General features: G+C 36.9%; 1 long non-coding RNA gene across 1 annotated transcript; it reads left to right on the top strand.

Moving 5' to 3' along the window:
• Window positions 1-19386: 19386 nt before the first annotated feature.
• LOC111825008 lies at window positions 19387-41127 on the top strand. The gene is made up of 4 exons (XR_002828108.1): window positions 19387-19439; window positions 21634-21737; window positions 39154-39307; window positions 40938-41127. It is a non-coding gene; the product is annotated as an uncharacterized LOC111825008 (long non-coding RNA).
• The last annotated feature ends 30962 nt before the right edge of the window (window positions 41128-72089 follow it).

Below are 72089 nucleotides of genomic sequence, written 5' to 3'. Positions count from 1 at the left end.
CTTCCTTCCTTCCTTCCTTCCTTCCTTCCTTCCTTTCTTTTTTTCTAAAAAAAGCAAGCAAGAATTTATTGATCGCAGCAAAAATATACTTAGGACAGTGAAACAAGGAAAGGCATAGAAGAAGCAACAGGAGAGCTTAAGCTAGACTGCTTTGGCTCACTAGGAAGTCAGAGCACAGGGGGCCTTAGAGACAGGTTCAGGGGGTTAGCTTGGGACCAGCTGTGGCTGCCCATTGCTGCCCTGGTTGCAAGTCTCCTGGGGATCCTTGGAGTTTAGGAGATTCATGCCTGTCGGGGAAAGAGAGGAGGACGGGAATGGCATGGGTGTGCTCCCTGGAGGGAGAGCACCCTGGGAACTTCCTTTTCAGGGGTTTTGAAGGCTGGGTGTTCAATAGAATATTCCCACATTACTATTTTCTTAAGGCCCCCAAGGATTATTTCCAAGGGGCAGGGTAAGATCCTGAACTTTTCCTTTTTGATGTTCAAAGCTATTACTGTATGTCTGATGGACTTAATCAACCCAGATTGAGGAACTTCTTGGAAAAGGCAGTGTTGGTCTCCAAGTGCCATCTCATCTTAAAGGATGGATAGATGGGACTGATGACTGAGCAGTGACATTAGAAGTGAGAAAACTGAAGAGACCTAGCTGTGGCACAGTTTGTGACTCATGGCAAAGCCTTTCCATAGTGCTATTCCTTTAGATCAGGTGTTGGCAATGTTTTCTGTAAAAGGAGGTTTTCATGGCTGTATATGGTCTGTGTCATATTTTTCTTCACCTGCTCTTTTTATCTTTTAAAGACATAAACAAAAACATTTTTAGATAATGAACCACATAAAAATAAGCCTGAGACCACTGTGCAAACAGACTTTTATTTACCAACTCTGTTTTCGACTATCTCTGTTGAACTTGGTCTAACATGTTACCAGGAAATTTCTCTGTGTCCTAGTTTGCCTACATGTAAAATAACAACAACAACAATAGTAATAATAACAAATGTCTTATTATTTTTTTTAAGGACTAAGTAAGAAAATACATGTGAAGTGCTTAGAAATTGTCTGGCACACTGTAGCTCTTAGTGAACTTTAGATATTTCTATAAGATAAAAAGAAGAAAACCCTATATATACACCAAGATTTAACACTGGATTTATTTGGTTGGTGGATATTAAAATATCTTACTTTTACCTGTGATCTCTTCAATATTTTCCAAAAATCTTATAATGTGCACATAAAAAAGTGAGTGTCAATATTTTTAGGGGAGTATACTATCATCATGATTGTCTGTTTAAACTAGTTAAATATTTCAGACTGTGGTGTGTTTGGAGGTAAAGTCTCTAATACTGAATTATATACGTGAGGCCACTGGAAAGTACTGATCTCAGCATATCAGATTCCATCTTGATGCAAGGAGGAGTCTTGAAAGCTCACACCTCCACAATCAAGGAAAATTTAGCTCCCCTTAGTGTGAATTATAAAATACATCTGGCATGTGGCTACTACAGCTCATCAATCAGTAGTGAGTTTGGGTGCTTATTTATTAAACAATTCAAGTATCATTTCCATACTCCAGTCTCCTCAGAATGTCAGTAATGCATACTTCCCCGTCATGTTCAATGTTTGGAGCTGTTCAACAGCTAGTGCAGCTCTGCACCACTCCATTTGATTTGAAACAGAAGCGGCAGCCCTGTCTGATATAAGGCCACTTAATGATTAATTAGTGCCTCTCTCATACAGCATACTAGGAGAATGTTCTTGCCGGAGTCATCATTAACTTTAGAGCTGCAGATGTTGGAACAGTTACCTCATAGCAATGCCGTGTTGTCAGATGGTATGTGTAGGTATCATGATGTTGGGTGACCTAATTGCAGTGCTAGAAAGTGTTTGCTTCCTATTGTCCTTAAAACGACATCATTATGGAAATCCTATAGAAGCTCATGGAAAAAATAGATGTAAAATCGTGCAACATGAATGTATCAGTGTACCAGTGTTATTTATATTCATGTGTATGTATATATTCATGCAATTTTCTAGCTTTGGCTAGAGAGCCATTTGTGAAATCTATTTGAGGAAATGCAAGACATATGCATATATATTATATCTCAGTATTTTTGTGACAATTATGTTCCAAAAGTATAGACAAATTAAAATAATCAGGGGCAAGGTTAAAATCTTGCCACCAAAGTCGCTGAGCATAGCTAAAAACAGGACTAGTTATAACTATAAATGATAAAGACCTTTCTTCACTCTCTCCTTAAATTATTTCCTTCAGTATGTTCTCAAATGTTTGGGTTGCTGCAGACAGAAATTCTAATAACCCATATGATATTGAAAAGCTGACATTGTGAAAATATATTACAATGAATATGGCTTCAGGGAATAGGTCAGGCAGAGGTTAGCTCATAAGTATAGACTGTAAAAAACATATGGTTCTTCATTTTCCATCTAGCTTTAGTCATGGCCTGTGTCCCAAGTTTTAGTACTTGCCTAGGACAACATTACTAAATTTGGTGTTTTATGGCTATGACTCTGTTTTAGTCAAAGTGCAAAGATAGCTTTTGTTCTTAATGCTTAGGTGCTTTTTCATTAGTTGTGCAGTGAGAGAATAAGACATATTGATACTATCAATTAATCCCATCCTTATCGCTGATATTACTATAAATCATTGTTGATAACATGAGATTCTACTGGCTGATAAATTGCAGGGATATAAAATGGAAATAAAGCAGTGGAGGTAACTTGTTGACTCACAGTATAATTCTGTTAAAGCTCAAATTATATAGATATATACACACAAATCCTCAGAGGTGTGAGGAGTAAATGAGATAATAAAAATAAATTACTTTCAATATCATACATTACACAAATAAATGGTGGTGCTATTACTATAATTATTATTTGTTTTCATTATTACTTTTTTAGTTTCACTTTATAAAATCATGTCTCTGGAACTATAGTTACTATGTGTAAATTTCCATTTGCCTTTTCCAAAATGTCATATAAAGGAAATTATAGAGGAGAGGAGAAATGAATAGACAGAGCACAGAGGATTTTTAGGGCAGGGAAAATACTCTGTATGACACCATAATGGTGGATACATGTAATTATACATTTTTAAAACCTATATAATGTACACACATCAACATTAATCTAAACTATAGACTTTAGGTGATTATGATGTGTTAATGTAGGTTCATTACAGTTAATAGCAAAAAATGTACCAATCTGGTAGGGATGTGATAGTATGCACTTGGGGGTAGAGGGGTTTGTCATATGTGGGGGCAAGGAATATAAGAGAAAAATCATTGTACCTTCCTCTCAATTTTGTTATGAGCTAAAATCTGCTCTAAAAATAGTCTTAATTTTAAAGAACATCTATACTAATAAAAGCCTATGTGGTCGTCACACCCTCATGCCGTGATGCCCTCTCGCCCTAAACAGTCCATCACCAGGAGGCTATGTGTGGGCGCACGTGGGTGGGTGGGGCTGCATGCGCGGCGAATCACACGCAGGTGGGCGGGGACTTGACGCTGTGTGCATGGCACAGAGGCGGGACCCCTGGCTTTGGCCTACCTCTTTGGGGCAATCCATGGAGGAGCCCCAAATGGGTGGGTGGGGCCTACCTCTTTGGGGAGATCGATCGTGGGGCTCCCCGCACTGTGAGAAGGCACAGGCCAGGCTGGGAAATCCCTGCCCCCACCCCCCCCCGCCCCGGAGTGCACAAATTTCGTGCATCAGGCCTCTAGTAATATAATAAAAGGAATCATAGAATATGTATCTTTCTGAGACTGGCTTCTTTCACTTAGAATGATGCATTTGAGATTCATCCTTGGTGGTGGTGTGTGAATCACTTGTTTGTTCTTTTTTAGGTGCTGAGTAGCATTCCATTGTTGGAATACACCACTGTTTATTTATTTGCTAGTTGGAGGATATTTGGGTTGTTTTCAGTTTGATGATTACAAATAAAGCCACTAGGTACATCTGCATACAGGTTTTTCAGTACACATAAAGTTTCATTTCACTTGCGTAATTCCAAGAGTCACATTATTTAATTATATGGTAAACATGTGTTTAATTTCATAAGAAACAGCCAAAATATTCTCCAAAGTGACTATCATTTTTCATTTTTACCAGCAATGTATGAAATTTCCTTTTCGATATTATTGACAATTTCTTTTTTTTATTGTTGACACTATTACAGATGTCCCCCATTTCCTCCCCCTTTTACCCACTTATAACCAGCCCCAGCAGTTTCTTTGATTTTAGTCATTCTAACAGTTGTGTGATGTATGGTATCTAATTATGGTTTTATTATGTATTATTTTAAATAAATACGTTGAGTACTTTTCATGGGCATATTTGCCATTCTATATGTCTGTCTTCATTAAAGTTTAATTTTTGCTCATTTTAAATTAGACTGTTTTCTCTCTCTCTCTCTCTCTCTCTCTCTCTCTCTCTCCTTGGACTGTTTGCTTTCTACCACTGAGTTTTGACACTGTTTTTATATAAATTCTAAATACATAAACTTTAATACACACACACACACACACACACACACACACAAACACACACACACACAAAAGGCTAAGCAACCAGACGACCGGCCGGTAGGTATGATGCGCACTGACCACCAGGAGGCACACACTCAATGCAGGAGCTGCTGAGCGACAGCAACTTTGCAGAGTGCCCTCTCCCACTCTGGGACCCCTTGGGGGATGTTGGAGAGCCGTTTTTGGCCTAATCCCCACAGGCCAGGCTGAGGGACCCCACTCACTCCGCAGACACCTTTTGAGCCACGGTGCCGCCCCAGGTGCCACAGGCCAGGAAGGGACTGTGAGAGGTTGGCTCCAGGGCGTGTCCGGCCCTTCTCACCCAGTCCTGCCCCCCCAGCCACCTTGTAATTAATTTCCTTTCAATGTGCACAAATCTATGAGTTTATAAATATTCTCCTAGACTGTGGCTTGTCTGTTAACTTTCTTACTTACCAGTGTATGCCAAAGAGTAGAAATACTTAATTTTTACAAAGATCAACTAATTTATTTGTTCTTGTATAGACTATACCAGTGATGGCGAACCTTTTGAGCTTGGCGTGTCAGCATTTTGAAAAACCCTAACTTAACTCTGGTGCCATGTCACATATAAAAATTTTTTGATATTTGCAACCATAGTAAAACAAAGACTTATATTTTTGATATTTATTTTATATATTTAAATGCCATTTAACAAAGAAAAATCAACCAAAAAAATGAGTTCGCATATCACCTCTGACACACGTGTCATAGGTTCACCATCACTAGACTATACTGTGCCAAGCCAGCTCAGCCAAGGGTTTTGTAAGCCTGAGGGTGGGTGGTGAAGGATGAAGAAATGACAGAAAAAGAGAATAAGCTGGGTCTAGGTGGATCTTCCTGTGCCTGGCTGAGGCCACAGAGAGAGATCCAGAGGCAAGCTGAGCCTTTATTTTATAGCCAGAGGTAAACAAGGTAGTGGTCACCATAGTTACAATGTTCTTGTGAGTTCCGCTTGTTTTGGCAGCACTTGCTGCATCTCCCTCAGCCCATTAGCTACCCAGATAAGATCTAGGGAGCATCATAAGGTCAAGCCTAATTATGCTAAGAGACTGTGCCCTCTAAGCTGGGACTTGTTTGTGGCTTCGCTAACAGGTCAGTCCGAGACTTAACCCTATAGCCGTGCCCTTTTTGGGTTGTATCTCAACAGTACCAAAATCATGTTCACAGAAGTTTATCCTTTATTTTCATCTATAAATTTTATAGTTTTAGATTTTATATTTAGGTCCAAGGTAAATTTTGAATTAATTTTTGCATGTGGTATGAGGAATGCTGATGATTCATTTTATTTGCATATAGGTTTCCAATTGTACCATCATCATTTGATGATAAGTCTACTTTTAAATAATTTTTCCATTACTAAGAAAGAGATGTAAATTTTTTTCATGCTTCTCATTTGAGTACTGCCTGGAAAATGGCATCTTAGCATTTAAAAAACACTTCTTTAGTTATTATTTCCTATCTTCTACTAAAGTCTTCTTTCATTGCAATAAAAATCTCTCCCTCTCTCTCTCTCTCTTTCTCTCTCTCTCTCTCTCTCTCTCTCTCTCTCTATATATATATATATATATATATGTATGGCTAAGTGACCTTCTGACTGTCTACTGTCCAACTGGCTGGTACATATGACGCATACTGACCACCAGGGGGCAGACACTCAACTTTGGAGCAGCCAAGCTCCAGTGACTTGGCAGTAGCGGTTCTTGGGTGATGCACCCAGGAACCAGAGAGGAGGGAGCCCAATTCTTCGCAGGGCCACAGGATTCCACCTTTGGCAGTGGGTTATGTTGTTGCTGGTACACTGTTGGCCCTGAATCTGGTTTACTGCCGAGCTGTGGTGAATAGCGATATTAAATTATTTCTTCTAATTAATTTCCTTTCAATGTGCATGAATCCATGCACCAGGCCACTAGGATGTGTATAAAATAAAATAAACCTTGCCTTACCAGAATTTTATAATTTATTCAACAGCCCCTGTGTATTATACCTATTGCAACATCAAACTGTTGTACAACAATTCAGTTCTGGCACTAACCATCAGGAGGTACTGCAGATATTAGGAGGTTCTACAGGTTAATGGGCATGGTACCCAATAATACTGCACTCACTTTAGATGTCAGACATAAGTGAAGACCCCACCCCCACTTCTGACCCAGTGGCTACAAATTCTGGAAGTTCGTATGGTCCGATTGCTTCAGGTCTGATAATTTGTTCAGAACTCTGGAAGGCACTCTGTTCATAATTACATTTAAAATACAAAGGATACAAATCGGCAACTGGCAAATGAAAAGACATTTAGAGTCAGGGCATATCACACTCCTGGGACATCAATGTTCTCATCAAGTAGGAAGCTCCTATGAACATTAATGACCAGAGTTGTAATTGGGGTTTTATTGCATGGGCATGATTGTTTAAATCATTAACTATGTGAGAGAACTAAATCTCCAACTCCTCTTCGCTCCCTAGAGGTTAAGCTGGCGCAAAATCCCAACCTTCTAATTGCATGGTTGGTGTTTCTTGTGACCAGTCCCACCCTGAAACTCTCTAGAGGCCCACCTAAAGTCACCTCATTAGCATAACTCGACTGTGATCTCAGGGTTTTATGAAAAACAAAAACACTCCTATCATTCTGAAAATGCCAAGAGGTTAGAAGTCCCTCCCAGAACCAGAGAAAAAGGCCAGTCAAATTCTATATTATACAATAACATCTTACTACCAGTATTTAAAAGAGCTTGCTCTGTTTCAATATTTAAATTATGAGGGCATTAAAAAAATAAGTTTCTAAAAGATTTTCAGTAAGATTTTTAAAAATACATTGAGGTATAAAGCAATAAAATACTGGTTCTCTCTCTCTCTCTCATACCTAGGTTGCAGTTTCCATCCTCGGTTAGGGCACATACGGAAGGCAACTGATTGATGTTTCTCTCTCACATTGATTCTCTCTCTCTCTCTCTTTTAAAGCATGTCCCTTGGTGAGGATTTTTTTTTTTTTAAGAATAGTATGTGGAAGGCTTGATTCCCTTAACTAGTTTCTAATTATCTAAAAGCAAAGAGATAATGGAGAATCTTTGAACTACTTCCTATCTAAGATGTTAACTTCAATGTGTAGAAGCTGTGTATACATTTTCAGAACTTCACACAGTTTTCTACATCATATCTTTCCTTTGAAAGTGGTATATATTCTAATCAAGAAGAGTAAAAATTGAGGAGAAGTTTTTGAATATAGTTAAATTGAAATCCAGTCTTTCAGAACTATCATTCCTCATTTAAAAATTCAGTCTCTGCAAATTCTATTTTAGGAGTTTCACAAATAAATTATGATAGCTTAATATGTTCATTTGCTAGTAAGTGCTCATGGGAAGTGTTGAGAATAAATGAAGCTCTAACAGTACTGACTCTAAGACTCATCTCAGAGAGAATTTCCAAGTTGTCTTTTCTAGTACAACATGCAACGTTTGTTGAGCATATGTTTGGTTTTCAAAATGCTATATTAATGTTTTTTTCTGTAAGCCTGCAACGTATTTTAATTTTTCTCTAAATTCACAGATAAAGTTGCAGTAGTCTTAGCATTTTATTCCACCCAGAAACAAAATCTTCCCAAGACATTCCTTCTTGAATGGTGTTTGATGTAGATACAATGATGTTATTTCCCAGGACTTAACACTATCAGAATCAAAATCATGTGAATCTAATTCCAAATCATACTGAACGTGCACTTGAGTAAGTCAGATAATTATGGAAATATACAAACAATGAATAGTGAAAATTATCAACTGATTTTTTAATTGAATGGATTTGACTATGAATTATATAGTACCCACTACCATTATTCAGAAGAATCTTCTTTCCTGTTTTAATAGACATGTACTATCTAATGACCAAAAGATCTTACTTGGATTACATCTTATTACTTTTAAAATGAATTAATCTCATTCTATTTCTACACATAAAATGGATTCCATCAATCCATCTAAAAAAAGGCCATGCTAACTTGCCTAATAGTTAATGTGCTGCATTACTGCAGATGTTAAACTAAAATACTGTGCTCAAAAATAGGAATATTTTTCAGATCATAAGAGCAATGGATATTTCAGTCATTTGCAAAGGGTTCTGCTGCAGTCAATTGGATACAAAAGATAGCCATTGCTCTTTTATGTAATTTTGCAGCTCCCATAAAAGAAAATATCTGTTAGATTTCTCAGTAACTGTTCATTCTGCCCTGTGCAAATTTAAATAAGGCCTATAAGATAAACACACATAAAACCTGCATGCACGTATGCCTATGTGCACGTGCACACACACACTCAAAGCAAATCATTTGTGGGGAAGAGTACAGAGATCACCCCGCCCCAACACTATGCTCATAAACAAATGCTCTGGGAATAGTTTCTCTCTTGAATCAAATTTCTATTTTTAAAATCTTTGTACACACAGATCACATGATGTTCATGAACTCTAAGAATGTTCTAACTTACTGCCTCACTGATAATTTAATTGGAGCCACTTCTATTTTTAGGAAGTAGCTTAGTCACGTATTTGGGATTCCAGTATGCTTCAGGAAAGTTTTTTGTTTCATAGTAAAACAATCTGAGCTATAAGTAATCCATTTTGACATAATGTGGGTGGGTTTGTCTTTTATACAATCAGTATCTCCATTGCAAAATCATGGGGTTTTCTAAAATTATCTTTAATGTTGTTTAAAAGTATTTCTGTATTATCATAACATTTCTGTGTTTTCTAAAGTGTATTGCAGTAAATATAGAAATAGTTTAAAGATAATTGGAGGAAAAGAAGACATTTTAGCTATTGAATCATGAAGATTCTTTCATTGTTCCAAAAGCTGCAAGGACTATGGATTTTAAGGTAGACTAAAAGATATCTGTCATGCATTTTTCTCCTTAAAAGTTGGTTTTCCTGTGAAGGGAACAGAAACTATTTCTAACAGATCATGTATTTGAAGAAATTAGCTTTAACCATCTGATAGTATCTTTTATTCCTCTGAAAACCAAGCATTTCCTATTTGTTATGGGTAAAAGCTGATGATTTTATTGAGACTGGTGTCTAGCTAAGGATGGTGGAGAAAAGCAAATTGAGAAACAGGATGACATCATTCAGATACACAGGGTACTTAGTCCTTATTCTGAGTTTTCAGTCTGTGACATGGGCATGCATACTTCTTTTATGAGTGACAATTGTCACGTGAAACTTAATGGTAAATTGATAACAGGCCCCAAACTTCATACAATAAATAAAGAGAACCAGAGGTTCTGTCACCCACTTACAGTTAGAAATGTGCACATGGTAAGTTCGATTTTTGAACACCTGTATCCACTGGTCCAATCAACATACCAGGAAGCAGTCAAATGTCAAAATTACCATGCATCTCCCACCCACATCTGTCCCTTTACTTGAACACATTTGCAGAAACAGCTATTTTAATATTTTATAAGAAAACCATTTACCGTAACAGGTTTTCTGTCCAGATTCATGAATCTTAAGTGTTTATTAGACATTACTGTTCTATAGGAATTAAGGATTAAATTGATGGATGTTTTTAATTCTTCCATTGTATTTATAGATTCACTATGGCATAAAACAAGTCTGAATATATTGAAATATTTTGTAAAGAGAAGGAACAGAAATGGAAAGAAATTATTTTGATATAAATTACTCTTTCCATTCAAAACATTAATCATTGACTTGAAAAGTATAAGGGACCACTGGTCACTTTTATTTTTCTATATTAAGACTCATGGAAACATTTTAGTGTAGTAAACAAATTAACTGAGTGCTCTTCGATTTGACCATATATCTGGAGACTTCAGAGTTCTTTTGCCTGGGGACCTGTACTAATTTATTTTATGACTAGAAGTCCTTCAATGTAGTGACTTCATTCCCTTTAATCAAAATAAAATTTTATTTTAATTCATGACTGCAATTAAATCAGCATGTTTTAGGTGCAGTGGGATCTATTTTTTGAAGTTTGAGAGTCTCATGAAGAGAATCTTATTGCAGTTGTTAGAACATTTGGCTCTCTGCATTATACCCACATTCTTCAGATCAAAATTCTTTTCCAGCTTGTAAAAATATAGCAGCAAATCCTTTATTGTATATTCTGGGCTAACTTTGCAGATTTTAGTTGTAAGTAGACTGCTTTTGCAACTATGGTGTATAGAATAAGTACAGATTGACTAATAGGAAAGAAAACGTGCATGATTTCACATAGCATTGCCTTTGAATTCCAGAAAATAAGAGGGCTGGTGTCTAATCAGTTTGAACCACTATAGACTTCACCGTCAGTTTGGGCTTCATAGACTGGGTGCCTTATAGGCAATGGTTCTTCTCATTCTTGTTTCTAAACATTGCCACTTTAATGTGTATACTTCAATTAGTTGTTAAACAGTTTATATTTCTACTAGAGGCCCGGTGCACAAAAATTTGTGCACTCGGGGGGGAGATCCTTCAGCCCAGCCTGTGCCCTCTCGCAGTCTGGGACCCCTCTGGGGGTGACCACCTGCTGGCTTCGGCCTGCTCCCTGGGGGATTGGGCCTAAGCTGTCAATCAGACATCCCTCTGGCAGCCCGGCAGCCCTTAGTGGATGTCCACTTGCCAGCGGGGAGCAGACCTAAGCTGCAGCCGGGAATCCTTAGCACTGCTGAGGCGGCAGGAGAGGCTCCCACCACCATCGCTGTACTGGCAGCCATCAGCCTGGCTTGTGGCTGAGCAGAGCTCCCCCATGTGGGAGCTCACTGACCACCAGGGGGCAGCTCCTGCATTGAGCGTCTGCCCCCTGGTGGTCAGTGTGTGTCATAGTGACCAGTCATTCCCAGTCTTTCTGCTGTTAGGGTCAGTTTGCATATTACCCTTTTATTATATAGGGTAGAGGCCTGGTGCACAGGTGGGGGCCGGCTGGTTTGCCCTGAGGGTGTCCCGGATCAGGGTGGGGGTCCCACTTGGGTGCCTGGCCAGCCTGGGTGAGGGGCTGATGGCTGTTTGCAGCTGGTCACACTCCCTTCAGGGTGGGGGTCCCCACTGGGGTGCCTGGCCAGCCTGGATGAGAGGCTGATGGCTGTTTTCAGGCTGGCCACACCCCCTTTAGGGTGGGGGTCCCCACTGGGATGCCTGGCCAGCCTGGATGAGGGGCTGATGGCTGTTTTCAGGCTGGCCACACCCCCTTTAGGGTGGGGGTCCCCACTGGGGTGCCTGGCCAGTCTGGATGAGGGGCTGAGGACCGTTTTCAGGCTGGCCAAGCCCGCTGGTGACTGAAGCTCCCAGCCTCTCTTTTTTTTCTTTTTTTTTTATTCTTGGATTTATTTACCTTCTATAATTGAAACTTTATTGCCGCTCCAGCTCCAAGGCCATGGCCTGCTGAAAGCAGGTATCTGGGGTTTGTTTAGCTTCTATAATTGCAACTTTGTTGCTTAGAGTGGAGCTCAGAGCCCAGCCGCAGCAGGGAGGAAGCTTGGCTTCCTCCATCACTGGAGCAAGCAAGCCTCCTGCTCGCTTCAGCTGCGTGGCTGCCGGCCGCCATCTTTGTTGGTGGTTAATTTGCATATCTTGCTGATTAGCCAATGGGAAGCATAGCGGAGGTACGGTTAATTTCAATCTTTGTCTATTATTAGATAGGAGGATTATAGATATACATCCTTAATCTGTCTTCTGTATTCTGAATGTGGTTTTCAAATTAATATTTTACCAATTGACATTTGTTTTCCACACATAATCTTCTGGATTTTCAGAATTAGTTAAAAATACATAAACTTCCATGTCTCTGAATCTATTTTGTTTGTCAGTTTATTTTGTTCATTAATAGCACATATAAATTAGATCATGTGATATTTGTCTTTCTCTGACTGGCTTATTTCACTTAGCATAATACTCTCCAGGTCCCTCCATGCTGTCTCAAAGGGTATGTAATCCTTCTCCTTTACTGCTGCATAGTATTCCATTGTGTAAATGTACCATAGCTTTTTAAATCCACTCATCTACTGATGGACACTTGGACTGTTTCCAGATCTTAGCTATTGTCAATAATGCTGCTATGAACATTATTTTTATGTATGTATTCATTCTGATTGGTGTTTCAGGTCAATTGGCAGTCCCATTTTTGATTTTTTGAGGAAACCCCACACAGTTTTCATAGTGTTTTTACCAGCCTGTATTCCCACCAGCAGTGTACTACAGTTTCTTTAAAAGCTTCAGCCACGCCCCCCGCTCCCCACTGTAAACCCCCTAGTGCAAGTCACAACCATTTCTCACAGGCTGACCACACAGCCTCCTCCCTGTCTCCCTGCTTCCTCTCTTGCCATCCTTTACGTTCACATGCCTTAATATTTTGTAATCTGATATCTTGACATCTTGGGGCTTTGCTGACTATGAAGGGATTGTTCCTTCCAGGATTAACTAGTGAATGAAAAAAAAAAAGAAAGAAAGTAAACTATATCTAGGTTATATATTCTCATAAAATGACTTGCAATTCTTTTAAAAATAAAAAGTTATATTTTTAAGGTTGTTTCCAAAGTTTTCACTAATTACGTTGGTATATACATCTGAGTAAACAATTTGTCTTAGTTTCATCATTTGTAAAATAGAAAACATGATAACTATGTCAGTGCTATTGTGAAAATCAGTTTTATTATAAAGGTCATATCTTACAATATATGTAAACAAATCACAGGATAGACTATAAACACTACTGTATAAATGCCTGTTATTTTAATAATGTAATAGGAAGATAATCAGGAATCATAAATAAGCTACTTTCAAAGATGTTTTTCCAATTTTTATGCAAAAGCTATTAAATTATAGTATAATTTCAGAAGGCAATTTAGTGCCTGATATATTTGCTGATCAACTTGGATATTGCTGCCTAAGGATTTATGCTTTTGTTTGAGTTGTTCTAATAACTTTAAAATATAATTTACTTTATATGAATTTATGATCTCATTTAAAAATGTTCTAAGCCACTTCAGTGTTCTCAGGCAGTGGCGAATTTCATGAGTTAATGATACATTGGCTTGAGAAGAATTTCCTGTTTTCTGTTTTGGGTGCTTTGCTGTTTTTGCAGCATGCCTCTAATTTTATGAGAAAGTTGCATGGAAAAAAATGTGACAGTGTGAGGCTATGCACCAAAATACCTTTGGGATAAACTATCTAACTTGTAAATAATTGAAAAGAGTTTTTTCTTCCGGAAGCAAATATTTAAGAGGGAAGAATAAATAAAGATCAATGCTTTTAGTCATGAAACCAGCAACACTTTTCTGCTACTGCTTAGACATCACTACATTCATGTTTTCTTCCTGAGTAATCAAACTCAGAGAAAGAAATCTGTGAAAATGACCCCTGTTGTAAAAGTTCAGTCTCCTTAGAATGGTAGTTATAATTTGGTCTTAACCAACTCAGCCTTCAACTACCTCCCTCTCTCCTTCCTGGAGTACCCAGGGGTCAGATTTCAACAGGGACTTTAAAAACACCCAGGCCATTTAATGGGCCTGGAATTCCTGCCCTTCTTAGCTTGAAAATTCCTTTTCTTTTTTCTTCTGATGCAATGTTGGCTTCTCTAGGACATCTTCAGGACTTTCCTGCTCTTAATCATGACTCATTCCTCTCTTTTCCATGCTTCTTTGCCTTTTATAGTTAGCTAAGTTACAGACTTTAGGTATGTCTGGTGAATTTTTTTTTTTTTTTTTTTAGTTTTAGTAGTAAAACTTGTGCAGGCTACTTTTCTTTTCAGTGAGTGAATTGTATACAAAAGCAGAATGAAATAAAATAGATACATCTTAATTTCCTTTCATTTTCCCTCTGCAAACCAGTGGAATGAACATTGGAAATGCTCAAGCCAAAGTAGACAGTTAAGATTTCAATCTCTGATCCCTCTGTGCAGAGTAGGGGAATAAGCACTTCTGAGCAGGGGCGGCCATGCTGTTCTGACAGTGATTGTTCTGGAGAAAGATGGAATCGTATCTTTAAGAAAAAGAAATGCAGGAACTTCCCTATCCTTAGGGCTCAGAACCGCAATAGCAGCCACATGGCCAAGGGTGAGATGTGCTTTGTTAGGCTGCCCTAGAAAGAAGCCTTAACCAACCTCTCTGCTCATAGAGTCTGGTTCTTAATTGAAAGTGATCAAACTGGCAGAGGCCTGGCCTCCTACTTGCTTCAAGGGTGGCTCGAGGGGTGCCCAGAAATTTACATGTTGAGACTCTCCAAGTAAAAATACCAGTTCTTGTAAAAGTCAAAATTAAAGCCAATACATATTTACATTTTAAACCATCAGCAAAGAAAACTACATCCAAGCTATATTACAGGTGAGTTTCATGAGCTACTCAGACTTCATCTACTTTAGAAGACATTTAAGTGGTATTTCTTAGATTTATAAAGGGTCTCAGAGAAAGAGGATATTCCAAGGGACTTTATACCAAAACACCTTCTTGTGTTGTATTTTGAATTATTTATTTGGTTGTACATTTCCTCCACTAAACCAGGAGCTCCTTGAGGTCAGTGGAATGGAATGAAAAACACATGGACTTTGGTATGATTTGACCATGTGTTTAACTACTGGCTGTGTGACCTTGGACAAGTATTTAACTTTCTGAGCTTTGTTTTTGTTTAATCTGTGACACCTTCTGGAAACTATTCTGTTCAAACCTGCCACATATTAGACACATGGTACTTATATGTGCAGTGAATTAAGATAATAATTAATTCATTAATGTTTCCATGTGTGAAAGGATTTTCAGTGATATTTATTAGTATCAGTGTGATGGTGAGTTTAAATGGGTTACATTGAACTGTAAGATATGCTTTAGATAAATCATATGATGATAGAGCTGAAGGTTGTTTAGAAGTAATTTCAGACCAGTTCATCTCAGCAGTGCAGGAGAGAGGGCATTTCAGGTTCTATGCATGCTAGGTTTTCTCCAGAGGGGTTCTAGAATGGTTTGAAATTTTGTTACAAGCCATACTATGGTACTTATTTATCTGTTCTTATACAGTATTAAACTATTATTGATTATTTCTCTCCTAGTCTCTATCCAAGTTAAGAACAAATTTTTTTCAGTCAAATGATTCTATCAGCAAAGGATGAAAGTTACCTTAGTTTCCATGACTTTTTAAGGCCAACAGGGTCCAACACCAGGCCTGTGATGCACTGTGCTTTTGATTTGTTTTTTAAATATATTTTTATTGATTTCAGAGAGGAAGGGAGAGGAAGAGAGAGATAGAAACATCAATGAGGAGAGAGAATCATTGATCGGCTGCCACCGGCACTTCCCACACTGGGGATAGAGTCCACACCCAAGTATGTGCCCTGACGGGAAATCGAACCGTGACCTCCTGTTTCATAGGTCCATGCTCAACCACTGAGCGCCATGCCAGCCAGGAGGCACTGTGCTTTTGTACTAAGCCTTATATTAGACGGGGTACAGTCACATAAGGAATTAAAGTGGAGTTGAGGAACAAAATAAAGAGAATTCATTACTTTAGAAGAAATTTTTGTCTCATTTGAAATTACTGTCCGTGATTATCCACTGTTTAATGACTTAAGGGGTCACAAGATAGAGGAACCAAGATATACAGGGTAACTTAAGACCTTCAGTGTTTTTTAGTCAACTGGTGTCTTTATGGTGGTTAATTTAAAAAAGAGGACTAACTTCAGCTGGGAAGATATGTTTGCTGACAGAAGTTTGTGGAAAGGACTGACTTTAAAAAGAGCTACTTGTTTGAAGCAAGGAAAAGGAGCTCCACAGACAAATATTGTCAGAGTGCAAGGCCTGCGGTTAAGTTCAGATGAATGAACCCATCACAGGAAGAGTAAGCACAGGAAGACTAAGCGGTTTTGTCTGAGAAGTAGAAAAAAGGTATTATTTGTGGAAGGTTTATGAAATAGAGTGAGCACTGTTAATGAAATTTTATTACAAAGATGGGTTTAACTTTTAAATGTAAAAATACAGAAAATGCTCCCTTCTACCAGTCCCATTCTGTTCCATCAGCAGACCTGAGGAGGCAGTTTAATAGATGAGAAGTTGGTGCTGACTCCAGACTCCCTCCATTAGGATAGCTGCAGGGATCAAGACTTCGCCTGGATTGCATTATTTTCATGCACAGGGTCACATCTTGGTACTGGTTCTCATACATTGGTGACAAGCATAAATTGTCTTATACTTAGTTTTGTGATCTGTAAAATTGTCTTGGGACAAAAAATTAATAAATAAAAAGCCCATGCATGCATACACACACAAATCTATCTGAATATTCTCCAAAATGCCTCCACTGTATACACCCTCCTATTTTGAAAATTGACCCATATTCATTTTTATATATGCAAAGTTGCCAAGGCAATTAACTGAACCCAATTTTATCTTTGAAACTTTTGCTGACATTACAGGAGGAGAGCTGCCTTATTATTAAACATAAAACTTCACTTTCTTTACATCTGATGATAAATGATATATCACTGAGAAAAAGTGTCATGATTTTTTTAACATTACAAAATTGGATGGAATTTGAACCTTTATTCCTAAAAATAAAATGATTAGATTACAATAATTGTCTCATAAATTTTAGATAACATCCTCAAATGGCAAATCTGTCATTGTCTGATAGATAGTCCCCAAATCCTATTATAACAATTAGGAAGCTGGAACACCATCTATTTTATTTTCCATTATGTCATCTTGCCTGGCATGAAAATTGAAAGAGCACTGGATATCTGAATATAGTTCTCTAGATTGGAAAGTGGGCTGCAATGGTAATTGGGAGTCATATTCTAGTCCTTCTAGGACTAGACAAACAGCTGCAAGAACTTGGGCCAATCACCTAACATCTATATATTTTTATCACTTCTAAAATAAAGAGGCTGAACTAAATGATCCATTCTGCATCTAAAATCAAGTCTTCCAGATTTATCATGTCATCCAGAATCCAAGCATCGAACTCAGGAAACTGGGAGTCTTTCTAGATCAATACAATATATGACTATGATCTACATGTAAGCATCTCCTCATTTCTAATTAATTGATCTAGACCTTCCTCTCTCTTTTTTTAGTATAGTTTTATTGATTTTTAGAGAAGGGAGAGGGATAGAGAGATAGAAATATCAATGATGAGAATCATTGATTGGCTGCCTCCTGCATACCTCACACTGGGAATCGAGCCCAGGCATGTTCCCTGACTGAGAATCGGACCCTGACCTCCTGGTTCATAGCTGGCTGCTCAACCACTGGGCCATGCTGGCCAGGCTAGACCATACTCTTTTGTCTACACTACTGGCACAGGCTTTTACCTGCTCTTCCTCTGCTTCTTTAGTGTGGCTGATCTCCAGTATCTCTTGCCATACAGCTTGGGAAATCTTCCTAAAACTGAAAGCTAATGATGACACTACCCTATTTAGAACAATTTAGTAGTTCTACCTAAATCCTTTGCATTCAAGGCTCTTCATTTTCAGTCTTCCCTCTACCTCTTTCTAGCCTCAGTGCTCATCGTAATATTAGACTCATACTGGATCACCTTGACCTCCTTCCCCCCTGAATACATTACTTAACATTTTTCTGAAGGCACCAGGGAGACTAAATCTTGATATTTTTGTTCAAGTGGCTTTCACTCTCTAGGCTACTCTGCTTCCTGCGGTGAATTCTAATGAACTATTTCCCTTCAGAGTTATCTTAAGCATCATTCTACTCCAGGGGCATTATTTTTCTTCTTTATTATTTTTTAATTTCTCAATTACAGTTTACATTCAGTGTTATTTTGTATCAGTTTCAGATGTACAGTATCTTGGTTAGACAATCATAGACGTTACAAATTGTTTTCCCAAACCTAGTCCTCAATGTCACTAACCATCAGAGAAATGTAAATTAAAGCCACAATGAGATATCACTTCAAGGGCATTCTTGCTCCTTTCCTCACTCCACATTACCTCTTCAAGTAAGAATTGATTACTCTGTTTTGCCCACTGCCTTATACTTATATCACAGCACCTATTTCATTTTATTGCTGAATATAATTATGTGTATTATAAGTGCATTATCCCATTTTTATTTTTATTCTTAACTCTTTGAGAATTAGAGCTTATGGGCTTAACATTGACAATAGAATTCATGGGAACATCCTTTGTAAAGGTAAACTGCTTGCTAATTCATAGACAGCCTTTGAAGGCACCATGATTTTTAAAATATTTTCTTGACTGCATTTTTTGCATCTACAGAGAATATAATTATGTGACTTTATTATCAGAATAGAAAATACTGGTTTAGAATGTACAGGGAGATGTGTATCCAATCATTTGGAGAATTAATGTTTCTACTTTATTTATTTCAATGGTCTGATATAAAACTTGGGATACATTTGGAGTTGTCTTAACCCAGGTTAAGAAAAGGGCTGTTTTTCATGTGAAAGCTTTAGTAACTTCTTCATTAGATTCTGATATTATTTAATGTCTTTTTGACTACTACCATGTACTTACAAGAACCAATTGTATATGTGCTGCTTTCACAATAACATTTATTTTTCACATGTTCTTTCTTGTGATCATAAACTCAAAATGTCTTCCTGCATTTTCTTTTTATTTTTTTCCCCTTTAACAATTTAATGAGCAACATCTCAGTCACTCACTGTATCAGGAACCCTGATAATTAAACACACACACACACAGAGAAAACACAAAGGAACTGAACTTTGGGGGTTTATATTCTAAGAAGAGGAAAATAATAAAGAACCATTTATTGCAATATGGTATCAATTATAATATTAAAAGAAGATGTCAAAGTCTTCTTTTTGTGGTCATATTTTGGCAGGATTTTAAGACTAATGCAATTCAGCATGCAGACAAAAGGAAGACGGTATTTCCGGTAGAGGAAGGAATAGACCAAAACACTTAAAGGTAAGAGAGTACCACCTTCAGCTTGTCCAAGGTACAGAGTTTGTTTAGGGAGTGGTAGGCAAAACACAAGGCAGAAGAGTTGATCATAGGTGAGTTTATGAAGACCCTTGCTGCTATGCTAAGAAAGATTGCAGCCTGATACAGTTTACAGAAAAAGGAAGCATTGAAAACACATTAATAGGGAAGGGATGTGTCAAAAGTATCTTTTAAACTGGTTAACTCATCTGTAGCATGGTATGAAAAATGAAGCACAATTATGGGACTCCTATAATATTTCAAGTGAAGTTTGATCAAGTTCACATAACATAGTACTGCTAGGAAAAGAGAAGGGACCTAAGGAATTGTAAAAGAGGTAACAATGGGTTTGTGACTCAGTAGATGTAGGAAATGGAACAGTATTAGACATCATACTCACTTTGGATTAGGGAGACTGGAGTTGTTGAGTCCTTTAAAAAGGCAAGAGTAAAATGGGGGGAAATGAAGGAAGAAGACTTTGGGTTTATTTATGCTGTTTGGAATGCCTTAAGGCATATGTTATATTCTGAAGAAAATAGGAAATACGGATCTGTATAAGTTAATATCCTATTTGTCTCCATTTAACAGAAAACCCACCATCGGACTTAACCACACTGGTTTATTTCTCTAATAGAACAGTAAATCCAAAGATGAGAAGTGGCTGTTATTCTGCTGCAAAATAATCTTGTTGTTGTTTTGCTCATTCTGGTCACCTGCTGATTATAGGTTGGCTGCTCCATCTCTATTCTGCACTCACATTCTAGACAAGAAAGAAAAAGAAATAGAGAAAGAACTCATGGGCATGGACCACTAGTAATTGCCAGAAAGAGGGGGGTTGGGAGGAAGGGGCAGGATGGGATAGGGGGATGGGATAAATGGTGATGGATGGAGACCTTCTTTGGGTGTTGAACACACAATACAGTGTACAGATGATGCATTATAGAATTGTGTACTTTATATAATTTTATTAATCAGTGTCACCTTAATAAATGTAATTAAAAAAAGAAAAAGGATAGGAAGACAATGATAAAATCAGAAGCAAAATAGTTTCAAATTCCCCAGAAAAAGAACAATTTTTGAAATAGTGACGTGGGAAGTTTTGCAGGTGCATTCTCAAACAAAACAACCCAGACTGATGATATTTTTTAAAAAACAAAAAAAAACAAAACCTCAACCATTGAAAGTATCTGGAAGCTGTTTTAAAGATATGCTGCAAATAAATTTCTTGAATTACTTATTCAAGAAAATCAAATAAATCTGTAAAAAGAATAAGAGTGTATGTCACTTGAGCTACAAAGAGCCATCTCAGTTCCCAAACACCCAGCTCATTGTGATGGAAGATCCACCTTGGGTACATGTGGCCAAAAAGGCGAGACTCACTTCCCAGTCAGCTGCAGCCAAGGGCTACAGCATCTCTGGAGAAGGGGCAGGCCATGAGCATTTCTCATCTGTCCTAGTGCTATGTTGCAGAAGCTAAATCCTGGTCAAGTTCATGGGGTCCCTTCTCCATTTAACCCCCAGGTCTTAATGGATAGATGATAGACTGAGAATAATGGGGCCCCCGCTTTTGTCCCAGTTTACATTTAGAATTTAGGTCCTATCTTAGAAAATGTAAACTCAGAATACCAGACACACTGTCCCAGCCCAGAGTGTTTCTCTTAAAACCTGCATGTCTCCCAACAGAAATGAGACACTATCCCCATTCTCAGTTCTGAAGCAGTAGCTCAGAGATTTTACTTATAGAGAGAGGCAGGCTACACAGACAGAGACCTAAAAAGCTCTCCCCACGAAACTGATTATATTTGAGCAGAATGTGGGGAAATTGGAGCCTAAGTTGGTCCTCAACAAAGGGAGATTCTGAGATAAACAATTAAGAAGAGGCCAGAATTTCTATAAGCAATAGGCTAAATTTTAGGCCAGCAAGTTTAACAGAGAGGGCAAGGGAAAAAAAAAAGCTAAGAAGAGTCATCCTGGGGTTATAACAAACCTCAAAAACTGGCTAGGAAATATACCCTACAATTTATGTTCTAGGGTATTGTCAAAAACAATAAAGCAATAATTGGCAGTTAGTAGAGGCTAACAGCTAGGTATGATACCCCAAAAAAAGAAGACAGCTTAAAATAGTGAAAGGGGCATAAGCAAGTCAAAGAGAACCCTGCTAAAACCATTGTCATTTCAGGGTGAAGATGTGCATCCTAGGCTATGCCTTCTGAGGAGTGACATTAGAAATTACACACTCTGGGGAAAATGAATTACATTAAAACAGTCCAGCTAAATCACTGAGTAAGTAGACAAACAAACAATAACAACATGTTCTGAAGAAAAGAAAAAATGTGTGACTTGTGTACAGGAACAAAAACAGGCAATAGAAACTGCCTGTAAGAGGGCCTAGATCAGTGGTCGGCAAACTCATTAGTCAACAGAGCCAAATATCAACAGTACTTCTTCAAAATAGACATGCCCAGGCCGAAAACCAGCTTCTGCACATGGGCCACAAAGTTTCAATCTCACTGTACATGCACGCCCGCATGTGGTATTCTATGGAAGAGCCACAGACAAGGGGCCAAAGAGCCGCATGTGGCTTGCGAGCCGCAGTTTGCCGACCACTGGCCTAGATGATTGTTTCACAAGATAAAGACTTTAAAGCAACCATCCTATATAATAAAAGGGTAATATGCAAATTGACCCTAACAGCAGAACGACTAGGAATGACTGGTCACTATGACACACACTGACCACCAGGGGGAAGATGCTCAATGTAGGATCTGCCCCCTGGTGGTCAGTGAGCTCCCACAGGGGGAGCTCTGCTCAGCCACAAGCCAGGCTGATGGCTGCCAGTACAGCGGTGGTGGCAGGAGCCTCTCCCGCCTCCTCAGCAGCACTAAGGATGTCCGACTGCAGCTTAGGCCTGCTCCCTGCAGGTAAGTAGACATCCCCCGAGGGCTCCCAGGCTGCCAGAGGGATGTCTGACTGCCAGCTTAGGCCCAATCCCCCAGGGAGTGGGCCGAAGCCAGCAGGTGGTCATCCCCCAAGGGGTCCCAGACTGCGAGAGGGCACAGGCTGGGCTGAGGGACCTCCCCCCTTGAGTGCACAAATTTTTGTGCACCAGGCCAGGCCTCTAGTCTATATATATAAAAGCCTAAGTAACCAGCCAACCAGCTGGTAGCTATGATACACACTGACCACCAGGGGGTAGAGACTCAATGTAGGAGCAGAAACCACAGGCATGGACACATGGAACAGACTGATGAATCGCAGGAGGAAGCGGGAGGGTGGTAAGAGATTAACCAAAGATCTTATATGCATACTAGAGGCCCAGTGCATGGATTTGTGCACTGGTGGGGTCCCTTGGCCTGGCCTATGGGGATCGGGCTGAAACTGGCGCTCCGACATCCCCCCACAGGGTCCTGGATTGCGAGAGGGCGCAGGCCAGGCCGAGGGACCTCACTGGTGCATGAATCTGTGCACCAGGCCTCTAGTTATAAATAATTCAGAAAACAAAAGCAAAACTTGTTTCAAGAAATTAAGTATGAATATAATGTACCATCAAATAAATAATATGAATAAAAATATAGATAATATAAAATAATCAAAAATAAATTCAGGAATTGAAAAGTACAATTACATAAATGAAAAATTCATTACAAGGTCCCAAGAGTATATTTGAATGACAAGAAGAGTCAACAAACTTGAAGATAGATAGCAATTAAGCAATATGAAGAACAGAAAGAAATACAAAAGATCCATACAAAGATATATTGTAGTAAAAGGTTGAATGACAAAGACAAATGAAATACTTTGAAAGCACAAGTGATTCAGTATGTACAAGGACCTCCAGTAAAATTAACAACTGACATCTGATCAGAACCCATGGAGACAAGAAACATATTTGCACATTTAAGTGTTAAAAGACAAAAAATGTCAACCAAAATTTTTATTTTTAGGAAAACTACATTTTAAAAATGAAATTGAAAAAGACTTTGCCAGATAAATAAAATAGAGGTGTTTAGGGTGATTTGTTATTAATAGACCTGACCTCCTGCCCTAAAAAATTACTAAAAGTAAATTCTTCAGGATTAAATTAAATATTTCAAAATCACATGGACAAAACAGAGCACTGGTAAAGGTAATTACATACTTATAAAGGACAGTATAAATGCTTAATTGTTCTTCTTTCTTCCCTTTACTGGTCTATAAAGAAATTCTGTAAAACAAAATTTATATGACAATATTACTTACTATTCCTTCAACAGTATAGAATAATAATAGGTTAGGGTGTTGTTTTTGTTTGTTTTAAATGTTTTTTGTTGATTTTTAGAGCGAGAGGAAGGGAGAGGGAGAGATAGAAACATCGATGAGAGAGGAAGTCATCAATTGGCTGCCTCCTGCATGGCCCCCATTGGGATAAAGCCCAAAACCCAGGCATGTGTCCTGACTGGGAATTGAACCGGCAGCCTCTTGATTCCTGGGTTGATGCTCAACTGCTGAGCCACACCAGCCAGGAAAGTTAGGGTGGTAAAACTCAGTTATCTGAGAAAAAAACAGAAGTTATGCATCTTGTATATCTACCTGCTAGTTTTTTATGTTGAATTATACTAGTACTTCTTAAATTTATGTGGAATCATTTTCATTCCTCCTTAAAACCTTCATTCAACTTTTCTTGGTTATCTAAATAATTGTGAATAATAATAAATTGTGTGGCATGCAATTTTTCTACTGTAGTATTGTTCTAACATTCCTTCCCAAACTTATCTTTTGCTGTTTACTATATTGTCTCCCCATATTTCAAAATTATGTTACTTTTGCTGCTTCAAATGGGCCTCTGATGAACTCCCACACCCTTGCTCATGTTCTCTCTACCTAAAATTCCCTCTCTGTCTCCCAGTTTTCCATGTCAAAGTCAGCTCATTCTTCAAGGTGCACTATTGATTATACTTCTGTCATGTTGTGTTTTCTTAACCAGCCAACATTTCCACCTTTGAATCTTGTTTTATTTGCATTTTTATGTGGCATTTATGCTAATTGGCCCCAGGTTATGAATATTTGAGTAATTTTCTCTATGTAACTAAGGATTGCAAGTCCTTTATCTCCAAAATCTAAAAATGCATAAGGAAGGGTTTCAAGACATCAGAATGAGAGTCTCAATAAACTATGATTGAGAGATATTACGCAGAATTCTTGAATTTAATTATGCATGAACACTTTGTGCTTTATCAATATCCAGCAACAAAACATGTTTTCGTACAAGAGAAAACAGAGCATATAGAAGGAGAGGACTGTGGGAACAACAAGTCTCAGGGGGGCCGGGGGGGGGGGCACTAAGACAATAAACATGTCACCAGTGAACGGGTACAACATATGAAAATGATCGCATGAGAAACAGATTCCAAGTCTCATTACCCTATTTGAACTCATGAGGATTTTCAGAGCTCTGTTCATTTTCAAAATAAAAGGCTGCTTCCACCTTTAAGGATTAAATATTCATGCCAGTGAGAGGATAGAGCTGCTTTGAACAAATTCAACCCCTTGTGGTTAACAGAGAAGATGCCCAGGTCTTGACCTTGTTTGCTTCGGGTACCATGTTCATTTAGGCTTCCAAACATTAAAAACAGGAAAATTGTCAATTTGTGTACATTTTAAAAATTAATTGATATCTGCCTCCTGAGGTCAAATATTACTTCCAGTATTTTTCCAGTCATTCAATGTTTCAAAATTTTATCTTCAATGGTCTATTTTTAAAGTTCTGTTAAACTTAATAATGTTCATTGTTCACAACAGTGCTATAACTCACATCTGGAGCACTACAGGATGATGGAAGTCTTTAGAAACTAGTCGTTCTTTTAAAAAATCAAAACATGCAGCTGTGGTACTCACAGAACTATATTGTTCTTCTGAAACATGGGGAAAATGTTTAAAGTCATATGACAGGTTATTATTTTAGTTAATGTGAAATGTTCATTTGACAAGCTTATTGAGTTTTATTTGTGTACATAACTCCATAGCCAACCTATAGTTTATTTCATCCCCTTCCCCCTCACAAACTGAAATCAACAAATGTACCATCTAAAAACAAACCAAAACAACAACCACAATGACAAGAGAAAAACACCTGGAGTATTAAAGTGTTTTAACTGGTATGATTTACGTTAATGGTGCGGAAGAGAATTTTTTTGGTTCTCAAAAACATAACAGGCAATTGATGTGCCATATTGCAGTATGGTTTTAGCTATCAACATGTCAAGATTCAGTTTTGCTGTTAACATTTTACAATTTAGAAGGCTGTAAGAATATGTGCAGTGTAGCAACAACACAGGCTTCATTCCCTCAGCTATATTTATTGGGCTCTCATTCTTCCCCCTCTCCCAGAAGAAATTGAAAAATAAAGAGAGCAGAAGAGACAGACAGGCATCCACTTACTATATTTCATTTTCTTTATTATGTCAAGTAATGAGAAATAAAGAGACAGAAAACCGAGTTCTTAATAGCCTATGCTCAGACCAAAGAAGATTCCAGACAGAGGAATCACAGTCTATTTTTATTGGTTTATTACCTCCAACAGATAATTTAACCATGTCAAAGAATATACCACTTGATCCCAGACCCTCATCAATTACAAATGCCCCAAGGTTAAGGATGTACTGGCATGCTACTGGATTTAGAGTTGATGGTGATGTCACATATACAAGTAACAGTGAGTAAGAAGCAGGGGGATATCATCAGAAGTCACTAATATTGTCCTTTAAGCTTATTTTTACTAGATAACGGCTTCAAATGACATGACTAGACTGCAGTGAACAGGGCTAAGTTGATGTATAAAGAAAAAATGAATGTAAAAGACAATCTGTAACATAAAGAACATACCTACTTTGTTCATTATTTTCTGGCTCTAATCAGATAATGTACATTCAATACATTCAATATTGGTGATACTGAGAGTATCAATATTCATGTAACCATCAAATTTCAAGTTCAATAGCAGACACAAAGATGGAAATTGATATTATGTACATATATGCATTTCATGACCAAGTAAAATACTTTAGACTGAGCATACAGTTTTAAATGATCCTGCACAATGAGCCAGATGGAGCTATTTTTAAAATACTTCTATTTTACAGCTTTTTGAAAGGAAGGATTTTCCTTTTAAAATGGAATCAACTATTCATCAAAAAGAGAGAACATTATGTTCTTGGCTTAGTTTTTCCATAAAGAACTCAACATAAACAGAAGAAAGAAACTCTAGAATGTGTGTTTTATTTCCTGTGCATGCAAGATTGGAATCATATAGACTTAAGAGAGAAAGAATACTTTTTAAAATAATGGGTATATACCATTAAATGTATTCTCCAATATAAAATTAATACTTTTCTTATCAGCAAAACCACCCACTTTTTTAAATTCTTTACATCTTATTCTTTTGTAAAATCTGCAAAATGCATGTTAGAGCATTTATTTTCAGGTAATTAAGTGGTGGCTATGTCAGTAATAATCACATCAGTCTCAAAAATGATCTAACAATAAGTAGAAAAATGTGTGTGTGTGTGTGTGTGCGTGCCTATGTGTGTGAGAGAGGGAAGGGGATAGAGAGCTAATCGGAGGGGGGTTAGGGAATGAGAAGGGGAAAAAAGGGGAAAAGTGGAGGACAAAAGAACACTAAGAAATCTTTGAAAGTGATAGATATGTTTAGTACCTTGGTTGTAGTGATGGTAAAGTGATAGATATGGTTTAGTTCCCTTGGTTGTAGTGGATGGTATCACGGGTATATGAATATGTTTTAATCTCATCAAGGATGTAAACATTTAAATATATGCAATTTTTAGATATTAATTATATCTCAGTAAAAGTGAATGAGATATTTCTCCCTCACAGTGAGCAGGATAACAGGAGAGTGTCAGCCTTTGGGGACCAGGTCTATATAAGATAATAATATGAAACTAGAGGCCCGGTGCACAAAATTCATGCATAGGTCATGCATGGTAGGTCCTAGCTGGAGTCCTCCTTCACTGCACCCAGCTGCCGGCTGCTGGCCGGGGCCTTCCTTCATTCTGTGCTGCCCCCTGGTGGTCAGCGCACATTATAGTGAGCATTCGAACTCCCAATGAAAAGGGTAGCGGTCGTACGCCAATTACCATGTTTCTCTTTTATTAGTGTAGATTGCTTGGTATATACCATTTTACTTCAAAATCTTAGTGTGAACAGGCAGGGTATAAATAAATAAAATAGTACACTGATATTACATGTTGTGATCAATTAAAAATGATGCCAAATGATATAAAGTCTCTAAATAGTGACCCCAGGTTTCAAGACTACACACACACACATGCACACACACATATGTATACACACACACACACATACACATTCATGTCTATACATATTTAAGACAAACTATCAAGTACAGAGATTAAATATATACCTGGATGGAACTAAACAATTCTGCCAAATGTCCCATACTACAGTACATAAAGCAGCTCATTGTTAAATTATTTACAAATGATAAGCCATTAGAAAACCAATGTGGCATAAAAATATTATTTCAATGAAAAACAAAATTCTTCAAAGTGTTACAATGAAAGGCCTAGAAGTAGCCATTTCATAAAATGAATTCTATCTACCAGCACAGCAGCCCATAAAATGAAATTATGTTCTCTCTGTATATGTCAGCACTGATGATATCTAATCAATAACTCTGCCCTGTCAAGCTCAGGTTGAATTTGTAGGGAGAAAAAATCATGTTATATAGTCCATCTATATTATTTCATGAATAAACATTCATCTATTTAAAACTAAATATACTTGCAAAAAAGGTAAAGAGAGAGAGATATATGCTTTTAGGTGAGTTATACTTTTAGTGATGTGGAATGTTTTTAATATATCTTGAAATAAGCTGAATGGAGGATTGAAATATTTGCATTTATATTGCAACAACAGTTTAACAGTCTTCTATTTACCTGGTTTGTAGAATCTACCTAATAATAATAAAAAAACTGGAGGAAGAAGTTCCAGCAACTATATAGTTATTATAATCAACTAGGAATATCAATTCTGGTATTTTTTAAAATTTGAGAGCAGCAATATTTTTTAAAAATCCATTGTCTTTTTTTTAGAACCAAATATTATTAATTTAATAATAATATTGTTATGTAGAGCTTGACAGTTTACATTGTTTTATATAATTATAGCACTTATTCAGTGCTTGTTATGTACCATAGGTTTGTAGTATTATCTTGTATCAGGAAACTGAGATTTTAAAACTTTAAGAATATTGTTCAAATTTTTTAAAAAATATGAAGTGAGACTCATAATTTGTACTTTAGTGTATCTTATTTCAAGACCAATGCCCCGAAAACTTAATGGTACATCCCATGAATATCATTTCATTAATTCTGATGAAAATGATTCCCTGTAACTAAGACACATGTCCAAGTTATTGGTCTCCATACATTTTTAACTATTTTTCCTTGATCCTGAAATCTCACTTATCCTTGAAGACCCAACAGAGTCATCTTGTTTTGTTAAGAAAATGATACTTGATGTCCCCAAATTCAAATGCTTTCTGGCTCTTTATCTCTTTTTCATGCATTTTTCTTTTGCAGAAATCTCTTTCAGAAGTCCATTTTTCAATTTTAGGTGTTTTTTTTTCTTTTTGCTAATATCCCCCTAAAAGGATACAGAAAACATACTTGACACTCAAATGCTTTGTTACTTCTCAATTATAATTTCCTACGTCACACTTATTTGAAGCCTTCCTCAACCACATGAAACACATCCAAACAACTGAAGATATGAAAATATGCTGTAGAATATCTCTTGAATATTCCCTGTAATCCTTCACCTGTCACTGCTTTAATTCTACCAAATTGGTCAACTCCTTTGTGTTCAGCTCTGAAAGATTGCAATGGGAGTTCTTCTAGCCTTGTTTTAACCTTCAATATGTTGTCCAAACTGTCAGATATGTCATTAGTAAATATCATGTCTGGCTACAAACATTCAATAGTGCTCTACTATTCTCAAAAAAACAACAACTTTAAGATCTCTACCTGAAATTGCATAAGAGGTCCTGGCCAGGTAGCTCAATTGGTTAGAACATCATCCCGATATACCAAGGTGCAAGTTCGATCCCTGGTCAGAGCACATACAAGAATCAACCAATGAAAGCATAAATAAGTGGAACAACAAATCTCTCTCTGTGTTTCTCTCTATCTCTATCAAATCAATACATAAAAAATCCTATATAATAAAAGGCCAGGGACCATAAGTGTAACTACCAAAACGACCACTCAACCAGTCGCAATGAGGTGCATTGACCACCTCTCAGTCCCTCTCTCCCCAACCCACAAGTTGCGGCAGGCGGGGCGGCAAGCCAAGCGGTGGCGGGCAGGGTGGTGAGCGGCAGCAAGCAGCGGCAAGCAGTGGCGACCTACTCACACACGATTTTGTGTGCTGGGCCTCTAGTTAAAAATAAAATGGCATATGAAGCCCTCCATAATCTGGCTCTGTGTTGTTTATAGTCTTCCTTTCCTTCTCTCGATTCCTTTCCCTCTGCTGTCTGTGCACAGATTAGTTCAAACACATCTGTGGCTTTGCAAATTGAATAGTTGTTTTCCAGAAAGAGCAGAGAAGAGTAAGCATCTGAGCAGAGACAACAACCAGAATGAAATATAGCAATTTGAAGTGGTGCAATGTGTACAGATGAGTGCTGTGAGCCTGTAAAATATGAGGGTTGTTGTTATATTGAGCCTTTCCTGATCTTGGTCTGATAAAATTATTTATTTATTTGCATCATTAAAGGTGTCATATGATGTTTTTGTTTATTTATCTAGTAAAACTGGACTTCCAGGGCTCAATTTACTTTATATTGTTTTTGAAAAACTAAAGTGTGTGACTCATTGTAAGCACTTACATGCTTTGTTAAACTATTAAACAGTTGAGAAATGATTCAAAAATGTATTAATCCATTTCAGGATCTTTGAAATATTTTAGAAAAAATCTTGATAAACTTTTATATATCTCAAGGTGGTGTGCCCTGATATTTCAGGCATCATGAAATATTTTTACTGGACTTTGTGAACCCAGTAGCTACAGGAACAGGGATTTCAATAAATATTAACTTTTTAAAAGGAAAATTAAAATTAATTGCAAGCATCTATTCTCAAGTTGCTGTATGAAAGAACTAAAGGAGGAATCAGACTCACTGGACAGTCACAAAGAAAGGTGGACCATTACTGGTCCAAGGACATTGGAGGCAGGGTACTGTTATTTATCTTAAGGAGGTGGAGAGCTTGTCATAGTAAAGAGGAAAATCTTTTTTCCTGAAATTCCTTTGCATATAGCTTTTTTCACTGCATGAAACTTGAACCTTAATTACTGGTCAAGTGAAAAATAGACCATACATTAAAAGACAAAACAAGATTTTTTAAAAAACAAAACAAAAAGCCAAAAGCATTTGCTAGACATAGGAGTGCCTTATGGGGAAATCCAGTTAAACAACCGTTAAGCATAATTAGGGGTCAAGAATAATTAGGCAGGTAACCAAAATCAAGAAATAGGCAGGAGTCAGGAGGTATACAGGTAATAGATGTCAAATGAGGTGGATTCTTATAATCTATATCTATCTATATCTATCTATATCTATATCTATATATCTATATCTATATCTATATCTATATATAGATATATATATGTAATATGCAAATTGCAGAACGGTGGTACAACCGAATGACCGCTCAACCAGTCTCTATGAGGCGCACTGACCACCTCTTGGTCCCTCCCCCTGGCCAGCAGGCTCCAATCCCTCGATGGCGAATGGGGAACCAGAGGTGGGTGGTGGCAGCTGCCGGCAGCCAGGGAAGATGGCCCTGATCACAGGCCAGGCCTAGGGACTGTACCCATGCAAGAATTTCGTGCGCCGGGCCTCTAGTTATGCTATAATCAAAGATCATATTTTGAAATAGTTTGCTAATATCCAAAATTTGTACTTACAGATTTTAAAATGAGGTAGATTTACATGCACTTGTAGAACATATATACAAATTATTTTAATAGAAAATTTACATTTTTGAATAATACCTAATCATAATTTTGACTGGTAATAATAGCTTTGCTTTTTTTTTTTGCATCATACTAAATTACGGCAAGTATCTCTAATGATTTACTTTATAGTGTAAGTTACCTTTCCTTTCCAACAACTATCAAATTGTGTTTCACCATTGTGAATAATATTGTTAAATTAACACATCTTTCTCACCAACCTGAGTTTTAATGTGAGTAGGAAAAATGTCTATTCTTTCTTATTGTTTTGAGTCAAGTGTCTTGCACAATGCCTGGGGCAAGGAGGAACTCAGTGTTTGCTAAATGAATGCAGTAACACATAGCAAAAATTGAAATGAATACATTATAACAAAATTATATTAAAATGAACTATTTAATAAGGCCTCATTTTTTATATTATGCATTTCATTATTATAAAATTTCAACCTGTGTTTTGCAGTAAACAAGTTATCAGAGAAATGCCAACTAAAACAACAAGATAACATGATATGAAGCATCTTTTCACATGCTTGACATCTGTGTATATTTTTTTGGTTATGTGTCTCTTAAGACCTTTGGCTCATTTTTTTAAAAAGTAGGTTGTTTGTTTTTTTAATGTTGAATCTTAAGAGTTCTTTGTGTATTTTGGATAACAGACCTTTATCAGATCTGTTTTTGCAAATGTTTCCTTCCAGTCTGTGGTTTTACTTCATTGCGTTCAGTTTATTTTAAAATATTTTTATTTAATTAGTATAATTTTTTTAAAATCACGCTAATCTCAATTATACCAGCATAATGTTAAATAAATCAACTAATTTCTGCTTTATGTCTTTCTATTTCCAATTGTTTTTCTTGGAGCATTTATCTGATCTGTCTCTTTTGCTCATTAGCGCTGTATTTCTAAAGAAAATATGTCCATATCCAAATATTTCAATTTTTGAAATTATCTATATTCTTATTTTGATACTTAAGCATATAACATTGTCTACATTCAATCCAATTATTAAATATAGGTGCTTCTATCTCTTTCTAAAGTGTTTGTCATGAACAAGACTATTCTAAGCACTACTACTTACCATTTACACATAACAGCCCCATTAGGTGGCCACTATCATTAACCCATCCACGTGACTGAGGGACAGAGAGGTTCATTATCTGCTGAACATCAACAGCCTGCGGATTGTGGGGCCAGGGATGTTGATTACTGGAGCCCTCTCTTCTTGCCATCACCTCTGAATCCATAATATCTCTTAACTTCTTCATAAAAATGAACACATAAATGCATTCTACAAACATTCATCTCTAAGTTTAACATTTGTTCTGAAATAATAGTGGCTAAAGCCCTTAATATTAGGAAAATTATATTCTAGTAAAGGTAACTAAACAAAGGACTCAGAGTATTAAGGGAAGCATTAATAGAGAGAAATTGAAAAGGGTTCTTTCAGAACTAGACACTAAATCAGAAATCTAGAGGAAGAGAAAGTGTTTTAGAGTGGCAAGCTAATGCTTAGGCTAGAAAGCAGAAACCAGCTGGTGCATTTATGAGAAGAAAGAAGTCAAGGTGACAGGGAAAGAAGGGACATGCAACAAATTTGTGGTCAAAGAGTCAGAGGCAGGCCATGCTTGCTTTTTTTTTTTTTTTAAACCAGGTGTAGCAGACAATCTCAAATGCTATGTCTCCTTCACACTCACAGTCTCCATATACTAGTAGATACACAGCATCCTATACCTAAGATTCTTCTTTGCTGAAAGATTTTCCTCTCTGGAAAGCTGAGCAGTCTGAAAAGTACAAGAGTACAGCCTTTGACCAATGCATTATGGGAGTCAAAATATATATTCCAGTGAGTGGCAGGAGTGTCTTAATCAATTAGGGCTGCTGTAAAAATATACCGAAGGCTGTGTGCTTAAGCAGCAAACATTATTTCCTCACAGTTGTGGGGTCTGGAAGTCCCAGATCAAGGTGCAGATAGAAAGTATATCGTTGAGAGCCCTCTCCCTGGTTTGCCAAACACTGCCTATTGCTGCATCCTCCCATATGGAAGTGCAAGATCATTTCTCTTGCTTCTCTCCTCTTTTCCTGTTTTGTTAATCCTCACCTGAGGATATTTTTTTCCATTGATTTTTAGAGAGAGTGGAAGAGAGGGAGGGAGAAACACTGTTGTAAGATAGACACATAAATGTGGGAGAAACACATTGATTGCTTGCCTTGCCTCCCACATGCACCTTGACAGAGGCAGGGGATGGAACCTGCAACCCAGGTAAGGGCCCTTAGACCTAGAATTGAACCCAAGACCTTTCGGTGTGTGGGGTGACATTCTAACTACTGAGCAATGCCAGTCAGGGCTCTTGTGTCTCATCTTATAAGGACATCTATCCCATCTTGACAGCTCTACCCTCATGACCTATTTGTCTCCCAAAGGCCTGACCTCCACATACCATTACATTGGGATTAGGCTTTAAACATATACATTTTGATGGGATGCAAACATTCAGGCCATAGCAACTTTCTTATTCCATGGTAGGACACTCTGAAGCATGTTACACACAGTCTTTTAAAAGTCTCAGGATCCCTGAACCAGGTGTGGCTCAATGGTTGAGTGTCAACCCAGGAACCAAGAGATCACTGGTTTGATTACCTGGTCAGGGCATATGCCCAGGTTTCGGGCTCAGTCCCCAGTACAGGCTATGAAGGAAGCAGCCAATCAATGATTCTCTCTCATCAATATTTCTATCTCTCTCTCCCTCTCCCTTCCTCTCTGAAATCAATAAAAATATATTTTTAAAATAAATAAAAATAAAAGTCTCAGGATCTGTTTCTGGGAAAACTCAAACTAACAAGGCTTAAATCTAAACTTTGGATTTCATTCTAAGTTTGTTAGGAAGAAATTGGAGACTTTTTAAGCAAAGGAGTATCATTATCTGAGTTACTTTTTAATTAAAAATGTCACTTTAGCTGCTTTTTAGGGAATTGAGTTGAAAGGAAGCAGCAAGACCTGCTAGAACAGTGGTTCTCAACCTTGGCTGCACATTAGAATCACCTGGGAATCTTTTTAAAATCCTGATTTCTGGGCCTCATCCTCCGGAAATTCTGTTTCTTTGTTACTAATGTTGTGGCCTCACCCCATAACAAAGAAACAGAATTTCCGGAGGATGAGGCCCAGAAATCAGGATTTTAAAAAGATTCCCAGGTGATTATAATGTGCAGCCAAGGTTGAGAACCACTGTGCTAGAAGAATATTCCAATAGTATAGGCCCCAAATGTGGATATATCAAATTTGTTTAATTTATGTGAGGAAAAAATATGGTGAATGCATATGTTTTGAGAGCAAGTTGACAACATTTAAGGCTTGCATGGAATAATAGTGTAAGGTAAAGGGAGGAATAAAAGATTAATTTTAGATTTCAGGTTATTTGCTGTTTAAATGGGATGAGGAAGGCTGGGAAAAGGGCAAGTTTGGAGGTAAAATCAATATTTCAATATTTTTTGCCTATGTTAAGATTAAGATGTCAAGTATTCAGCCAAATATATTTTAAAGTGCATCTGGAGTTAAAAGAAGTTGGAACTGGAGATCCAGTTTTGAGAGCTACTGTCACAAATAAAATATTTATAGTCAAGGGTCTAAATGAGATCATGTGGAACAGGGGTCCTCAAACTACGGCCCGCGGGCCACATGCAAATACAAATATTGTATTTGTTCCCGTTTTGTTTTTTTACTTCAAAATAAGATATGTGCAGTGTGCATAGGAATTTGTTCCTAGTTTTTTTTTTTTTTAACTATAGTCCGGCCCTCCAACGGTCTGAGTTTATAGTCAAGGGTCTAAATGAGATCATGTGGAAGTATCTAGAAAAGGAAAAGGGTGATCTCTATAGAATACTGTATCCCTCAGAGGATGACACACCCCAATGGAGACCAGGAAGGAGGGCTGTTGAGGTAAGAACACCACCAATGAAGTGCCAGGGGAAAAAAGCTTTCTGTAAGGAGTCTTGTTCAAGTGACATAAGTAGAGGTTGGTATATATCAGGGATATTATTAGTTATCTTTTCAAGATCTGGCTCAGCAAAGTTGGGGAAGCCTGACTAAAGAGGATTGACAAATAAATGATATATGTGAGGTGGGAAATGGAAACGAGAATTATACATATTTCTTTCCAGAGGCGTTTGTTGTGAAGCAGAGGTGGGAAGTGGGAGTGTGTGGTATGATATGGTGCAATCAGACTTGGAAGATTGCTGAGTGCTTATAGGAAATATTCAGTTTTTAGAAGTTTTACCCTTCCATTTATTATTTTCCTGATGTTATGGACTGAGTGTTTGTGTCTCCATAAAAATTTATATATTGAAACTCTTATCTCCCAACATGAAGGTATTTGGAGGTCGGGTCTTTGGGAGATAAATAGGGTTAGGTGATGGGTTTTATGCCCTTATAAAAGTCAACAGAAAGTTTGCTTCCGCTCTGCTCTCTACCATGGGAGGTGTCCCACCACTACCACCAAGACTGACCTTATCCTTCAGCTCCCTAATGGCTTATTGGCATACTCCATTTGAGCCATTAGTAAGCAAAGTGAAGAAACCACGTAGGTTTCTGATAAACAAATGAAGTAATAATGCAAGTTAAGAAAAATATTCCCCCTGGTATTCTGTTTCTTTAAGACAAGCCTTCCCCATAATGACCAAGGAGTAACAAAAGTATATTGAAAAAGATTAATGTCTATAAACCATAAAAGACTAAGCTGTCCAATATTTATCAGGACTCACTATCTGGGCAGTGACCAAAGTCCCACTTCCATCCATTTCTCCTCTCAGTCTACATTCTTGTCCTGTGTTTCAGTTCGTCTATGCCTGCCTGTCCGTTTTTAAAAATAAAAACTATTAATTTATATCATTAATTTCTACCGAGGTGGTAGCAGTATTACTTCTGCCAGCATATTTGACACTTTGTTAGGGGTTTTCAGGAATGACAAATCTTTAACAAAAAGGGAGGCAACACTAATGATAATGAAAAATACATTGTTAGAGACTGGCAGTAAAGATATTACAGCTCCTCTGAAAATATTTTCTGAACACCTGGGAGTTGGGTCAGGAGGATTTCTCAGCTGTAACTTGAAAAGCATGCCGCATAATAATTAATACTTACATGTAAGCAGGCCCTGACTGAAGTAGCTACAAGTTGAACATTGCTAATTCATGTCTTACTTTGTTGGGACACCTGCTCTCCTCCTACTATGATGTTTAAAATAACAACCATAACAATGACAACAAGACTTTAAAAAGACAATAGAACTACCAACCATTAATAGAAGCACTCCATGCGAATAAAAAATGTTATTGGTAGGAGTCATACTTTGGATGACATTGTGGAGCACCTATGTGTAATCTGTGAAACATACTCAAAAGACAGTAAATTGTAATTCTTATGTTGGCTTTGAATTTCACCCTCTGATATAGACTACTGATACCAGGAGACTAGGTCAGAATGGATTTGGAAATGGATGTTGATGCAAAGTGGTTAAAAACGGCATATTGCCTGACTGGTGTTGCTCAGTGGTTGAGCGTTGACCTATGAACCAGGAGGTCAGGGTTCGATTCCTGGTCAGGGCACATGCCTGGGTTGCAGGCTGGATCCCCAGTAGGGGGCGTGCAAGAGGCAGCTGATCAATGATTCTCATCATTGATGTTTCTCTCTCTCTCCCTCTCCCTTCCTCTCTTTGCAATTAAAAACAAAAACAAAACAAACAACAACAAAAAACAGCATCTTTATTGGGCCCACAGAGCTGCTCGAATTTCTGGCCTAGGAATTGAGGACACTGGAGGAGGACATCCTGGTGAAGTTGCTGTAGCTGTGGACCCAACTGCTGCTTCACACCTTCAAAGTGAGCCAGCCCATCAGTGACACTGTGTATGAGCGGCAGCGGCCAAGGCCCCCCTCAGAGGCCCTTGGGGGGTGTAAAGACTGCTAGTTTACTTCTATTTCTCCATTCCAGATCTTGCACAAATATTTTATGTGGCGAACCCTAACCAGGAATCATGCAGGGAAGGAAATTCTGGGGCAATGTAGTTGCAGCTTAGCTAAGCTGAAACAGTACAAAGCCACCACAATTGGTGGTAATGGAAATTTGTAAAGCTGCCCAAGATGTGCATTCTCCCCTATTTATGGAGCTGCTGTGCTGAGCATTTGCTGAGTAATTAAAATCTCACCATCAGAGGTGTCATTATTAGAACCCTGTTGGTGCTCTCAGATGTGAAGTCAGGCATGGGCCCTCACTGCAGAGCATCCCCTGGATTCTTGCAGCTTATCTGCAGCCAGTGATTCTTTTGATGGCACAGCAATACAAATATACACTTTATAGCTATAAAATGAAGAATATGCTTATATCTGTAAAAGCTAATAACTCCTCACTCCTCCCTTTTCTTTTCTATGCATGTGCACACACACCAACAAACACACACACACACACACACACACACATACACACACACACGAATATACACAGAACATAGCCTGAGGTAATACCATACATTACCTCAACATTAAAGAGAAAAATTGTTCTGGGTGAGTGTATTTAAGAACCTGTGGATGTGCATAGAGAAGACACATGTGCAAATAAAATGGAAAGGAATTTGGTTTTGATCTAATGGCTTCATCGATTTTTCCTAAGCAGGATTGTAATTACCTGCACGGGAGCTTAAAATAATATGTGCAGTAACTTTCAGGAGTTATCTGATTAAATGAATATGTTATTTGTATTCTATATGGAAATGAGCTTGTGTGTTTTGACTTTATGCATGAGGCTTGGACCCCCTGGGTATCCTGTGGGGACCAGGCACAGCTGATTTCTTCATCTGCAAGGCAGAAAGCCTGACAGCCACAGATGTGAGCTCTCCAGCTTTAGGTGTGAAAGCTGCTTTGTGAAGCCAGAATTCAGGCAATTAAGCAAGTTCCCCTCCTGGTAAGCTGGTGGTTAGCCAGGCCACTGTCAGTGCGGCCCACACCGCTCCCGGCAGAGGGCTTGGCGAGATGGAACACCTGAAACTTCTTGCTGGAAAAGAACAAAGACTCAAAACGAAAATGCTAAGGACCTCCTTTATAAAATTTCTTTAGCCTTTAGCTCTGTATTCTACAGGCAGAATCAAATAAAATAGAAAGGACCCAAGAAAATATAATATCATCAGTAATCATGAATAACTTCTTAGAGTTGCCAAGCACATAAGTTATGCATTGCCTATGGTTATATATTAATTATATATTATATTGTATCTAATGTAATTTTTGCAACAACCCTGTAAAGCCTGTATCAATATTGCTGGTTAGAGATTAGGAAACTGGCTCAGAGTGGTTTGGTGCCTTATTATCCGATATACAGACTGCAAATGGCCACGCCAGAAGTGAAACACAGATTTCCCTAATATCAGTCCCAGCCAGGGTCCACTTTAAATCCTTTCTAAGCAGACAGGACACACATGAGTTAGTAAAATAAATAGCCAATTTGACTTGGCTCTCCAGCACAGCTGTCTTATATTATGCCATGGTTTTAATGCATCATTTATAAAACTAGTTCTACCTTGTCTTTATTTATTCATTAGTTTAAGAGTTACTAATATTGTGAATTGGCACATAGCACTTTGCCAACATTTTGAAATAAATATTTAAATTGTGAATAATTTGTATTCCAGATGAGGAAGACGGAAAGGGAAAACGAAATTGTAAGCAGCCACATAATCAGGACTTCTGCTAGGGGTTTGCTAGTATGCCTTTTGCCACCAACAATGAGACTGCTGTCTCCAACAATGAGACATATACTGCCCCCAGAGGAGACCAACGTCAAAGGTAAAGAACTTTTCCGAAGGACAAGGAGAAAATAAGTGGCTCTGCTGGGATTCGAACACTGGCCTCTCTGATTCTAAGGCATGGGCTCACTCACTACTTCTCAAGCATTGTTTTCTAACTTTATAACAACTCCATAAAGTCATAAACTATTCACCTTATTTTGCAAATGAGGAAAATGATACAAGTTAACTTAAATTGCATGAAATCTCAAGGATATTAATTGGCAGAGAAGGAAATCAAATATCTGACTTCAATGCTTGTGCTCCTTCCACTAACTTAACAGATTCCTGCAAATTGCTGAGTATGCAGGATGTCCCCAAAAGATGTATCCACACTTTAACAGCTGATAGCTCAATTTTGAAAGTGAAATGTATTTTAATAAACACTGCCTTGATAATTATTCAAAGTTCATGTGTACATTTCTTTGGGACAACTTATATACATGGGAATGTAAACAAACCATAGAAAATAAATTACTTTTTTAAGACAATCGAGTAAAAATAACTCCTAGAGCCGTTAAAGACTGCTGAGCCCTCCGGTACCTGCCACTAAAGGCGGACACAGTTTGGCGAGTTCTTTTTCTATTAAGCTTCGAAGAATACTGCATTTTGAGTTTTTCATCTTTTTTTGCCAATATTCTCATAAGCACAAGCTTAACTGAGATACTCCTTAGAAAAAACATTTTTTGTAGTAAACAGAAAATGTAGCTAGATGCAGCATACTATAAATTGCATGCTGTGTTACTTTAAGTGGAAAGAAAAGAACCTCAAGGACCACGAAATGAAATATACACGTCACTATCAAGAAAAAAACAATGGGACAATAAGTTTACTGAAAATGCCTTTCATTTGAAAAAAAGTCTACACTGACTTTTAACATCAATTATTCTCACCGAGAATTATGTCAGTTAGTGTTACACTTTACCACTTCAATTGCTCCATGAGGACTAAAAATTGAATAAGTAATATTAATTTAATACATTAATATTATTTTGGGTAATAATTAATGGAAATAAACTATTTGATCCCACCCTTTTAGAACTGAGTTGCTTTCATCGTAATTGTCTTTCAAAAGCACTTTATGTATATATTGACCCATGCAAACACACATGCGCCAGGAGGTGGAGCTTAATTTCCTGCTTGGACAAAACTCTGCACCCCAGGCCACTGCCAGCAGACTTGAGGGTAGACTAGGTTTCTCAACTCCTCACTTTCTTTTTTTTTTTTTTTTTAAATATATTTTATTGATTTCTTACAGAGAGGAAGGGAGAGAGATAGAGAGCCAGAAACATCGATGAGAGAGAAACACCGATCAGCTGCCTCCTGCACATCTCCCACTGGGGATGTGCCCGCAACCCAGGTACATGCCCTTGACCGGAATCGAACCTGGGACCCTTCAGTCCGCAGGCCGACGCTCCATCCACTGAGCCAAACCGGTTTCGGCTCAACTCCTCACTTTCAAAGAACAGAGTAGGGAAAGCAAAGAGTAACTGTATAGTGTAAAACCTGTGAAAAACTACCCTAACAAGAGATGAAACAACTAGTGAAACAGTGACATGTTTCATGTGTCCCCAAAATAATGTGAACAGAGGGCAGTTCACCTGTACACTACTTCTTCCAAAAATCCACAGCCCTGGTTTAATCATGGAGAAAATATCAGACAACCCAGATGGCAGAACATTGCAGAGGATAGTACCTCTACTGTCAAGGTCATGAAAACAAAGGCAAATTGATACCAGAGACCGAGGAGAGATGACAACTGAAAACCAATTACAGCTACATGAAACACCCTGAATTGGATCCTCAAACAGAAAGAGACCATTATGGAAAAACTGGTAAATCCAAAATAAAGTCTCAAGTTTAGTTAATAGTAATGTGTCAATGTCAGATTCTTTTTTTTTTGAGAACTTCACCACACTTTGTGTATCACCAGTACAGTGAAGCACCATGTTTAGTACTCTCCAATTGCATCTTTATTCATTTCATAGTAGTAAATATTAAAATACAATATATAATATTTGTATGCATATCTTTATGCCTTTATTGAAACTATTAGCTTTAGAATAGTTTTATATTTCATTTTTAACTTTATATAAATGATAAAAATTCTACAACTTTACTTTGCGTGGGGTATAGTATTAAAGCTTCATCTATACTTACATGAAAGCTTTCATCCACTTATTAAGTTGTTTGTAATATTCCAGTATAATAATATATTTTATTTCTCCTTACCTATTAATGAATATTTTGGGTGTCTCTAATTTTCCACTATTTATAAACAATAATGCTTAGGCACAATCCTGTATAGATTTCCTTAGTTATGAGAGTTTCTCTAGAATGGAAAAAAGGCAAATAGTAAATGTTTTAGGTTTTCCTTTCCAAGAGGCAACATCAAGACTATTATATAGGTACTTGAATAATGACTTAAAATATTACCATAACAAATAAGCAGCAAGGCCATAAACAAATAGGCAAGTGATTAGATTTGGACTGGGACCCAGTTTATCTATTCTAGAATTGAATTGTATTCTAGAATACATAGTGGGCATAGAATTTCTGGATCATAGGCTATTTAAATATTCAACTACATATTACAAAGTGGATTAACAAATTTCTTATTCCCTTAGTATTAGATATAATTTTAGGTTGCTCTATAGTCTCCCCAGCATCTAAACTAATAAAAGGGTAATATGGTAATTAGACTGGACATTGTCCAGATGTCCTTCTGGACAAAGCCACAGTGGCGGGGGCCGAGACAGAGGTGGTTAGGGGCAATCAGGCCGGCAGGGGAGGGCAGTTAGGAGTGATCAGGCTGGCAGGAGAGGGCAGTTAGGGGTGATCAGGCCAGCAGGGGAGCAGTTAGGGAGCAATCAGGCAGGCAGACAGGTGAGCAGTTAGGAGCCAGAGGTCCCAGATTGTGAGAGGGATGTCCTGGATTGGAGAGGGTACAGGCCAGGCTGAGGGACTGCCCCACCCCCGCCCCTGTGCACGAATTTTGTACACCTGGCCTCTAGTTTGATAATAAGAAAGTTATCACTATGATTTTAATTTGCACTTCCCTCATTGTTATTAAGCCTGATCATATTTATATGGTTGGTTGCCATTTGTGTTTTTCTCCATTGAAATTGTCCGGTTATATCTTTTGTCCATTTTTTTCTAAGGGGATGTTTCTCTTTTTCTTATTGATTTGGAATTCTTTATGTATTCCACATACTAATTATCTTTTTAGTATGAGTATGTGAGCAGCAAATATATTCTCCCTATTTTCATCTTCTTCTTACATTTTATGTGAACCTTTATATAGTTTTCAATTTTTATGTAATTTAGTTTAACAATCTTTCCTTGCCAATGTCTTAACATTATTCATTATATAGTTTTCTAAATTTTTAAAGATTTACTTTTTATGTTTAGGATTCATCTACTCTTAGTTGCTTTATATGTATGGGATGAGGAAGAAATATCATTATATTTAATTTTATAATAAGTATAACCACTTTTTCTAGCACCATTTAGAAGTTCATATTTCCTCACTAATGTGCAATGTACCCTGTATATATATCAAGTTCTATAAATGTACACATGTTTTATTTTATTTATTCTTGGTTGTGTTCTTTTTGTTTATTCCTTATCTCATTTCACAATTTTATAAGTCATTGAAAAAAGTTTATAATAATTTTTTTCATAAAAGCCCTACATATCTTTTGTCAATTCTGTTGCTATCTTAAATGGTATTTTAAAAAGCGAACTTTGTACTTGTGGTTAGTGTTTAATACTACAATTAATTTTTGTATACTGATTTAGTGCATTAAATACTAACATTTTATAGAATACTAACCTCATTTAAATAATTATGATTTATTAGTATTGTTTTTTTAGAATTTCCATACAGGCAATCATATTGATAATATTTTTTTCAGTACTTCTATTTCTTATTTATCATCATCAATATTATCTAAATGGTTCTCAACTGGTAAAAAATTTACACCTCAGGAACATTTGGAAATGTTTGAAGATATATTTGCTAGTTACAACTGGGAAGTGTGCTACACTAATAGAGTGGGTAGAGGCTAGGGATGCTGCTAAACATCCTGCAGTTCACAAACATGTCAAACTCATGGCCCCCGGGCTGCATGCGGCCCACAATGAATATTTTTACAGCCCAGCCAATATAACGGTATGTAAGAAACATTTTAATAAAAATTTTGTAACTTAATTTTTGCAATATCCTGTTATACATAATCCTATATAATAAAAGGCTAATATGCAAATTTTCCCCTTGGGAGTTTGACAGGGAGACGGGAGTTTGATCGCTTGCTGTGACGTGTGCTGACCACCAGGGGGCAGTGCATAACATGGCGGGTGACAGCAGCAGTGGTGGGGTGCTGAAGGAGCGAGGGAAGGAGGAGGCAGGGAGGCTGGGAGGCAGGGAACCTGATCGGCCCTGATCACCAGCCAGACCTAGGGACCCTACCCGCGCACGAATTTCATGCACCGGGCCTCTAGTTATTAACAAAGAACTGCAACATTCGCTAATGACTGATTACTATAATCATGTTGCATTTATTTCCCTTACACACAGGCACACCATTTCTCTCTACTAATACTAGCAGCGAATATTTTAGCAGCTGATTGCCATGTCATTAGTCTTGGACTGACTTGTTTGGTGTGTGCAACAGGAAATATTTCGCTTTTGGAGAACAAGAAAAATAGGTTTATTTGTGTTACCTTTATTAATTTGTGCAGTTATTCAGTGTCTGGTAAGTTAATGTTCAAGAAAAAATATTAATTTTTATTAAAATGTTCTATTATTTTATGTTAATGATTACACATTTATTTCATCCCTTTGTATTCAGCATGTCTCTATTGAAATAAATCTAAGTTTCTATGAAAATTGAAGCTTTTGTTTTTTTGTAGCCCACATAAACTTAAAAATCATTTATTTGGCCCATGTTAGCCTTTGAGTTTGACATGCTTGCTCTAGGACAAAGAATTATCTGACCCAAAATGTTGATAGGAATGAGGTTGAAAAACCCTGATCTAAAACTTCCAGTACACACTTGAATGCAATCATTTTATAAAAAGGAAATGGGTGTTTTCCAACATCTTACAGCTAAATGCCATGTTTCTTTGGGTTTTTAAAAGATGTCTTTTATTAGGAATGGTTGTTGACTTCTACAAATATTTACTCTATATTTATGAGATGTCACTTTTTAATATATTAATGTGGTGAATTGCATTAACTGATTTTCTAGTGGCTAAACTCCCCTTGCATGCCTGGAATAAACTCAACTGGATTATGATGCATTACATATTTAGTATATTTCTGTATATAGTTTGGCATTATTTTGCAAATATTTAGTAAGCCCTGTCTGTAAACTAATTCCACCTTATTATGTGCATTAATTATATCCTTGTCTTTAAATGCATATTGACCTGGTCTTTAGGCAAATCCACAACAATCTATTGAATTCTTAATGTTCCTGAAATGCAATTCTCAGTCAATAGCATTAATTAAAATGGTATTGAAACAAAGCCCATACTGAAACTGTTGCTTGTGTAACATGAGTAATTATGTGACTGTGTTTAATAAAGGAGTAATTAGGGACTATTCTTATTCCACTTTTCTCTGTTCCATAGGTTAGATTCTCTGGAAGCAGATGTTAAAACAGAGTTTTATATATACCTTTTTTTATTAGTGGTCAATATCTATGAAGAGAAGAGAGAACAGAATCTGGCATAGGAACAAAATTTAATGCAGGCCCAATAAAGCCTTGGCCTACCTGGAGGGAAGTGAGTCCTGTCCATCTCCTGTGGAGTTAAAATGGTTGAAGGACAGGCTCTCAGGAGAAGGGATATTTGCAGTTGAGACAAACTTGGGGAGCTGAGAGCTGAAGGCTCCAGGTCAAACACACTTCCCGAACTGGAATGACAAAATGCTCTCTTAAAGGATGTTCTGGGAGACTTACCTTCTGGTCTACCATACCTTTTATCCCTGAGAAGGAATATCTAGGATATCTATATCTATATCATCTATATCTATATCTATATCTATATCTATATCTATATCTATATCTAATCTATCTATATCTATATCATCTATATCTATATAGATATAGTAGATATAGATATATATAATTTAAATTCTTTATTGTTGAAAATATTACATATGTCTCCTTTTCCCCCCATTAACCTCTCCCCAGCCACTTCCACCACCCTCAGAACATGCCCTTGCCCCCCTACTCTTTGTGTCCATTGGCTATGCTTATATGCTTTCATACAAGTCTTTTAGTTCATCTCTTACACCCCCCACCCCACCCTCCCCTGCCTTCCCTCTGAGGTTGGATGGTCTGCTCAATGCATCTATGTCTCTGGTTCTATTTTTTTTTCATCAATTTATGTTGTTCATTATATTCCACAAATGAGTGAGATCATGTGATACTTATCTTTCTCTGACTGGCTTATTTCGCTTACCATAAGTGCCCATCAGCAGATGAGTGGATTAAAAAACTGTGGTACATCTACACAATGGAATACTATGCTGCTGTTAAAAAGAAAGAAGTCTTACCATTTGCAACAGCATGGATGGACCTGGAGAGATTATACTAAGCAAAATAAGGAGTTTTTGATATAAACAAAGGTTATGGAGATATAACAAAGGAGTTAAGTAAAGCTCTATGGTCTCAAATTTGGATCAAGGTGTCATATAAACTTAAAGTATTTTATCTCTGGGAAGTAAATACACCTCTTAGATTACTCTCAAAATATAAAACTAAGAAGAGATTTTCTGTGGAAAATTAGTATTTATGCTGTAGTTTTGGTAATATTCATTAGTGTTATTTGTTTTTAAACACACTTACTTGAAAACATTTTGGATTTAAAGAATGGTTATAGGGATATGACAATAAGTTTTCATATTCTCCACATCTAGTATTGTGGATTAAATTATGTCCTCTCCAAAATATGGTTATGTCCTAACCCCTGGTACCTATGAATATGACCTTACTTAGATATAAGGTTTTTGGGTGGTGAACACGCTATATAATATACAGATGATGTATTAAAGAATTGTACACCTGGTTGGGGAATTCATGAAAATGTCCTGACTTTTTTAAAAATATATTTTATTGATTTTTTACAGAGAGGAAGGGAGAGGGATAGTTAGAAATATCGATCAGCTGCCTCCTGCACACCCCCTACTGGGGATGTGCCCGTAACCAAGGTACACGCCCTTGACTGGAATCGAACCTGGGACCCTTCAGTCTGCAGGCCGACGCTCTATCCACTGAGCCAAACCAGTTAGGGCTGTCTTTTATAACATGTTCCTCCTATCCTCTTCAGAGGAAGCATTTCTTAATGTTTAAAAAAAAGTTCAGGAAAACATGTAAGTAGAAGAAAACAAAGTCTGCCCTAAAAGTTGAAGGGTCTGCAAGTGAGGTTTTGGATTTAAAGGAAGCAGCATGCTATGTGCTGTGAGGCTCATTCACTATCATATTTCAGCCATTTGATGCGCAGCATATGGTACATGACCTCTAATAAACCCTCAGGGCTTCAGGGTTGAGTATAGAGAGCTACCCCCATACAAGGCATACATTGTGGAGAGCCTGGAATTTCTGGAGGAGGTTGGAGATTGAGAAAGTTAGTAAACACTGTGATATTTTTGTGCTTGTACCCCCTGAGTTCAACCAAATTAGAGAAAATCAGACTCTATCTGAAGGAAATTCAACTTCTTTTGGTGTCCGCTTGGGGAGGGGAGTACATTGTTTAACGGTTGTCTTCATACGCACATCCTGTGCTAATGAATACTTCAGAGACAAGCTTGGAGGTAAAGGAAACAATTTCTGGGACAACATCTAACCCCCATCCCTGCCAGAAGAACTCAGTTAAGACATAGAAGTTGAAGAATGTGACCACCTACTCCCTGAGGTTCAGTGACTTGCTTCCATCTTTATGATCCCAAAGTTGGAGCTCTGAATCTCAGAAAATGAACTCTCACTAGAGTTCAGAGGTAATAAGCAATGCTAAGGACACCGCAGAAGCTCAATTGATACACATTCAATTAAAAGTAATGACATATTGGAACACATTGGAAAAAATATAAAGATTCTCCATATTCTAGATTATGTACATAGAGCAGAAAATCATCAAGAAATGTGTCCAGTATGAAATTTCAAAAATGCTTTTCTCATACCACTATTTGCTTTTGTGTTTCAGGAATTATGATCTAAGACTGTCTCTCTACTTTATTTTAATTCGAAATTTAGAGCCAAAATGAAGGCTTTCGTTTTGTGGTATACTAATACATAGGACTAAGTATGTGCAAAGCTTGACCTTGGCTTCATTACTCTTTTAGTTCATAGCTCCCCATTTATATGACTCTCAATTTTCATAAGCATATTTATATACCAGAATTTTTGTTTGCAAAGACATGTCTCGGAAAGGAATATTTACCCTTAATTTAAGACTCTGAAAAAAATGCCAAAGCCTTCAAATCTCTTATTTTAATTTTTAAAATAATTTAACATTTGTGGAAAACATGTTAGTAGGAAATTAATTCAATTAAAGGTAGTTGTGTATGTTAGTTTATAGATTACTTAACAGAATCAATAAAAACAAAAGAAAGGAGATTAGAAATTTAATAAAAATACCAGTTGTAATTGTTCAATATCATAAAGATAGAACTAAATGATTATTATAAGGAGTTCATAAATATAAACCTAAAGGAGAAATGTTTTAAAATTGTTTAATGCTCACAATCATGTGTTTTAGGTTTAGGATAAAATTTCTAGGAGAGCTTCATATTTCAATTAAAATTAGTATATCTTTAATAACGTGACAGTGAACATGGCATTCTCTCAGGTGACTCAATAAATGTAATAATGATGACACCAATTTTTAAAATGTGAAGAATGGATACTACATGTCTTAATTAATAGATTATTTTATACAGAATGTGATTATAAAATAGGTGCATGTACCTAAATTTAAAAAGTCAATATATATAAAATCTGTCATTATTCTATCTGTATCCTAAAATTTACATATTTAAATTGGACCAAAACATTCTTTATTGATTATCTCACTAGAGAAATAATGAAAGTCTTATGTCCATATATTTGGAATACATCTTTGATTCTTTGTATTCTACTTTATACTGATTATGGAATACAATGAATGATGACATCAAAATAAATATAAAAATTTAACTATCAACATTGTAGACACTTTCATAATATATACTATACCTTAGTGCTATATCGCAAGTTACTTAAATATTTGATGTGCAACTATATTGTTCTTGAACCATAAATTATGTTAATTTTATGTGACAAATGTCACGTTCCACTAGAACGAGACTGAGAAATCTAGTTCAAAGGCCACATATTTTTCTTTGCTATGTAGCTGTTAATTTGGTTCATGAGAGTGAGAAGATAGAGTAACATTAAAAAAATAAACAACTGGTTTCTATGCATTTCATAAAAAGAGTTTATTTTTAAATAATATAAAACATTAAACATTTTAACTTATTACACATCTGTTTCTATATATCTCACAAAAATGTTTTTGCAATCACTTTAACAGACAAGGGTCATGACTGGGTCCCTTTTTTCTTCTCCCTCCCTTTCTCCTTTCCTTTTCCCCTTCTTCCATTCCAATGATCCAATAGTTAAGTCTCTCTCTCATCATTTCATTTTCCTTTGCAGCAGTGACATCAGACTAGTGAAAATGATATGTTATAGCCAAAAGCACTTAATAGTATTTGTTCCTATCATTGTTAACACTTTCATTTTTATCAAAACATTTTGATCATCACTGTAAGTTTTAAAAGACTTGCTAACATGCCAAGGGAAACTTTGAATAACCATTCTGCTGTATTTTCTCCATATTATTCAAAATTCTTGTTTGAAAATCTTTCCTTATTCCTCAGGATATATATATATATATATATATATATATATATATATATATATATATATACACAACCTCGGTTTTTTGGTTTTTTTTGTTTTTAAAGAGCTCATCAATGCCTGCTTCTTATTTTCCACTTGAAGTTTTAATCCTCTGTTTCAAATCTCACAATTGGTTGCCCTGGAGGTGATTAAGATGTCACAAGTATAGGATTATTGTAATTCTGGGCAGAGAATACCCCATACATAGATGATTTTCTAAGGAACAAAGGTGTCATTTTCATGTAAATCTATCAAAGATTTCAAAGCAAGAAAAATGGAATGAAAGACATAAATATGAGATCTAATAGTTCTGATTATAAAAGAAATTGCTAAAGATAAAAATTTCATATAAAATATTAATAGCTCTAAAAAATTCATATATGCTTTATGGTTTTTTTAAAAAAAATTAGTTCTTTGAATATATTTGCATGTGAATCTGCAAATTTAAAGCGTGTGTATATGGATATACCTTCATTCATCCAAACACTTAATTGACTGCTAAAAACGACCTTGAGCAATGAAGACCAATTCCTTGTTTGGATTATAGAAAACAATGTAATTTTATAATTGTACTTTCTATCCTCCATTTCATTTTAAAAAATGGTATTTCAAATATTAGAATTGTTATGAAGTTGTATATCCTACATTGTTACATATTAGATGGGAGATTCTATGGATTTTTTCTAAATAATTCAAATATGGGAGATTATTGAGCAGGTTATCTCCTTCACAGTGAGTACTGGAAGGTGTTTCATAAGGCACAGAGTAGGATTTCACTTAATACTTATTAATTTATAATAGAGAACACTTTTCTCTCTGTAGAAAAATGCTGCCTTGACAAACTTTCGGACTGTTTTATTTAAAGAGATACTTTCCCACTTCATGCTGCACCATTTTATAGCTCTCCTGATGAGCACACAGCTCCATCTGGGGGTGAGGCTGGCAGGGAACATTTTCTGGGTGTCTCTGGTAACTTGGCCACCTGACTGTCATCTGTGTGCATCAATTCACTAGCTTTCTGATTCAATAACATTGAGGTGCTCCTGGAAGAGACTTCAGTAACACCATCAAGAATATCTCCAGTTAGTGCATCTCATGGGATTCCTTTCAAGTCACTGGTGACATCATCATGGCCAATTCTAAAGGACACTGCTTAGGAATCCTAGAACCCTACACCTCATGATCAGCCAGTCTTTTCCTCCTATGTCCCGTTCCTGGACCATTTCTCTCCTCTGTTTTTCATTCTAACTCTTGTTTACCTCAAAATTCTAATTTACACATCATTTTGTCAGCTATCCCCAAATGATATTTTTAGCTCTTTTTTCACTCTGTAATTTTGCTTATAAAATTATGTCCACACTCATGTCTTCAAGTACCTGTACTACTTTGATGACTATTGAGTCTCTATATAAAGTCCTAACCTTTCTCTTGAGATTTACCCTGATTGTATAATTGTGTTCTACTGAGTTTTGTTTGGGTATCTTAAGGTTACTCACAGTTAATATGTCCCAAATTCTTCATCTGCTCCTACTAAACTACATCTATTTATTTTTCCTACTTTGGAACCTAAATATCATCCTCCTTTTCCTTTTTTTCCAACCCTAAGAACCCTAATCAATCAACAACTGCTGCCAATTCTAGGTCCTCAAATAGTCTCAAATCTGCCCTTTATCTTCACCACCATAACCATAGTTATGTCCTTATGTTTGACTGCCTGGAACACTGCAGCAGCTTTCTAATAACCAGTTCCTCATATTTAATATATCTTTTCAACTGCATGGTAATTGTTCCAAGTAGGTAAGTCAGTTATATTATCTTCCTAAAATTATAAAGTCTTCCCCATTTCTATACCTACGATCTGATTGAGTGGTTAATGTTATAATTTGGCTTCAATGCTGGATTCTCCAGTGATTGGTTGGTGAATTTGGTCAATATACTTAACCCTTCCATGCCTCATTTCTCTTAAAATGATATTAATATTGGACTTATAGTACTGGGAGAATAAAATTAATTTATACAAATCTGCAGCACAACTGTTGGCACATGGTAGTACATGATAAACATTAATTGTAGCCACATTATCACCACCATCATCAATATCATTATCATAATCATCATAGGGGAAAAGGCATGGCATTTAAGACATTTCATATCTACTCTTTTTGACTTTTCAGCTTCACATCCCCCATAAATAAACCCTTAAAACACTTGCTAGCTCTCTCTTGTCCTTGAAGCCATTTCATTCCGTTCAAATAGGATGTATATTCTCCCTGCTACTCTTCTTATCATACCTTCCCTTTATTTGCCTATAAAAACTACAATTTATCCTCCAAGCCATCATTCAAATTCATTTTGGGAAACCTTTTCTCATGCACACACGGGTAGTCAAGCACTCTTTTTTCTCTCACACATATGTATACGGCAATACATATTTCTAATATTGGATTGTTTCATTCTTATTCCTTCCCTGTCTTTCTTATAGGGTTCTGAAGGTGTTAAAAACAGAAATTGAGCTTTATTCAGATCTCTAGTGCTTTGTAGAGTGTCTGGAATATCATAGGCACTTAAAATTATTTTTAAATAAATGGTATACACTCACTAGTTTTACCTTATGAATTAACTGTTTGAAATAAGCATATTTTTATTATCATAGCAGAGAATTTAGGTGAGCTTTAGAGAGAGCTTTGATTTAATGCTCTCTTTCTCTGTTATAGTCATGCTCTGCTGATCTCCTCTTTTACGACTCACATTTGTTCAGTTATCAAATGTAGAGTCTGTCTAAAGTGCTTTGGAAATCTAGCACTTTATTTCTTTCTTCATCCTAACTCATCAGTTTTTGACCAGCTGCTAATGTTATGTTTCTAAAAGGAAATCTGACACTGTCCTTCCTCTGCTTACAAATTTTTTAGAACAGGTGAAAATCTAGTTCTGGGTGCAAAGCAATCTATCTCCAGAAACTTTTATAATCCATCTATAGCAATGTTCTTCAGTCTTATTTCCATCATTTACCCTAAGCTACTCTCAACTCTTTGCATCTGGTACCACTGGCTAAAACCAAGGTCTGTTACACTTCTTCATCTTTGTATGCACCCTTACATTTGCCTAATTTCCCCTTCATTCACTTTGGGTATACTAGTTGTATATTTCATATCAGTTCAAATAGTACATTATTTCTTCTTTCATTATTCACTCTTTAAATGCATCATTGCACAAGAACTATCTTCAATTTCTTGTGTTGGTACACCTCTCCATTTCTCCACATCTTTACCATATCCTTCTCATCACAATACCCTCCCCACCACCATAGCCAGGCCTAGCTCACTCAGTAAACCCTAAGCCCATCTCTCTTTCCATCCTTAATTCTTCCCTCTGATCTTTTGTTTTGAAATTCATTTTCTCCTGCTCATCATGGACCTCATTCTATCAGCTATACTTTTTCTTTGCTTTATTCTCAACTATATTTTTTCCTATTAGATTTTTCCAGGCAGCATAAATATATACCTGTCTCTTACATCCTTAAGAAAACAAAAATTTTAAACCAAAATCTTTCTTCAATCCACAACAATCTATGTCTTTTTTTTTTTTACTACCATAGTTCTTGAACTATCATTTAACCTTAAAGTATTTATTTCTTTCATCCCACCTTAGTTCTTAATCCAGTGAAAAAAATCCATCTTGTCACTAAATCAACTTTCATCAAGACTGCCAAAAATGTGTTTATTGTAAATACAATGGTTACTTATTTATCTTATAAAATCATTTTATTTAATTTATTAATATTGATTATTCTCTGCTGAAACCATTCATTTTCTCTTCCCCTTGGCTTCCAGGACTCAAGGTTCCCTTGGCTTTGTGACTGTATTTTCTTGTGTTTTTTTTTCCTGAAGTCACATTCTTAACTTCTCTTATATTATGTACTTATTCCATCTTAACTCATCTACATAGATAGCTATTTACAACTGATTTATAAAATACTTGAAAACCTCATCTCCTGCAATGACTTTTAAATGACCTATTGAGACTTTTAACTTGCATAAGTCAAAGAACTTAAAGTTTAACATGATTGAAACAGAACTTAATATCTTTTTAACCCAAGCTTGCTCCTTTTTTTTATACTTCCTATTTTGGTGATTGTTCTAATTATTCATTCTTCCTCCCAAGAGACAACTTGGCATTCAGCCTGTATCCTAACATTCTCAGTATCCATATCCTGTTAATCTCCACATTCTGCTAATTCTAACTCTGTGTTATTGGCTATTTTCCCCCTTGTCTTTTCTTTCTTTTCACCTGAGTTTAGACACTCATCTTTCTTTCTGAATGCCATCAACAGCACTTCAATTCATTTATCTATCTGCAATATTCTTTTATTTTATTTACTACACAGTCAAAAACAATTCTCTTTCAAAAATCGTTTTGCCACTTTCCTGACTAAAGTTATTCTGCAACATAATTTTGCTTTAATCCCCTTAAATCTATTAAACATTTATGGAGAAAAGTGGTTGTTTCACGCACCCTCCTAAGTTGTCCCTGTCAATGCTTTCTCTACATCAAGTGCTTCTTTTGTGTGTTCCCACCTATTTCCTGGCTCCCTCCATCTCTTGGTTGTACTTTCCTCCATTTGACCTTCAGCAACAAGTCCATGTTACCAATAGGATGGCTTCTAGCAGGCCCTAGTCTAGAATAGAATAGATTCAAACCCAGATTCTTCTTGGTAACATTTGTGCAAATGTTGAGGGTCACTGTATATGAATTCATTTTGTTCCTATGCCCATCCCTGAATCAATTAGTATAACTGGGCTGCTGGGATTATAGACCTGGATAATATGCTCACTATTGAAAGTCAGTCACTGTAGGTCGGAGGATATAATGCAGTGATGGTTTGGCTGAAGGCACTATATATTCCTTTGGAGTTTAGATGGAGCACTGCTTGGACCATGGATTAATAGGGCAGGAAAGTGGATTCCAGTGTAAATTGAGGTGTTATTATGAAAGGAAGTAGACATCTCTCAAACTAATCCTAATCTTGGATTGGTCAAACACAATTAACACATGTTTCTGATGCCTTTTCCTTTTTTAAATTTTTTATTCTGATCTCTGACTTCTAGCTTGGGTTGGATGATCCAAATCTATGTCTCTGCAATCTGTGCTCAAATATATAATGTGTTGTTGTTAGTTGTAAGCCACACTATTAATGGCAGAGGGCTGCTAGCACATGGCCCAATGCCTGTCATAAATTTGGCGCTCAATAAATGCTTGAGCAACCTATGGAATTAAAAAATGAATACCATAGTCCAGGTCTTGGGTTAAGCTTCAAAGTAGAAGCCTCTCTAACTGCTTCAAAATTAGTTATTCTATCCTTTGAAATCAGTAGTTTACATTACCAGATTTTTAAAGGGATTTATCTATTTACATACTAGTATGTATCACTGGAAAGCATTTTATTAATCTTTGAGCAAATATACTTTGCTTGATAATGTTTGGTGAAAAATGAATGAATATGTGAGTTAGTGAATAAATGAATGATGAATGGAGAGTAATTTACTTCCTCAGCTCTCCTGTGCCTCATTACACCCAATGGATTCAGACAGGAAAGATTAAGCAAGAATTCCATCATTGTGCAGTTGAGAAACTAGAAACCCTGGAAAAGCCAAATTACATTTGTCATGGAACTTTCTTCCTGACCTTGACAATGACAGAATAGAATTTAGGCCTCTGACTCTTCATGCAGAGTTACTTTTGCTGAGTTGCATTGTCTGAATTCATACTCAGGCATCTCAATTTTCACTTACACATTGGAAAATTTTGGCTGTTTTAAGTAAGAGAATCAGGATACATAGTGATTTCTTTGAAGGACATACAGTGTCTAATAAACTTCCCTTTAACTTCCTATTATGCACCTTCAATTTAAAGGTAGAGAATTTTATTTGCTAGACTCCAGTAGGACACATTCAATTTTTAATTATTTAGGTTTTAAGTATTATAAAAACTATTGCCTATGTGTTATCTACTGCTTATTAAAAAGAGACAAATCCATGTGCAGAAATAGAAGACATAAATCAATACACAAGCATTTGTTTTTATTTAAATGTCAACTCCAAAATCATCCATTTTCCTCAAGTTCTCACATAGTGAGAAATCATGACTATTTCTGGTTCCTGCCAGTAACATTTGTAATATTCCTAAATTCAAAAGACCAGGCAGCAAACACATTGGCTTGCACATAATAAACACTTAATAAAGATTTGCTGGACTGAGCTAAATATTAAATCCTAAAATCTCTCCATCCTTTTTCTTCTTCTTTTAAACCTCACTTTTAAGCTCTTGTTTTTATCTTCACTTTTGAACTTCTTTTACTTTTGCTAGTTTGTGACCTTGGATAAGACCTTCCTTAATGAGTTTTAGAGTTTACTCTGTTAAATGGGGAAAATAATTTATTCCACACATTTGAGTATATAACTCTACATAATTCATTGTGTTAGGTATTATGGGATATCAGTTAATGAGACAAATATAGCTATAACTACATTATATCTATATCTATATCATCTATAATCATCTATAGTAGTATATTGCTTGATAGATCAATCAGTACTTATACAGAGATATGTATTTGTCCATCCCAAAAAAACTTTTCAGCCCATTGAGAAAGACAACTATTCATAATGTTATTTTATAAATTTAATAAGTTTACAAAGAAGTGTGAAGTTTCATAGGAATATTTAACAGGGATGAGGAATTTAGTCAATGGGAAGGAAAAGCTTCCCTAAGAAATTGGTGGAAACGGGTAGTTTTTATTTTTCTGGACAAGACCCCCAAGCATAACATTATGTTACATTTTCTACTAAGGCTGAAAATTTAGAGACTAGTTCTCTAAATTATCTGGGTCTGATAAAGTAAAACCCTTTTTGTTTTAGTTTTCATTTGATATTTAGAGTGTTTGTATATGTGTGTATTTCTCTAATGCGCATCTGCTCAAGTCATTCATATTTAGATTTTTATTTAGGTACTTATAGTGCTTATCTAAACCAGATAGTTAAGTGAAATCAGTAGTTTATATTACCTGATTTCTGTTGATCTATAATTCAGTTTTCTGGGAAAATATAATTTTAATAATGTAGAGTATACTAAGAAACATCTGTTGTCTTCCACCTTTATTCTGAAGGAGCCCTACATTCTAATCTACATATCATACATATATCTTAAATCCTAAAGGCCTTTGAGATAATCTGCCTTCATCATATTGCTGGTATTTTTTTTCTAATATTTTCTGGAATATTAGGGTTGCCCATTCTTGTAATATTATTCAGGCTCTAAAATTATCTTTAAAAAACTGTGGTCATGCCGAAACCGGTTTGGCTCAGTGGATAGATTGTCAGCCTGCGGACTCAAGGGTCCCGGGTTCGATTCCGGTCAAGGGCATGTACCTGGGTTGCGGGCACATCCCCAGTGGGAGATGTGCAGGAGGCAGCTGGTCGAAGTTTCTCTCTCATCGATGTTTCTGACTCTCTATCTCTCTCCCTTCCTCTCTGTAAAAAATCAATAAAAATATATTAAAAAAAAAAAAACTGTGGTCAGTCTCTAAAATCTTTTTATTTTGAATATTTAATTTTTGATTTATTTTCAGGTTTGGAGAGTTTATGTGACTTCCCCAAAGCTATAAAACCCAGAATGGTGGTTGGGATTCCAACCTGTGTCTTGCTATTCAATTACTTCCAGAGTGGTGTGTCCACAGCAGTGTTTCCACTCCCCAGATCCTAGATTCCCCCTTTGAAATAATTTTAAATCAAAACAAGTTGTAAAAAAAATGATAGAGGTTGTATGTACCTTTCATTCAGTTTTTTTTCCCAATGATTACATCTTACGTAACTATAGTAAATTATCAAAACCAGAAAATTGGGATTGGCAAAAGGGATATGTATGCTTGTATGCTATGCCATGTTATCACATCTGTATATTTGTGTAGCCACCACCCTGTCAAAATACAGAACTATTCCATCACCACAAAGAACTCTGTCATGCTATACCTTTTATATTCATCCGTGAACTCTGGCAACCACTAATCTGTTTTCCATTTCTATAATTGTGTCATTTTGACAATGTTATATAAATGGAATCACACAGTGTCTGACTTTTGACACTGGCTTTTTTCACTCAAGGCCTTTGAGATCCATCCCAATTTTTGCATGTGTCAATAATTTGTTCCTTTTTAATATTGACTAGTATTCTATGGTATGTATTTGCCACAGTTTGTTTAACCAGCTACCAATTAAGGGATACTTTTGTTGTTTAGAGATTTGGGCTATAAAAAATAAAACTGCCCTAGGACCCCGTTTTAACTTAATCACTTTAAAGGCTTTATTTCCAAATACATTCACATTCTGAGGTACTCAGGCTTAGGACTTCAACATATAAACTTGGGGAGACACAACAGCCCACACAGCCCTGGTTCCTATCCTAGCCTTATCTGATACCACCCAGCACAGGGGATGCCTGGCATCTAGGTTTTCCACTTGGCCTTCGCTGGTGGCATTGGGGCTGGAGGCCACAGTTTTTTACAACTTTTATTGTCTAACAGTTTTCTCTTTTGCTAGGGCTTCCCTGGCCCTTTTTTTCTCTCAAAAACTGACTTATGTTACAACATAATTTTATCTGTACCTGTTGTTTTTTGGTCACCTACTTTTCCAAAACCAATCTTGGGACTAAAGTAAACCTCAGGGAACTCTCTTGTGTTTTTCCTCTGTTCCTATAGTCTCGGTCAGTCTTCCTTTTTCTCTCCAACTTTCAGTCTTCAGGTTTCTAGTGGTAGTTAATGGGAATAATAGGGGGGAAATTATCTACTCCATGTTTTCAAAAATGGAACCGCAGTACTACCTATATACAGTCTTTTTAAATTATTTTTTTTAATCCTCACCCAAGGATATTTTTCCATTGATTTTTAGAGAGAGTGCAAGGGAGAGGGACACAGAGAGAGAAGCATCATGTCACATTGATTAGTTGCCTTCAGCCCAGGATCGAGCCTGCAAACAAGGAACAGATACCTTTGACCAGAATGGAACCTGGAACCCATAAGTCCACAGGCTGACTCTCTATCCACTGAGCCAAACCAGCTAAGGCTATAAACAGTCTTTTCAATGATAATTTTCTACAAAAACTTTAATTTGCAACTGAGGTATTTACTTATTTTCTATTTTGACATTGGAAAATAATTATACTATTTTATTTTGTAGATTATTTTCTTAATACTATATAATCTATTTCATTTTGCATAAATTGTTTTAATCATTATATTATTAAAGTTTAATATTGTTGATATTTTTAACAAAATAAAGATAAATTATAATGATTAAAATAATCCAAAGTAGGGGTAATAAGATATTCTAAAACATTATTTATTTATAATTTACATGTTCTCTTATCTCATAATTCTCATTATATACAAAGTTATCAATAAATATAAACAGAAAAAATTCAGTAGAGAAATACTATTTAGGTGATATAAGGAAAAGTCAGCATGAATAATATTTTGCTAGAGACTCTTCTACTACAAATTGGTCTAAGTTAAATTTACAATGTTTGACTCTAACTGTAAACTATCAAATCTCATATTTGAATACTTGGAGTGCTTTTCACAGGTAGGTGTTCCATAATTATTTCCTCTGTTCCTTCCTTGAATATATATTGTAAAAAATATATGGCTTTATATTTTTTCACTGTGATGAAGATGATAAAATACCAAACATGCCATGTGGAATACATCAAGATAATATCAACAATTTTAGTAAAAAAAAAAATTACTAAAGAAGGGTAAGGAAAGTAACCAGATTTTCCTGGGAGAAGAATTTTACATTAATTATTTTATTAAATACCCACATCACTCTAATGTTAACTAAGACTGGTAGAGTATTTTGCTATGATCTATTTCAGTATTTTTTAGTAGCTAACTATCTTATCTTGGGACCAACTGTTTGCTACATACTTTCTGTTTGCTCTTCCAGATTCCTTCTGCATCTCTTCCATCCATCCTGCCCTAGAACAGGGAGGTGATCATTAAAAGTACAAAATCTTGGAAAGGCCCTTGACAGGATATTAGAGGATGGGAAGAGAATGATGCTGTGTATTTACTCCCTTTCCTGTGTTGCTGCACGTTTTTTATATATCTGTACTCATAACACAGCTCTGGTTGATTGGGCTTTGGGGATTTTTCCATATAGGTACTTGTGCTAGAGTCTAGGAACTATTCTTTCCCTTTCCCCTTGAAGACAAGAATATCCAGTGCTTCCTATGGTTGCTAGCCCCATTTATTATTGGTTTCATGTATAACTATTCAGAGATAACCTCTTTAGTAAAATGTCCTGAATTACCTCATTTGAGTGTGTCATCTAGATCAAAGTTTTTAAATACAGATTAATTTATATTTATAATTTTAGTTTTGATCTCTTATATTTACAGTTTCCAAAGCAAATTTCAATGTATTTTATATAGTTTACCAGAGGCCCGGTGCACGAATTCATGCATGGGTGAGGTCTGGCTGGCCCACCCCGAATGGGGGTGGGGGGACAGGGCCGGCTGGGAGGGGCCATGGGCAGTTGGCCAGCCGGCCCCGCCCCCTGGTCGAACTCCCAGTCGAACTCCCAGTCAAGGGGACAATTTGCATATTAGCCTTTTATTATATAGGATATTTTACAACTCCATGTAAAGTACTTTGCATTTCTCTCAATGTTCTAGAGAACATTCTACTTTTAAAATATTATTATTAAGAATATAGTTTCCAAACATGGTTAATAGTGCAAACAGCTTCCTTACCTTAATTCGAAGAATAGCACTTTGAAATTCTGGAATCTAACCTTTTCATAAGTTTAGCCAATTGAAGCCAGCCTAGTATGTTAAATATGACAAAAGCTGATAGTTAAATACACACAAACAAAGCAAAAAAATTAGGATATTATATTTTCCCTTTTATGCTACTAGATTTAGAGTTCTATTTCTAATAATCAGTCTTGACTGTAACCAGGAAGAATGTAAAGAACTTTGATAGCCCTAACTGGTTTGGTGCAGCGGATAGAGCATCGGCCTGCGGACTCAAGGGTCCCAGGTTTGATTCCAGTCAAGGGCATGTACCTTGGTTGCGGGCACATCCCCAGTGGGGAGTGTGCAGGAGGCAGCTGATCAGTGTTTCTCTCTCATCAATGTTTCTAACTCTCTATCCCTCTCCCTTCCTCTCTGTAAAAAATCAATAAAATATATCTATTTTTTTAAAAAGAACTTTGATAGATTTATCCACCTGCTTGATGAATCTTCATTGACTTAATTTGTTCGATGTAGATGTACGCATTTGCTTTTCTTTAAGTTAATAGTGCCCTGTGTTTGATACTTAATTGTGTGTAACTTGGCTTGCACAGAATTCTCTGTAATTATTGTTCCAAAAATTAATTTGTTTTGCTCTCTCTGTTTTCCAGAAATCCAGAGTTAGGCTGCAAATTGTGCTTCAGGGTGTTCTTAGGGCAGGTCTTCTGTTTTTGACTAGACTTGTCTCAGTTTCCTATATGGCCAGCTGCTCAAGTATACAGCCATCATCCATCAACTCTACATTTCCAAACTAACAAAAGCGAATTGTTTCAGGGTTGCTGTAAACTGGTAGATGGCTGACATCCAGCTGCTCTTTGATGATATTGTATGCTAATATTCCATAGGTAAATGTCATTGAAACCAGTTAAAAACTATCCTCATAGTTTTTCCTCCCATGTGTTTTGTATCAAAGGGACATTAGACGATTTAGACCTTCGATATGGTCAGTGCTGAGAAAATTCAAGCACTGTTGTTGCTAGTGAGAAACAAGGCCTTGTAAAGAGCATAGCTTCCCAACATCCGAATGGGGATTAATAATTAAGTTCCTCTTTTCATTATCACATATCTACACTAATAAAAGAGAAAAATGGTAATTGGCGTATGACCGCTACCCTTCCCATTGGCTAATCAGCGTATCCTTATGCAAATTAACTGTCAGCCAAGATGGCGGCCGGCAGCCAGGCAGCTGGAAGCGAACGTGAGGCTTGCTTGCTCCAGGGACTGCAGACTGCAACGTTCCCCGCCTGACTTGCCGGCCTCTGAGCTGGCAGTTTGAAACATTCTAACAAATATAGCGGCTGGGATCTTAGAGCTGAAGTTATACATTGTTTCGATTATAGAATGGCAAACAAACCAGCAGCGGAAGCCTCAGAGCTAGAGCCAGAGCTAAAGCTGGCCCAGAAGAAAAAAAAAAAGAAAAAAAGGAGCGGTTGGGAGCTTCAGTCAGCCTGAAAGCAACCCTCAGCCCCTTACCCAGACTGGCCAGGCACCCCAGTGGGGACCCCCACCCTGAAGGGTGTGTGACCAGCTGCAAACAGCCATCATCCCCTCATCCAGGCTGGCTAGGCACCCCAGTGGGGACCCCCACCCTGATCCAGGACACCCTTCAGGGCAAACCAGCCGGCCCCCAGGCCTCTATCCTATATGGTAAAAGGGTAATATGCCTCCCAGCACCGGGATCAGCGGAGCCGCGAGGCCTCCTGGCACCAGATCAGCATGACAGGGTTCAGCGCCCAAACCCCCTGATCGCCCTGCGGCTCTGTGTGTGACAGGGTGTGGCATCCCAACCCCCTGATCGGCCCTGCTCTGTGTGTGACAGGGTGCGGCGCCCCAACCCCCCCTCCCCCACGGGCCCTGCTCTGTGTGTGACGGGGTAGAGCCATAACCTCCCCATCAGCCCTGCCCTGAGTGTGACAGTGGCGGCGCCCCAACCCCCTGATCGGCCCTCCTCTGTGGGTGATAGAGGGCGGCGCCCCAGCCCCCTGATCCGCCCTGCTGTGTGTGTGACAGGGGGCGGTGCCCTAACTCCCCTATCAGCCCTACTCTGTGCGTGACAGGGGGGAGCTCCCCAACCCCCTGATGGGCCCTGCTCTGTGCCTGACAGGGGGGGGCAGTGCCCCAACCCCCTGATTGGCCCTGCTCTATGAGTGACAGGGGGCAGCGCCCCAACCCCCTGATTGGCCCTGCTCTGTGCATCACTGGGGGTGGCGCTGCAACCTCCCCATTGACCCTGCCTTGAGTGTGATAGGGGGTGGTGCCCCAACCCCCCAATCAGCCCTACCCTGAGCGTGACTGAGGGTGGCATCACAACCTCCCAATCTGCCCTGCTCTGTGCATGACAGGGGGCGGTGCCCCAACTCCCCAATCAGCCCTGCTCTGAGCCCGACCAGGGGCTGCACCTAGGGATTGGGCCTGCCCTCTGCCACCCAGGAGCAGGCCTAAGCCAGCAGGTCGTTATCTCCCGAGGGGTCCCAGACTGCGAGAGGGCACAGGCTGGGCTGAGGGACTCCCCCTTCCCCCCCAAGTGCACAAATTTTTGTGCACCGGGCCTCTAGTGTCTATATAATATGGACATCACAGGCAGCTTTCCCAATCCCACAAATAACTCCTTTGACCTTAGAGAAGACTCAGAATATAGCTTCTCACTATTTCAGTATTTATTTTATTTGTCATCATTGTAAAACTACAGAACAAAGATAATTAATTTATAAGTGATGGAGAGTGATGAAAGGTGTTAATGTCAAGCGTTGTTTTTTGTGTGGATACATATTTCAGCTAAGCATTTGAAATGTGTCCTTTGATTTCCTATTCCTTGTTTTTATTTTACGCTTTAAAAATATATTTTTATTGATTTCAGAGGGAGGAAGGGAGAGAGAAAGAGAGAGAGAAACATCTATGAGAGAGAAACATTGATTGGCTTCCTCCTGCACACCCCCCACTGAGGATTGAGCCCTCAACCCCAGCATGTGCCCTGACCAGGGATGGAACCAGGGACTTCCTGTTGCATGGGACTTCTGTCCATCTAGATTTAAGGCAGTTCTTTTTTTCTCTTTTTTTCAATTCTCACCCGAGGATATTTTTCCATTGATTTCTAGAGATAGTGGAAGGGAGGGGGAGGGACAGAGAGAGAAAAAGATCGATGTGAGAGAGACATATCGATTGGTTGCCTTCCACACACGCCCCAACCAGGGCTGGGGATTGAGCCTGCAACCCAGGTATGTGATCTTGACTGGAACCGAACCCAGGACCCTTGAATCTGCAGGCTGATGCTCTATCCACTGAGCCAAGGGCTTCAGGCAGTTCTTAATGATGGTTGTTCCGTAGTTTGGTTGTAGTTTTGAGGTGGTTGTGGAAAGATGCAAGTACTGCATTTATCTAAGCCACCATCTTGACTAGAAGCTGCTATTTCCTATTTAAAAGTTATTAAATTTGAATACCACGTGTGTACCTATTTCAAGCATTTATCATTACATCATTATTATGTTGACAAGACTAGCCACTGCAAGTATCTCCATTTTTCAAAAGGTTGCATTACATCACTTCGCTTTTAGGAAAGACCTGTATTAATACGCCTTTTCACTAAGCAAAATACATCCAAAAAGGATTGTCCCTTTTACAAAAGAAGACGAAATGTGAAAATAGCGTTCAGCTTTTGTTTTGTATTGAGCCATTACAGAGGCAGCACACACCGGGAGCAGTGGGAGTAGCTCCCCAAACTCCTTCCCAGGGAGCCACACTCAGGATGTCCTCTCAGCATCAAGCCCAGTAGCTTTGAACTGTGTCTGTGAGCATCTGTGCTTTACCTCAATTTATTTTGTACATCCAGTAGCAAGATGTATCCTAGTGTATCAGAAAAAGAGCTCCTAGTGGTGTTATGCTTAGTGTAAAGCTGGACGTAATTAGGTGTCTTGATCATGGCACACAAAATAAAGACATTATATGTGCATCGAATTTTGCATCTGGGAATGCTCAAAATTTTTCCATATAAGTTAATGGTAATTGCTTCTTCACTTTTTTGCCATCTGGGCTTACAACAGGTTTCATAAGAACACTCTACTTTTGGATAGTGTGGGAAATTGCATTCCTTCTTCATCTTTGAGTGCACCCAGACTTTTTGCCCTACTTTTAGAGGATTTAGCCTTGGCTTTCCATTCAAAGCAGGTAGCTGAGGAAAAGAAAAGTGAAATGTATTACTATGAGTCTTTCATTGATGACATCTCCATATTCAATCTCACAGTTTTTTCCTCAGTCATGATTATGAAAGCAGGTCCTCAAATGTCTCTGCTCTTCAAGGTTAACTACATTGTCACTAACTGCAGGTGATTTGAGAAGCAATGGTAGCTCTCTGTAAGTGATTGATGAATAAGTGGCTATGTAATGTTTTGTGTAACAGGATCCTAAATTTAATTGTACAACTAAATTTGTGGAACATGATGATGGAGGTGTCTGAGATTGGAACCATGCGCCATCAGAGCACCAGTCTCCCAGAAACCTGTCTTGATAGGCCTGATGCCAGAAGCATAGATGACAAAGAGCAACCAGTATAAATAGAAGAGCAGGGGTCAGTTCTGGGTGAGGCTGAACTCCCAACTCTCACAGACTTTACTTTTGTCATTTGCACAGTATCCTATTGAAAGACACATCATTTTAGTAAAAACAGAATGCATCTTTTTGTGATTTTGTAACACACGTCTGTAATTATTGATTTTACATTGGCAAACGCATGAAGAGGGCAATTTGACTAAAATAGCTAGGAGAGATGGAAAGAGTAGGAATTAATTCTTTTGTAAGTGAACAGGGATGAGGGGAGAAAACCTGCCTAGGAACCACTGATAGATGCATTGGGATGGATTCTCCAATAATTTTGAAGTATAAGAGGCAGCTTAACCAATCATCTTCTAGTTCTTCAGTGCATTGGCCTGAGTACTAGTAGTTATGTGGGCAAATGGGTAGATGCATATTTTAATCACATTCATATATATAATGGGTCTCTACCTCAGTAGATGCATATTTTAATCACATTCATATAATGGGTCCCTGATAAGTAGTTAGGAGGGAACCTATCTACTAGACACTGTTCAGTGTGCTGCGGGGAAATGTCTTTCCTCATAGAACTTACATCCTAATACCAAATAAAATCCAATAATAAAAATAATATATATATATATACTGTCAGTTGGTGTTGACTTCTAGCAAGAAAGTTGACTTCTAGCAAGAAACTAAAAAAAAAAAAAAAAAAAAAAAAAAAGCCAAGACAGAGAGGGCAAGAAGAGATTATTTTTTTAGGTAGGGAAAGGTGGCTAGGGAAGCCTCTTTGAAGAGCTGACATTGAGCAGAGACCTGAATGGGAGAGTTGGCCAAGTGGATATCTCAGGGAAAAGTACCCATACTTTGTACCCATAGAGCAGCATGCTCAAAGTCCCTGAGGCAGGAGTGTGGTTGGTGACTGGAAACAGCAAGGGAATCAGTATGATGACAGCACAGTCAGCAGGTGCTGAAGAGATGGGCCATCATTTTGTTAATGTACCAGGATTGACGTCATTATAGGGTTTCATGAGTCAGATTAAGGATGTTAGTCAAAATGGGATGGAAAAGCAGCTGGTAGTTAGTTGATGGGAGGTTTTAAATAGTAGTTGAGAAGATCTATAGCAGGGGTGGGGAATGTCCCGTCCACAGGCTATATAAGGCCCATGAAATCATTCAGTCTGGCCCTGCCAAGTCAACTGCAGGTGGGACTCAAAATTCAATAAATCTAGGAGCTTTTTTCATAGCAACATAAGTTTATATTAAGTGAATTATATTAAGCGAATGATGTTTATAAATAGCCAAATTGCCCTTGGCAGAAAAAAGGTTCCCCATCCCTGATCTATAGGCTCAATTTAACTGCTAGGTGAAGAATAGACTGTAGAAAAATGAAAGTGAAGCTAAGAACAAGTTATAAGGAAATTCAATAGTCTAAGCAAGAGATTGTCATGCCTTGGGAGGATCTGCTTCAGTTATTGGCCATACTGATGGCTGGTTTTGACAATCCTCAAAAGAGAGGTAAGCACATTACAAAACATTTATGTTTGCAGTTTTGGAACATCTGGGGATCTGGGTGTCAGTAGAGACTAGTTCTGCCACCAAATATTAATGTTCTCTTGGGCAGAAAATGTAAACTTTCTATAGTTTAACTTCCCATTTCAACTTTCAGGGCTTGAGCTAAATTATAACAACCTCCACCTATGGCTTTCTGTGTTTCCCTGTGGAACAGCATAAAAGATGCAGAACATAAAGAATGTATGAACATCAGCATCTAATACAACATTGGAGCATCTTATGTTAAACTCCTACTAAATTCCCCCAAAACTACAATTACACTGTAGAGTAAGATTAGGAGACTTTTTTTTGTTAGCTCTTTTTTTTTTTACATTGGATAATAAATATGTAAAATAACATTTTGTTCAAATCTATTCCTAGGATCTTTTTTTGACTTGTGTTTGATCGTCTATAATTATACAATCCAAAGTCACCAAGTGAGTTAAGTATCCCATAACCATTTTAATGATTCAGGATAGAAAGGAAATATTGCAGAGTTTAAATTCTGTTTTAATATGATGATTCTTGAGAATTTTATTGACCTTGGTGGACCTTTTGGAATTTGAGTTCATTTATAATCAAAATGGGGGGAAATATTTGGAAATACTGTTTTGAAGCTTAAAACAATTATTGGACCCTGAATAACTTTCATTACATGACATTTTGATAAGGTCATTGTAAATGAGTCAGAAACACAGATTCCATTTCCTTTAAAAATACACATTGCTTCATGACAGGTTTGGACCAAATTCATTTTGGTTTTTGCTGAATCCCAAGCATTTTTCCTTCTATTTTTTTTTCTTTAAATTCTCCAATAAACTTGCTAAACCCTTAATCTAGGTGAGCTCACCTGCTTCTCTTCCCCATTGAGTTTAGCCTCGGGCTTTCTTTAATAGCATGTACCTTAGAGAAGGGAGTCTTATACTGAGAATCAGCAGAAGCACAGAGTCTAATAAAAGCATGGGAATATTTTTTTTTCTTTTAAACTGGCAGAGCTCTAAGAGAATGATATTGTTCCTGAGTACTGAATCAAATCCAGTATATGAACTCTGTGATTATGAAATTTCAATTAAAGCCATAAAAAGCAAAGCTCACAGACACCTGAGCATGTCAAAGAAAAATAGGATGTTCTTTTTTTTTGATTGGGAAATACTTACCTAAGTTCAGTGGCTGGGCCCAGCTAGCTGAGTTTACATTTGTTTCCACTCATTATAGAAACAGTTGAATTATGGTAACATTTCCCCAAGCAGCAAAGCTGTCATTCAAAGTGTGATTTTATTGGGGTGCAAATCCCTTTAGCTATTGCTTTAGTCCATTTTTAAAATGGATTTGAAGCCTGAGGGGAAAGTACAAATTAGGACGGATTTTTCTCTTTATGCAATGAACCTAGCCTGTCTTGTGTCTGCAGCCCACTGTAGTACCTGCAGGGCACTCATCCACCATGAGCGTCCTCTGTTATCTCATTCTTTACAGAAGCTGGATGTAAACACGGGTACCTCTCTTCTTTCTCAAAAATCATTACGCTTATTGGATTATGTCTATGGCAACAGCATGGATTTCCTTACACATTTATAATTTAGTGATTGAAATGTGAGGTTCAGTTTTGAGGCAAAGTTGAAAGGCACTCAGAAAAGGTAAGAATGCAGAAATGGAGTGACATCAGTGCTTTCCCAGACCTTCACTTTGGAGGTAGAGGGGAGAAGGAGTACCACTTTTTAAAATTTGAGAACTTGAGAGGGAGACTGTTAGATAACGATCTGAGTAAATTTGTGTATAATGGGAGGGTGACATCGATTTCCTTCTGTGTGCATTTTCTTCATTCCTAAATTCTCCTTTGTTGTCGACCAATGGTGAAAAGTTGCTGAATCACTTTCAAATCATGTCTTAATCTGAACGCAAAGACTGTTTTTTTTGTTAAATTTCACATACAGCAGTTCATAATTTTTTATCATGTCTGAGGGTAATAGTATGAACTGCAATTGTACCAGTTTGGAAAAAATATTTAAGTCAAACCATATCTATAGGTTGTATCCCTTTGGATAGTAAAAAGCTTTATCTCCAGTTTAATATTTTAAAATTATGCTTACATTTTTTTTGACATAGAATGTTTTTTATAGAGTCAGATTTATCCATTTTCCCCTTCAATATTTCTTCCAGTGTTCTGATCTGGGATCAAATATATTTCATCTTAGTTATCCTGTGGATTTTTTTTTTCTTGAAGAAAACCCATGTTGCTTATGGCTGCAGACACAAGACCTCGCCAACCACAGTTACTTAAGGCGTAGAATTTGAATTAGACTTAACAACTTACTACGTTCCAATTGGTTCTCAGCAAGCTAAAGTAGGTAATATCTTTAAAGTTGGGTCTTCTCATCCAAGAACAGTTATTCCCTTGATTTGTTCATAATTCATTTTGTGTCTTTCAGTTAAATTTTAACACATGCAGCATGTAGGTCTTGCTTAGAAGGATTTGATTTCTTCTTCATATCTTTTGTTCTTGGTGAATGAGACTCTTTCGACAAAATTTTTTAAAATTGTTATTCATGACTCATTGGAAATACTTTGTGGTATGCTGATATATATTTTCTGGTCATATTTCTTAATTCAAATATTCTAATAATTTTTGGTAATGATTTTAGATTTTTAAAAGAGAGGAATATTTTTTCTCACCTGCAAATAATGAGTTTTGTCATTTTCTTTCCAAGGTATATACTTATTTATTTTATTAGTCTTGGTTTAAACCTACACAACATTACTGATGATGAATATCATTATTTAGTTTTTTGTGATTATGGGAAAAGTTTCCAAAGTATCAATATTTAATATAATGTTTGCTGAAGTTCTACACCCCCAATGACGAGGGTACTATATGGACAATTCTTATTAGCAAGTTTATTTTTATTCAAAATGAGATTCTTTAAGATAAATTTCTGTTCAATTTTATTTATTGAAGTTATTTCAGCATGTTTGGAGATGATCAAACAGTTTTTTTGTTTTCTTTCTTTCTTTTTTTTAAATTTTTATTTTTGTTAATCCTCACCCGAGGATATTTTTTTTTCCATTGATTTTCAGGGAGAGTGGAAAAGAGAGGGAAAGATAGAGAGAAACATTGATGTGAGAGAAGCACATCAATTGGTTGCTTCCTATATGAGCCCTGACCAGGGCCAGGGCCGGGGAGGACCCTGCAACCAAGGTATGTGCCCTTGACCAGGATCGAACCCAGGACCCTTTGGTCTGCAGGCCGATGCTCTAGCCACTGAGCCAAACTGGCTAGGGCTTGTTTTCTTTCTTTAATTTGAATTGCATTCACCAATTTCCAAATGTTGGTCCAGATAGACATTTCTGTGTATATGCTCCTTATTCATTAAATATTATTTTAAAATAATGTTTAATGTAAATTACATTTCCAAAAAATAAGGGCTATTTAATATTCACTAAAATATAAGCTCCAAGAGGGAAAGAGTTTTTCTGGTTGTGTTCATTGCTATATTCATTGGTGTATATCCAATATTTTGAGCTTTGACTCCATGTTATCATATCACATTCAAATTTTTAAAGAAAATGTGTCTTGAAAAATATTCTATTACATGGGATATTTAAATGTCTAATTCCTTCTAATATGATATTTACATCACACAAAACTATCTCACATTAGATACAAATTAAGGAATGTTATTGATCTTTCAGAGAGCAATTATGGATGATCATGAGCAGATATTTTAAAAACTACCTTTAATTGTACAGTGATTGCATTGGTCAGTATAAAGTACTCTATAGCCTTCTGTTCAATAAAACTGGGTCTCATAACATAGTCATTTCATTTGGCAAATTATAATATGGTACCCTATTAATGTTGGCTAGATTTCAACCAAATGACTGTGTAGATGTAAAAGACTTAATATCCTATTAGCAATCCCATGATTCATCTAGTCCCCCAGGCTTGTTTCTAATTATAGCTTCTAATATTACATGTAATATTGGAAGTGCATATAAAAAATTTACCAAATTGAAACTGGAATGGCTGACATACATACTAGATAAAAGCTCTCTTGCAGATAACAATTTATTGTATTTTATTTTTATATATCTATGAAATTCATGTATTACATTCAGCTTAAAAATATACACACATATTTTATAGCTGTCAGATCTACCAGTGAACAATTATGTTTGCAAGTAAAATGTGTTATTGTAGAATAAACATAAGTTGGCTTCTAAAAATACAATCTATTAGCTAAGTTTGCTTTAAAAAAAAGATTACTTCACATTATATTACCTTTAAATGCTAATACTTAATTTGGAAGAGATTATCCAAGTATAACAACCAAGAAGATAGGGAAGTAAAAAAAAAAATTGTGAAGCATCAGAGGCAAATATTTATGAATAGCACATATCAAGGTAGAAAGAACTCCAGTAATATTTGAATAACATAATTTAACATTTTGAAAATACACTAAGAATAGCCTTAAAATGAAAACAGTATTGAACAGTGTCCACATATCTAAAAAAATTCTTACTAGTAGTTTCAAATACTAGAAATAAAATTTGAGAACTATAATAAAGTAAAATTTTTCTGTCCAACTATATTCTCCCACAGTCAATGGGTGGATCAAGCTTCCCTTAACCCACCCACGGTCTTGATAAATGTGAAACATATTAGGGAATATACAAAGAAGGATTAATACATACGGCTTTTATAAGCTGAGAGAATAAAATACTCCACTTAGACAAAGACAGTGACAGTATAAAATCATGCATTTTAATAAGAGACTTTGCAATTATTTTTTTTCTCTAACACCTGGAAATTAAAATGATTTATTATAAATATGTCAAATAAATTCAAATCATTCTACAGTCTTGCTACTGAGACTTACAGGAAAATACTATTTTCTAATGAAAAGTACATATAATAATTTATAAAAAAGTATTTGCAAAATTATGGTTGAGTTGCACTCCAAAAAATCAATTTATCTTAATTATTACATATCCAATGCTGTATTCTCAGTAAAAATTATGTTAAAATATTTATATGGCTCCGAATATCAAATAGAAAGTCTTTGTATATAAAATGTAAACTTGAAATTAGAACAGTCAGAAGAAGGAAAACCTAGAAACCGTTAGTTTAAAAAAAAAACTTCTGGAAATAGCAAGCGATGTAGTTCAATTTATTTGAGGGAAATAATAAGTTGTCACTGTGTACAGATGGGTACACTAGTATGTGGGAGGGCCCACAATTTGAAAAGAAGGTAGCTCATGTTTTAAATATTGTGGGTAGACTTTGAATTATTTAAATTATTACTGATGGCCAAATAGGCTGTGATCATAAATCTTGGCTAGTAGTGAAGAAGGGAGTAGGAAAATATTTAACATTTTATGCCTTGTAATGGCTGATACTTTGGAGGAGTTTATCCAAGTATAATAACCAAGAAGATAGGAAATTAAAAATAAATTGTGAAGGGTATTTTCAATTTAATATGATTGATCAAATCATATAGGTTTTATGAGACAATGAAATATGCATATAGCAAAATAAGGCTTGTGAACTCATAGATATATAATATGTGATTTTCAATACTTATTAGGGTCAAAATAATTCTAATTGGATACACTTTTGAGATTATAATAAAGAGCATATTTCCCATGGCCAAAAGTTATTGGTTAAAAATGTTTGCTCTCCAATACAATGTTCCTCATGGGATAAATTTGTCCAGAGTTTAAGTAATGCAAATTGTTTGTAACAGCCACATTTTAGAAAAATGAAATTTCTGCCCCCTTATAATGATAATACTTGATTATTAAAGTACTAGAGGCCCGGTGCACAAAAATTTGTGCACTTGGGGGGGGTGTCCCTCAGCCCGGCCTGTGCCCTCTCGTAGTCTGGGACCCCTCAGGGGATGTCCACCTGCTGGCTTA

This window comes from Myotis lucifugus, unplaced genomic scaffold, assembly GCF_000147115.1.
Source record: "Myotis lucifugus unplaced genomic scaffold, Myoluc2.0 scaffold_11, whole genome shotgun sequence".
Classification (NCBI taxonomy): Eukaryota; Metazoa; Chordata; class Mammalia; order Chiroptera; family Vespertilionidae; genus Myotis; species Myotis lucifugus.
The sequence above is the reverse complement of the archived record's forward strand: the minus strand, read 5'-3'. Positions and strand labels throughout refer to the sequence as shown.